Raw genomic sequence first — 67,468 nt, 5'->3', positions numbered from 1 at the left:
TATTACTTGGTTATGTCTTCATCCTTTGAACATAATAATGAAGCCACTGCTAATCACTAACATTTGTCTTTGGGTTTAACAATCAGAGAGTTTCCAGATGAATGCCCCTGTTTTGTTTGTTTACCATTTCACCACACTTGCTGCATGCCACGGTTGTGCAGTGCTGGCTTCTTGCTGTACATGGGGTGATGGTTGTAAATCACACACAGATGCCAAACCCCTCTCAAACCAAGCCCCCTTGCGGTGCTGCTGTGCGCAACTCGTGACGAAAGTCAAGCATATTCAAAACACCCCCTCACTCCCGTGTCTCATCCAAACTCAAACTGTCAGCCTATTTCATGTGTCACTTTTGTCGCATTTTGCCATCCGACGAGCCATGATGAAGTCGTATTTCGTGTTATTTTACTTATTGCTGTCTCTGGTGTGTTTGTCGGCACCGGTCAGCACCATCTGCGTTGCCCGTGTTGCGACGATGGACATCACCGGATTCAGTCGGTGAGGAGAATAACGGTCAGTGTGTACAGTTTACTGAGCACCGGACTTCAGTATCGTTTACCAGCACAGACACGGCGACGCCGCTCAGCTTTCTTTGAGAGCAAAAACACCCAAGTGAACCCTCCGGCTGCGTCCATGTAGAGAGACACACCGTCTGGGCCGGGAGGAGCTTTCCGAGCATTCAGACTCTTCTTTAACAACTGCCTTCTTCCTCACATTCCTCCTCTTCATGAATATGAAGGGCTGACTTGTGTCGTGGGCGGCAGGTTGCGTGTGCAAATCCTCTTTGTGGCGTGTCCGCAGCGAGGGGGGTGTTGTAAAGGCTCCCCAAGAGCAATGATGAAGAGTCCGAGGCCTCGTCCGCTCCATGCTGCAGTATTGCTCCGCGAGTGCGCACTGCGCTGCCTGCCGCATCGCATCTGGCGAGGATGTAAACAGCGGCCCCAAGCATGATGACGCACAACTCCCGCGGAGCATTAAACGGATTTGCAGTGAATAAAAAATGATTTCCAGAGAGGAAGCGCAAGTGTGAGCAATCACTGTTACATCTGTGCTACCAGCCACTATTAAGTAGAGCCAGGGACACCTCCCACCTTTGGTCCTTACCAGAGCAGAGAGCCTGCCGGTCAGCGCGACAGCAGATGAAAGCCCTCCAGCTTGAGCGCGCGTCCGTGGATGTCCTCACAGAGCCACGTACTCCGCTTTAAACACATACGGACACAGGAGAGGCAACGTCTCTGTTCCATAGCTTCTATCAAGGGCAGCTCGTCTATCTTATCTCCTGAGTGAGCGTACGTGGAACGAGAATATCCCAGGCAGAGCAGTTCGCAGTCGCCCGCTCCTTCAGACGCACGGAGTGCGCCGGCTCGCTTTCCTCGTTTCGGCGTTCTCACTTTACCTGATCATAGTCTGCAGTTCAATCTGCCGCCCGATGCCACAACTATTGAAGTAACTCCAAGGTGTTGTATGTCCTGTCTTTAAGAACGCTCTTCTCTGGTTTTAAGAATATCAGAGTATGTCCCAGACACAGAAGTATGCACAAAAACAAAACCAGACGTAACGCACTGAACGCACCAGGGACTCCATACGCGGCGTGCCCTGCCATCTTGAACAAGTGTACTTGTTCTTTGAAAGGTAGGTGTTAATACTACCGCTTGAAGGGATTCCCGATGAACATTATGCTGCCTCTCTCCTTACATCTGGATAAGAAAGCTAGTAACGATAATTACCGTATGGTCTCTTTCATTCTATATGGACAAAAACCGTACGCACTATATTGAACAAATGTTTTTGAGACTAAGTACGCATCAGGTGCGGCTTAACGTCTCTAGACTTTTCTACTTTAAATCACACTTTCAAACTGCATTGCGGGCCAACATTTTCTTAAACCCTACCTCTATTCTGGCACTTTCTACCATATTTCACTTTTCTCTCGTTTGGTGTGCTTTTACTTTTATTTGAAATGCTACTTACAATGTTGAAGAAAAGTCCCTGTAAGCTTCATCCTCTCCATAAGCAGGTCCTCCTAGCGTGGACCTCATTTCTAAACAACTTCTCACCTCACAAATACCTTATCTGGAACAAACAGAGATATTTTATTAGAAAAATAAATCACTTTTCTGGAATCCTCGCGCTCCAAAATTCGGGATCCTATTGGTGGCCTCACTCGGTTAGTAACGAGGGACAACTCCTTACTTCCAACCACTTTTATTGCACTATATCATTTCCAATCAGTGTTCCAGATATCAGCGCGAAGACATCTGGATGGTCCCCCAACATATTTGATTGTAAATAACGCGTGCAAGACGTCTCATTTAAAATTCGACAAAAGTTATCCAGCCAGTTCACTACATGCGTCAAATTTAAAAGGGACATAAATACTAATTGTTACTTTTGTGGGGACATCCAGAAACTGTGACACATCTTTTTTGGCTACTGTTTCTTTTACACAGGAGATTCTGGAAGGAATTTAGCGCTTTGTTATTGTCCATCTTTTAAGGGAGTTTCTTTACGATGGGAAAATGTTTTATTCTGTCTCTTTTAAGTTCCCAAGAAGTATGAGAAATGTTTTTTCTGATCAATTTCTTAATACTTTTAGCTAAACTTTTTGATCCATAAATGTAAGTTTACTAACTCAAAACACCATATTTCCTGTCATTATTTTACGGATGTGCCCACATGCACATACAATCAATATCAGACTGCACCAACAAAACGGCCTCTCACAAAACAATATGAATTTCTCGTCTTATCTTATAATTGGTTACCTTTTTCTTTTACCCTGGCCTTTTTGTGTTCATGTTCTGTTGTCTACTTCATTGTTCGTATGTTGGATACTCATTGCTTTGTTAAATCAAGCTTTTAAAAAAAGACAGGCTTTGTCTTAGACCCCCAAAATCCTTTCCACGCCCTACCCCCGTGACCATCCCGCCTCTAAAAGCCCTTGTACGTCACAGAACCTGGTGCTCGTCCATCGTGACCGTCCTTTCATCCTGATGTTTCAGTCTATAAATAGAGGAACGCTGTCAAAGGGAATTCATTAAGCTATCGTTTTTGTTGAGTGATACAGCACAAAAAAAGCAGAGACTGAGTTCGAAAGCTAACAAAGCCGAAATGTTAAATTCTTGACAACAATGGTTTACAAAAAGTGAAAAAGAAAAATGATAATCATTATGTCAGGACTCGTTGCCGAGCAAAGACTGCCAGCCACTGATCGACGCGGTTGAAAAGCTCAAACTGCAGCTTGACTACTTCAAAAAACCCTGCGTCATACAGTCAATACAGAACAGATCGAGGATCTAACAAAACGAAAACCAATGAACTTTTGCAGGAATAATAAGTGCACGGGTTCGGGTCTTGGATTGACCGGACAAACATCGCCAGACTAGGTTCGGACTTCGATAAAGATGACACGAAGCTCTGGTAAAGTTCCTGCCGCAGAGACGGAGAAACTCTGGCTGACGTAAAGACAAAAACACTGCGGGCCCGCACCCCCCCAGCTCGAAGTCCTGCAAGGACTGCTGTAAACAGAGAAAGAAAAGGTGGCACGTCAGCAATTTCACATCCAGCCCAGTTGTTGAATTATTATTGAACGCCCCACAAGAGGAAAAAAAATAAGATGCAGCCAGTTTTACAGGGAAAATACTAAAAAATCTGGAAACAACCGCCAATGCTGCCGACAGGAAGGTTAGAAGCGGTTCATCAACCTGTATGACTCCAAACTAGAAAGTTCAAGAGAAGGTAAAAACTAGTAGAGGGTGAGCCGTCAATGCCGGTTACGGAACGCGAGGAACACCATCAATCCTCGCAGTCTTCTTGATTGAGGATCTTTCTGACAACTAATACAAAGTTACTGGACGAAAAGGAATGATGGACAAAAACCGTGAAACAATTAACAGAGGAGAAAGATGAACTGGGCAAAGTCATAGACAACCAAACGGCCCAGACTCTCGCGCAGCCAAACTGAAAATGCCAGTGAGTCCTATTAGAGCTCTGGCCTTGACAAGAAATATGAAGGCTATGGTCGGAAGACAACGTTGATTCTTTGAAGAATCAAATTGAAGACCTCAAAAGGCCCTAAGCCAGAGCCAGGGCAAACCACAGAAAGCCACAGCATTGGACCGTCATAAAGTAAAGCGGCACACAATAGCACTGGCCTGAAAAGGTGGCGCTGTGGAAGAGAAACTGCGCTCCCACGAGCAAACGGGAAAGATTTATATCAAAGTGAATTGGCTGCGAGAAGCAAGAGCGCTACTCCCAAGATGGAATTGTGCCAGTGCGTTCTTTCCTTTGCAAAGGCATTTCCAAATGCAGCGCACTTTGCAGAGGCAAAGAACCAGGTGGAATTGTATGGCTAGTTCCACAATTGAAAAGAAATCCGTAGACGGAGTGCGAAGGCACCCCTCTGTTGGAACACCGGAGTTTCCTTGATGCAAACAGGCTGAACTGTTCTACGAATCAGCTGCACGTATTAGATGCAGCTTTACTTACATAAAACACGGCAGCTGGAAATCATTTAACAAGCAGTACAATTACATTGTAACGTTTCGGTACGCTTATTCGCCCAAGCGCGGAGCTCATCGGACCAGTGAACCAGATATTCAAAGTGCCATGAAGAAAAAGCGTAGGTCATCTAAAATCTAGAGTGAAAGGACGCTCAACTCCAGCTTAAATTAGAAAAACAGAAAGGCACAAAGCTTGATCGTCTTGACCATAGAACGCATGCATGGGCGAGATGTTTGAGGAGACTCCGTTCAGATTAATCCTCGTCCACTTCCAGGGGGAAAACTACATTTCTTCAGGTACGTCAAGACACCCTGGAGAAGTGCAGGTATGGCTTCCCCAGTGAATCCTCCTTTAGAGTCTCCCACTCAACACCACTTTCTCAATTCTATGATGGATTACACAGTCTTGATGTTACAAATTAATGCTAAAATAGAGCCATTACAGACGTATACTTCATTCTTGCTCCCTATATCATGGGTGGGCATTCTCAGTCCACGAGGGCCGGTGTCCTGCAGGTTTTAGATCTCACCTTGGGCTCAACCACCTGAATCACCTGCTTAGTTCGTTACCGGGCCTCTGGAGAACTTCAGGACATGTTGAGGAGCTAATTTGAGCCGTTTAAATCAGCTGTGTTGGTTCGAGGACACATCTAAAACCTGCAGGGACACCGGCCCTCGTGGACTGAGATTGCCCACCCACCCCCAACCGGTCGCAGCAGATGGCCGCCCCTTCTTGAGCCTGGTTCTGCCGGAGGTTTCTTCCTAAAGGTTTTTCCTCCCCACTGTCGCCCAGTGCTTGCTCAAAGGGGATCATTGGATTGTTGGGGTTTTCTGGCTTTTACTGTAGTGTTTTCACCTTACAGTATAAAGCAGCTTGAGGAGACTGTTGTTTGCCATGATGCAATATAGTATTAAATATGACTACATTTTAAAAACATCTATTATAGCATCAAAGTAAAACAAAAAAACTAAAGTATACTTCAATGAAATGAATCAAAATGTCTAATCTGGCAAAACAAGAAAAGAAAAAAGGTTTCACCTTTAAATAAAAATCCAAATCACAAACACATTCTGATTTTTTGTTGTGTGTTTTGTTTTGTGTGTGTTGTCACGTATAAAATCTTTGCGCTCTGTCTCGGTGTCTGCCCGGCCGGCTCCGCAAGGCTACATATGTTTTTTTGTGTTGCTGCTTTCTTCCACTCGTCATTCTGCCTGGGCGGAGCTCAGGCCCACGCACCTGTCTGCAATTACGCTGCAACGTGTCCTGTCTGTATGGAGACTGAGAGCTGCCAGAGTAATAATGTAGATACAGGCCTCTTTCTCCTTCTGCTGGTGTTCATGCTTTTATTCCATTGTTGCTATCATTTGTAAATAGATTTATTTGCTGTTATTTTATCAATTTACTGTCGTTCATGTATTTAATTTTCTTGTGTATTTAAATATGATTTTTTTAAGTAATGCCACGAGATGGACAGTTAAATAAAGGTTTCATTGAATAAAAAAAAAGATTTAAAGATGACTGGTGGCGGAAGCGGAGCACAGACGTCTGTGAGAATCTATCGCCATCGTGTGGTGCAGAGATATATTGCCATTGAATTTAGACAACGAAAGCTTGGCTCACAGAGCAGCTGCAACAACAACAAAAACATTAAATAGCAACATATTATATTATATTATATTATATTATTATATTTATAATAGTGCAAACAGTGCAGGCTTCAGCTCTGGGGAAGAAGCTGTTCCTCAGTTTGGGTGGATTCCGTCACTCACAGCGTTGTTAGCCCTCTTGTGCGTGCAGACTGCAACCCCCCACTGTGCTTTGCCCTGATATCTGCAGTGTGAGGTTGGATCGCTCATTCTCATCCTCACACTGATGCCACTTATTTCGGTCTTTGTTTGACATAAAAGGGCATATTGTCACTTTATTGCAACTATATTTGCACTCTTGAGCTCCTTCATTCACTGACTGATCATAAAGTTATTACTTGCGTTATGTATTCATCCTTTTGAACATAATAATGAAGCCACATGTAATCACTAAAATTTGTATTTTGGGTACAATAAGAGAGTTTCAGATGGAATGCTGTTTTGTTTTGTTTAAATTTCACCAACTTGCTGATGCCCACGGTTGTGAGTGCGGCTTCTTGCTGTACATGGGTGGATGGTTGTAAATCACATCACAGATGCCAAGATGCCTTTAGCAAGAACAATCACTGATCCTGGGAAAGCACAGGAAAAACCCGATACACTGATTGACAGAAATCCATATTCTATGTTTCTCACAGCCGTTGATGAAAATGAAGTTCTTGAAATTGTCAAAAAATGTAAAAATCACAAATCTTTGGATTGTAATGATATTGATATGTGGTTAAAAGAGTCATTGAGGCTATTATAAAACCATTCACATACATCTGTAATTTATCATTTCAAACTGGTCGATTTCCAGACAGAATGAAAATAGCAAAAGTTTACCTCTATACAAATCTGGGAACAAACACCATTTCACAAACTACAGGCCTGTCTCTTTACTACCTCAATTCTCAAAAGTTCTTGAAAAACTGTTGAAAAACAGACTGGAAAAATTTATAGATAAACATAAACTACTCACTGAAAGTCAGTACGGATTCAGATCAAGCAGATCAACATCATCGGCACTATTAGATTCAATAGAATACATCACAAATTCCATAGACAAAAAGCAATATGTGGCTGGGTTATTCATAGACTTGACAAAGGCATTTGACACTATAGATCATGATATATTAATAAGAAAACTGGAACGTTATGGTGTCAGAGGGGTAGTTTTAGATTGGGTCCGGAGTTATTTAAGTGACAGAAAGCAGTTTGTGAAAATAAATGGTGGTTGCTCCTTATGTATGGACATTGCTTGTGGTGTACCCCAAGGGTCAGTTTTGGGTCCAAAATTCTTCAACTTGTACATTAACGACATCTGTAAAGTGTCCAAAGTATTAAAAATGGTTTCTCCTTGCTGACGATACAAACATTTTTTGCTCTGGTGATGATCTGCAGAATTTATTGGAGGATATGACTAATGAAATAAGTAAAGTGAAGTTTCTGGCTTGATAAAAAAAATTATCATTAAATTTGAATAAATCTAAACTGATGTTATTTGGAAATAGTACATTGTAAAAAAAAATCTGTCAAATTTACGGTAAAATACCGGCAGCTGTGGTTGCCAGGAATATACCGTGTAAAAAAATGTGGAATCTGTAAAAGACAATACGGTATACTGGTTTGTAACCCTAATTTTTAAGGTAGACAACGTATTATTTTACCAAAATCATGATAGAAAAAACCAAATATATTTGTCAATTATACAGCAATTTAATGTAAAAAATGCAACTTTCCATAGCTTTTTACGGATATTTGCAGTAAAAAAAAGTTATAATAATAATAATATTACAGTAATTTGTTGTTAATTTAACAGTAATAGGATAGACCCTATTATTGTAAATAACTGTAAAAATAACAGAAATATGTTAAACCTTATTAAAACCTTTGACAGTAAAAAACACAGTGAAATTGTATAACAAATTACAGCATTTTATTTTGACCAGATACATTTTACGGTAAATTCCTGGCAACCACAGCTGCCGGTATTTTACCGCTAAAAATACAGTACAATATGAGGAACATAAATGGTTTACCGTACATTTTACATTTGCAACCGCTAAAATAGAAAAATCTAAAGATGCTCATATACAACCAAGGTAGAGAATATTACTGATAAACAATGAGAAAATTTGACATACCATTTGAAAACAGACTAAACATATCATTTTCTCTATTCCTACAAAACAGCATAGATCTTGAGAATACAGCATGTGTCCATATATGGCTGGTAATCCATGGAGGAATGAATAAACATGAAACAAAATATTACCTGCCCCTGACCTATCAACAGTAATGAGTCACTGGGTCCTGCCTTGGTGAAGGAAAGGACTCGGTGGAGTTTCTAATGCGCATGGTGTTGAAGATACAAGCTCTGCAGGAGTACTTCAATGTCCATCAGGAGTTCACTTTGGACTGGCAGGATCCCCTCTGCAGCAAAAAAAATGGACAAAGTTTGATCAGTGCTTGAGCAAAATGCACAGAAATGAACAAAACGTGCTGCCAAAAACAGATCTAATGATAAATGATTTCTTAAGTGTAAAATATACAGTTCTTAAAGGATAGCTATTGTCAAAATGCAACATGGGCTGTTTTTTTTTGTTTGTTTTTTTTACTGTAAACGAGACAAGCATATATCTAAAAGCATAATTACGACAAACAAGCCGTTTTGAGATTGACCGTGATTTTGTTTTGTGGTCAATAGCCAGTGAATGGGAATACTAGGGGGCCGGGGCATAAATTTGAGCACATCAAAATCGATACAGTAAAAAAACAGCCCAGGTTGCGTTTTGGCAATAGTTATACTTTAAATCTACTTATGTAAAAGTAATACATAGACAACGCAGCGCCCTAATCACAATCATAATTTGTTGGAAAACGTATTTAAGTTTCGTATTGATTTATCATAGAACTTGAAGTTAATGGCTGAATGCATGGTGATGAGACCTATCATTCAATCTACATTTTATAGCGTATGAAACTGCTCACCTGGACATGAACCTGAGCTCGGCTGATTAAGATTAGTGTCTCCTGTCCATCTTTCTTTAGCAAAACTTGAATAATACCACTGCTTACCTCTCATTGAATCTTTGGGTGCAGACTTAATTGAAGAGCCTCGTATAAACAGGCAGGGTGTGATGTTTAGGGAAACCAAAGAATACAGCCGCCATCATTTCTGCCAGAAGACTCATGGGGTGCAACGAAGCTTTCATTGTGAACTGGCTAGATACCTTCTGCATTCAGAAAGAAAACAAGAAGGGCATACACCATAAACAATAATAACTGACAAAAATAATGAGACAAGAAATTAAAGTAACAAAATAAGTGCAAATCAAGTTTCCCTGTGTTGCAGTGTAGCTGAATGTTTTTCAACAATTTGATTTACGGTAAAACACATACCAAATATTTCCAGCCAAGGTTTGTTTCAATCTTCAGCATGTTTTTCCTGCCATTGTCTTGAAACTGTTTCATCTGTCCCTCTCATTTGATGCTGTTTACAAAAACAAAACAGCAATATTGTAAAGGGAAAAAGGAAAATTAATTTAATGGAAAAAAAAAGATTATGACCTGAAATCTCACCATTTCCTGAGAGTCACAGGTCCTTTGAGTATCCTTATGGTTTCTGCTCAAATTCAGTGTCTGAAAAGGGCAGGAACAAAACAAACCTTTTTAATCATAATAAAGACAAAATAAGATTTCGAGACAGACGACAAAGAAATGTGTAAAATATCTTCTTGAATCTGTTTACTTTACTAACCTTGAAAGAGACTCTTGGGTCTTAGCTGTGCCACCACCCTTAAACCTTAAAACAGATGGAGACGATATGCTGGCCTGGCTTGAATTTCATATTTGGTGCTGTACAACAATATCACAAACAATAGATTAATTGTACTTTTTGGACCTTGGCCAAAGCTATAATAGAAAAACCAGAAAGCCTTCATTGCTATTGTGCCAATGAAATCATAATACTTACTGGTTTGTTTCTCAGATGTCTCCACTCCTAATGATTGTAGTGCCTCCAGTACAATTTCAAGGATTGAGGCAAGACAGGTCCGGCAGCACCTTAGTAATGGAACTCCTTATGCTGTCCCCCATTTCCAAGATGTCTGATAAAAGAATGTGAATAAAGGTCAATTTACACCAAGTGGTACCTTTGGTCTTAAAATATGAAGCTGATCTTGCTTGATACTACCTGTTATACAGTGTTTCGTAAGTACCAAACTAACAGCACCATTATTGTGACAGCACACTGTGTTTCAATGGAACCATTTGGTACCCATACTTCATGTAAGATGTTAATGGATAGAAATCAATTAAGTCAATGGGTTTTGACCAAAAAAATCATTTTTATTTAAAACAGCTTACTATCACTTATGTCACACAGAACATCAGCAGGAGGCTCAGTAGAGGGCTCTTCTGATTTCTGCCACAGATCAGACTCTAGCAGACATCTCAAAGTCTCTCTTAAAGGCACATAATAGCAAACCCATCTTTTCTGTTTTCATCTCTCCCTAAAAATATTTTCTTTGGTTCCACATAGTTGAAGGCTTTTTTAAAGATCTGAGCTCTGGAGTGCACTGTCCTCAATGGCCCGGTATGACATGCAGAAAAAAGATCATAGCTTTTGACAGACTCGCAGACTTTGTTGATGTCCTCCTCTGATAATGATGTGTCATCTTTTAACAGTGATGCAAGTTTACCCAAACTGTATGTCTGTCCCCAACTCATGCATGTTCTGCATTTCCTCTACAATGTTCTGTATGGTTGAAGCAGGCAGTAGAAACTGACCCTGCAATTTTAAGTAGAATAGTGAAACGTTTCTCAGAAAAAGATCACAGAATTCAGGGGGCATTTCCATGTTATCTTCATGTGTAATAGACTGTGCAGCAGGCTCGGAAATCAAGGGTACAAAGTCATCTGATGTGGTTGGAACAGATGATGATTGACATGCAGACTCTCTATATAAATCACCAATGCTGCTGTCTGAAAAACTCTGTGTTTATGTGACATGTGAGCAGTAAAAGATGATTTAACTCTAAAGGTATTTGTGCATCCTCTTACTGGTCAAGTGACCACGTGTCCTTCCACAATATGGCTCTTCAGATGAGCTATTAACTCTTTAGAGTTTCTGACACTGACGTTCACACATCGCCATTGCAACATGTAAACGAAGAAACCACCACCACACCAGTGACATGGGTGGGGGCAGAGTGTCTTTGGTAAAATGAGCCTTAAACGCGCCATACCTGGTGTATGTCTGCTTGCAGCCTGCTTCAATACACCGAAAGAAACAACGTGGCTCATTCCGATGCAGTTTACAATGAAGCACGTAGCCCCTTGATGACTGAACTACCTTACCACAGAAATTACACGTTAACATAACTCCATGTACTTTGGTAATTCTCCCTAGCGAATTAAGCACGCCATATACAGAAACTAATCCAGAGCAATGCTTCCCGCGCAACAGTAATGCTAACTCAACTCACAAATGCTAACTAAATTCACAACCTCACTCATAAAAAACGAACTGCTAAATTATCTATAACGCTGGGCTGGTGGATTTTATAACAGAGATAACTTGAAGTCGCATGTACTCACCTCACCTCGAACTAATTGTAAGCTGCCAGGATGTCTACAAATTCCGAAGATGCTGTGGTCCAAGCAGCAATAAATGGCGCTAATATACCAGTTTCAAAACTGTGTCCGTTAGCGAAGCAACTTGAGTCTCCTGCATGAAAAAAAGAGCGGTTGGCACACAGCTCAGCAGCGCGCCGCGCTATTGGTCATTTTCAGGTGACGTCATCCCGCAATGTAACGTCGCTCTTTGTTTCTTTAGGAGGTTCGAATTTGATCAGAAGTCACGTCTGCAGGGCCGCTGCAGCCACGTCTTGCCTTGCTTCCCCTTTTTTGGTGAAATGGTTCGCTCATACTGCACCAATGTTGCTACCAGATTTTTTTTCTCTGCAATTCGAACGTAAAACGTCTGTACACAGTTTACCAGCAGTTTAGCTACCAATCAACAGCGATCACACAAATTCAAAATTTAAGGCCGACCCACTTAAGGTGGTCTGATAATATGGCGTGAAACACAACAACATAAAGTTGTTTTAAAATAATAATTAAAAAAGATTATTGAAATCAATTTTATTCACAACCATAAACTTTATTTTTAACATCTTCTTTTGCTGTTGATTTTTTTATCAGAAGGTTAACAATGATATACTGCAGGCCTAACTTTTAATCTGTATATCAGTATCTGAATTTTAAAATAAAAAAATACTATCAGTTTTATTGTCTTTCACTGCTGATATTTGCTTTTTTTAATGGTATGTACTGGTTGTATTATTACGGTGGACCCTATTTTTTAACATCTTGTTTCTGTAAAAATGAATGTTTTTTGTTTGCTTAAAAATCTACAGCTTATACTGTGAATTCCAATGTGCACAACCCCAAAAAGATGTAGTTTTACCTCAAATAATACCGTAAAATCTAAGTTTTTCAGACATTTTCAACATTACAATATGTAATTGTAAAATGTATGCATATTTATTTGTTTTCACAGAAAATATTTATAATTTCAACATTTTATTACAGTAAAAACAAAAGTTTTATCCAGTCTCACAATTAACGGTTATTCAATCTATTTAATACAGTGAAAGGAAGTTTTTGCTTTTACGCTCCATTACCGTTGGAATTTGACGGTGTTTTGCTGTATATTTTACTGACTTTTTTTTACAGTGTAGTTTAAATACAAATGCAAAGATTCAAATAAATGGTGTTGATATTGAAAGAGTCAGTGAAAATAAATTTCTGGGGGTAATAATAGATGAAAAACTTAACTGGAGAGCTCACGTAAGATATATTCATTCCAAAGTATCACGAAGCATTGCAGTACTAAAGGCAAAACAGGTATTCGACAGAACATCACTTCATATTCTCTACTGTTCACTGGTTTCACCATACTTAAGCTATTGTGCAGAGGTCTGGGGCAATAACTATAAAACCACATTACATTCACTTTTTACTCTTCAAAAAAAGCAATTCGAATCATCCACAATGCAGGTTATAGGGAACATACAAACTCACTATTTTTGCAGTCTGAAATATTGAAAATTGACGATATAGTGAAATTCCAAACAGCACAAATTCTATTCAAAGCAAAAAATAAAGAACTGCCAGGTAATATTCAGAGTATGTTTTTTTTGAAAGAAGGAAGTTATAATTTAAGGGGTTTTTGTAACTTCAAAACAATGAAGGTACGTACTACAAGAAAAGGCTTTTGTGTTTCTGTTCATGGAGTTAAACTATGGAACAAACTGAATATGGAATTAAAGCAATGTCCAAACATAAAACTGTTCAAAAAGAGTTATAAAAATATGATCTTCTCGATCTATAAAGAAAAGGAAAATATTTAAATTAAGTGAATGTCTCTATTTAAAAACAAACAAACAAACAAAAAATTCATGATGTGATATTATAGTATATCAGAAATCTGTTCACTATTTTTATTACAAATTATATCATTAAGGAAGCTGACTAAATATTCACTGATAATTTATGGCAAAGGGGTGGGATTAAATAAGTGTATACTTCTTCCCACTCCCTTTCAACATGTAAATTAATCAGAATGTTTTTTTGTATGTAATTTGTATAGTATTTTTTTTCTCTCTTATTTCTTTTCTAAATGTACTTGTATATTGTTCACATGTTGAAATAAATTACCAATCAATCAATCAATCAATCAATAAGTTTACTAACAAAACACCATATTTCTGTCATTATTTTAAGGATGTGCACATGCACATACAATCAATATCAGACTGCACCAACAAAAAGGCTCTCACAACAATATACACTGTAAAAAGAATAACCCTATTCAAATAAAAAAAAAAAGATGTCCAGTTGTCACATCCAAAATATTTGACTTCATAGAATCCATATTGAGTCACTTGATATGACCTGATACTTTTATGTTGATATAAACAATATTACTAGACTTGACTGAAACTTTTAAATTTTGCATTGATCCAAATTGATTTTTTTACATAGAACCATATTTTAATTATTGAACCAAGCTAATATATTGAAATTTAACCAACCTAATGTATTCACATCGAACCAAATTAACATGAACTAATATGTTTGTGTTGAAGCCAGGTAATTGATTTACATATATTCAAACTATATTTTTGACATTTCATTTTATTTCAGTTCAAAAATGCTCTGCATTTCCTATAAAAAACAAGACAGTTGGCCAACCAATTATTTCAAAATTATTTATTGTTCCAAACCATTTTAACTATAATCAATAGAGAGGATTAGTAATATACAGATTTAGTGCTGCGGCAGAAATGATTAGAGAAATGTTTGTTTTATAAAACCTGCAATCTTTTTAGAACTGGTATAAAACCTGCAACCTGTCTAAAACTGGCATAAAACCATTATAAAAACTCTTTTTAAACCATTTGCAAGTACTCAAAAATGTTTATATGTGCACTGTGCCTGTACAATGTAAAAAAAAATCTACACATGTATCAATGAAATCAACTTAAATCTCCCTTTCAAATGGGTGTTCTTATAATTTTTGAATGTAGAATACCACTGCAGGCCAACCAAGCAAAATAACCAAGCACACATGCACATGTATGTGCACATACACATGCACACATGCATGCAAACACACTACTGTGCAGTGTTAAGTTCACAATTAAGTTTGCGAATCTTAGAGGTCATCTTGTTAAAGTCAAGCTCCATCATAATCTTTTGAAGAGCCTCAAAGGTGAACCTGAATCCTCGTGGATATTCCATATTAAGAGCATAACAGAGTCCAAAGACCATTGCCACTCCAGCTGCCACAGAAGGCAACTCATTCAGGACTTCCACACCATCAATGATTATCCCGATGTCTCGAGGCTGATGTAGGAGGCTTGAGTTGTCCCTGAAGACGAAGAGTGCCATGGTGGTACTCTGCAGCTCTTCCTCAGCTTCATCTGTCTGGGATATCTTGAGGTAAAATATGGAACAAAATGTACAAGTGAAGAACTGAAGTCTGGCACACCTGATAAATCTTTGACCATAATAAACTACTATTTTGATAGTTGTTTGGTCACAGACTATTAGAACAATTATTTGACTAATCAGATTGTGAATTGCATAATCATTCAATTAATCAATGGTGGAACATTTTCATAAATGTTCCACAAAGCCCAAGAAAAAAAAGAAAACAATACAGAACCCTAAGATATTAACTTGATGAGTTGATTAATCGTTGCTGTCCTACATTAATCACTGCATTTAATAGCAGAGTTGTCAAATTTACATCAAGAGACTGCATCTCATGTAGAGACAGAACAGATATGGACATACCATGTATTCTTTTATCAAGTCCTCAACACGTTCTCCAAGGTAGATAATGAGAGATTTAAGTATACACTCCCTCCTAATGTCAGCATCAGCATCCTGCAGGAACAGTTAAAATTGTTACTATGCAATATGGAGAGTATGCTGCGTGAGAGGAATTTTTTTTCACCTCTCTATCCTCATGAGGTGACTAATGCCCCTTTTCCACCGACAAATCGGCACGGTGCGCTTGAGAGCAGTTCAGTTTAGCGCGGATGAACTCGCTTGTTGCGGTGGAAACATAAAGCGGACGTAACTGGGAACAGGGGCGAACCCATCTGGCGCGCGCAAAAGTCTTTGTCCGCAACGTCACAGCCCGAAGAGCAACAACAATCGCGATATGTGTGTTTTTGTACTTTGCTCTGTCTGTGGTTCATTTTGATTGGTTTGATTTTTGGTTCTTGTGGAGGAAGTCGCCATGGTCCAAAGTCAATGGAGTATGGTTGCTGGGAGTTTTTTGTTTTTAAAGCCTTTTGTGGGAGCGCTTCTATATCACATCACGTGGGCACCACACACACACCCGGGCCAATCAGGTGTAAAGGCGGTGGAAAAGCGTCCGCAAGGGGCTAAAGTGAACTGAGCCACACCGTGTTCTGTCGGTGGAAAAGCGGCATATGCTTTCTTGTCCCTAAATAAAAGTTTATACGTATATATGTATGTATGTGTATCTGGCGAGTGAGAGTGAAAATGTGTCTCCAAAATAAATTTTGTTGCAGTTGTGCTCTGTACTTGTATAATGACAATAAATCTCTTCATTCATTCAAGGACAAAGCCCACACTTCCTTTCAACATTTTAAAAGGTCACAGCCATAATCACTGACGTTACCAAAATAAAACTGTAACAGGATACAAATTCTCATTAGATACAAGGGTTAAAATGCTAACTGTCATGTTAATAGTTAATTATATACACCCTACCTGCCCAAAACTGAAAGATTGCATTGTAAAAACCCATTATAACAGTTTCTAAGCAAAACAAGTTGTTAGGCTTCAGTTACTCTTTAAGTAGTTACACTCCAAAATAACAGGACACAACCAAAATGAAATGTTCCCTTTGCCCTCCATAGAAAATGTTGCTGCATTTATAACTGGACAGAGGAAATTAGTGGACAAGGATTTCTTACTAACTCACACAACGGATGTAACTAATGCAATAGCAATATTACTTACTACTACAAAAGTGATTTTCAGAGTGCTTTTCAATTACGAAGACTAGAAAAGGGGAAATGGGGCACATCTCCCTACACAACCAGCACTGAGCACACACCTGGGTGAAGCCGAGAGAGCAATTATTGCACACAATAGTGCCAACACATCAGCAAGGTGAATGAGAGGATAATGAGGGAGGGTCTAGATTATTATGAAATGTTTAGAAAGGATGTGCAGTGTAAATGCAAAATGATACCTGTTCAGATTAAATGAAAATGTATGCTTCAGCCATGGAATGGATGGAGCAATCAGTGGTTCTGAAAGCATACAGAAAAAAAAAGAATAATGTTACTTCTCTATAAAACACATAACACAGAAAAACCAAGAAATACGTAACATGACATACACATCCTTATAAAAAGCTAGTACTATAATTTGATTTAGGTTTACCAAACAGTCTACAGACCAGCCATTAGCGACTAAGTTTTGGCATAGGGTCAATTTTTTGCTGATAAAATTAACATTTCTTCAGAAAATGCACATTTTTCCGAGCCGCGCCTGAAAGTCAATTGAAGGAATTAGTCTTATGTCATTGATCTTATATGCTGGCGTGTTATTTCTGTCTCTAAATCATGCACATTAATAATTATCTTTTGCGCTCGGTGTACACAAACATAACAAACAAATATTTATATGAAGAGAGACAGAGACAAACGTGCGCGCACAAACACAAGCTTGTGTCTAGAAACCGCGAGCTCACCAGAAAAACTCAAACGAAGCGGAGCACGGAGTTATACTATGAATGTTATGAACTATGAACTTATGCTAGCTAGCTGTATCCACCACCGATGCATCGTGGTAACGCTAGCTAGTTAGTATACTGGTAAAAAACGGCTTTTTGCCTAACTTGCATTCCCGACTGTGATGGTCGGTTGCTGGTAACCAGTTCTAACGTCGCGCCGGATAGCTAGCTAGCTTGTAGCTAGCAGCTACAATCATGCAAAAATTGGGGGTGGCTGTCGACCCAGCTTAAATGGGGTTATTTTCTGCAATTTTGGCAATACAAATTATAAAGCTTTTGTAACACACTTGGCTTTACTTACGTTTATTTTCAGATGAAATTAATCAAAGATGTGACACGATGTTTCCAGCAGCCATGCAGAATAAAAATGGGTCCCGGTCTATTTCTGGTGGGCGTGTTCAAGTGCAAATCACTTTGACTCAAATTAAAGATATTATCTGTTCAACATGAAAAGAAATATATGTTTTGAGAGAAATCAAAAACTTTGCGTTGTGTCCTTTGTACAGATATTTAGTTTCATCCAAATCAAAAGTGGTATTTTAAAATGCAAAAAGAAAGGGTTTCACAATCAAATCAATGATTTTATTCTGTTTTGAATGGCACTTATTAGATTGAATGAATGACTGCATGTTAGACTTTTTACAGTGTATGTATGTGAATTTCTGCGTGTATTCTTATAATTGTTACCTTTTTCTTTTACCCTTGGCTTTTTGTGTTCATGTTCTGTTGTATACTTCATCTGTTCGTATGTTGTATACTCATTGTTTGTTAAATAAAGTTTTGTTTAGACCCCCAAAATCCTTTCCACGCCCACCCCCGTGACATCACGCTCTAAAGCCCTGTTACGTCACAGAACGTGGTGATGTCATAGTGACAGTCCTTTCATCCTTTGATGTTCAAGTCTATAAATAGAGGAAAGCTGTCAAAGGGAATTCATTAAGCTATGGTTTTGTTGGAGTGATACAGCACATAAAAAAGCAGAAATGAGTTCGAAAGCTAACAAAGACAGAAATGTTAATTTCTTGAAAACAATGGTTAAAAAAAGTGAAAAAGAAAAAGAAACATATGGCAGACAGTTGGAGCAAAGACTGCAGCCAATGATCGACGAGGTTGAAAAGCTCAAAACTGAGCTTGACTACTTCAAAAACCTGCATACAGTCAATAAGAAACAGATCGAGGATCTAACAAAAGAAAACAATGAACTTTTGCAGAATAATAAGCTGCTGGGTTCGGTCTTGGATGACAGGACAAACATCGCAGACAGGTTGGACTCGATAAAAGATGACCACGAAGCTCTGGTAAAGTTCCGCGCAGAGACGGAGAAAACTCTGGCTGAGCTTAAAGAAAAACACGAGGACGAAGTCGAAGTCCTGCAAGGACTGCTGGAAACAGAGAAAGAAAAGGTGGCACGTCAGCAATTTCACAACAGCCAAGTTGTTGAATTATTATTGAAACGCCACAAAGAGGAAAAAAATAAGATGCAGCAGTTTTACCAGGAAAATACTAAAAAACTGGAAAACAAAGCCAATGCTGCAGACAGGAAGTTAGAAGAGGTCATCAACATGTATGACTCCAAACTAGAAAAGCTTAAGAGAAAGGTAAAAACTAGTAGAGGTGTGACCGTCAATGCGGTTAAGGAACGCGAGGAACACCATCAATCCTCGCAGTCTTGGATTGAGGATCTTCTGACAACTAATACAAAGTTACTGGATGAAAAGGAATTGATGGACTAAAACCGTGAAACAATTAACAGAGGAGAAAGATCAAATGGGCAAAGTAATAGACAACCAAAAGGCCCAGAATATGGAGCTCAAACTGAAATGCCAGAGTAATATTAGAGCTCTGGCCTTGGACAAGAAAATGAAGGCTATGGTCGAAGACAAAGTTGATTCTTTGAAAAAGAAAATTGAAGACCTCAAAAAGGCCCTAAGCACAGAGCAGGAAAACCACAGAAAGACAGCAGTGGACCGGCATAAAGTAAAAGCGGCACACAATCAGGCACTGGCTGAAAAGGTGGCGCTGGAAGAGAAACTGCGCTCCACAAAAGAGCAACGGGAAAGATTTATATCCAAAGTGAATTGGCTGGAGAAGAAAGAGCGCTACTACCAAGAGGAATTGTGCCAGTGCGTTTTGTCCTTTGAAAAGGCATTTCCACATGCAGGTCACTTGAGAGGAAAAGAAAAGGTGGAATGTAGGGATATGTTCCACAACTTGAAAAAGAAATACGTAGACGGAGTGGAAGGCACCCCCTCTGTTGGAACAACGGAGTTTCTTGAAAAACAGCTGAACTGTCTACGTATCAGATGCAAGGATCTAGATGCAGCTTTACTACATAAAACACGGCAGCTGGAATCATTTAAAAAGCAGTACAATGACATGGTAAAGTCTTCCGAGTACGCTTTATTCCGACAAAGAGAGGAGCTCATTGGACCAGTGAACCAGATTATTCAAAAGGCTTGCAATGAAGAAAAAGAGATAGGTCATCTAAAATCTAGAGTGAAAGACGCTCAACTCCAGCTTAAATTAGAAAAACAGAAAGGACAAAAGCTGGCATCGTTGGACCATAGAAGCATGATGGGGAGATGTTCTGAGGAGACTCCGTCTCAGATTAATCCTCGTCCACTTCCAGGGAAAACTACATTTATTCAGGTACGTCCAAGACACCCTGGCAGAAGTGCAGGTATGGCTTCCCCAGTGAATCCTCCTGTAGAGTCTCCATCAACACCACCTTTCCTCAATTCTGATGATGGATTACCACCAGTTGATTGTTAAAAATTAACTGCTAAAATAGGCCATTAGAAGTATACTTCATCTTGTCTCCCTATATCATGGGTGGGCATTCTCAGTCCACGAGGGCCGGTGTCCCTGCAGGTTTTAGATCTCACCTTGGCTCAACACACCTGAATCACATGATTAGTTCGTTACCGGGCCTCTGGAGAACTTCAGGACATGTTGAGGAGCTAATTTAGCCGTTTAAATCAGCTGTGTTGGTTCGAGGACACATCTAAAACCTGCAGGGACACCGGCCCTCGTGGACTGAGATTGCCCACCCACCCCCAACCGGTCGCAGCAGATGGCCGCCCCTTCTTGAGCCTGGTTCTGCCGGAGGTTTCTTCCTAAAGGGAGTTTTTCCTCCCCACTGTCGCCCAGTGCTTGCTCAAAGGGGATCATTGGATTGTTGGGGTTTTCTGGCTTTTACTGTAGTGTTTTCACCTTACAGTATAAAGCAGCTTGAGGAGACTGTTGTTTTGCCATGATGCAATATAGTATTAAATATGACTACATTTTAAAAACATCTATTATAGCATCAAAGTAAAACAAAAAAACTAAAGTATACTTCAATGAAATGAATCAAAATGTCTAATCTGGCAAAACAAGAAAAGAAAAAAGGTTTCACCTTTAAATAAAAATCCAAATCACAAACACATTCTGATTTTTGTTGTGTGTGTTTTTTTGTGTGTGTTGTCACGTATAAAATCTTTGCGCTCTGTCTCGGTGTCTGCCCGGCCGGCTCCGCAAGGCTACATATGTTTATTGTGTTGCTGCTTTCTTCCACTCGTCATTCTGCCTGGGCGGAGCTCAGGCCCACGCACCTGTCTGCAATTACGCTGCAACGTGTCCTGTCTGTATGGAGACTGAGAGCTGCCAGAGTAATAATGTAGATACAGGCCTCTTTCTCCTTCTGCTGGTGTTCATGCTTTTATTCCATTGATGTTGCTATCATTTGTAAATAGATTTATTTGCTGTTATTTTATCAATTTACTGTCGTTCATGTATTTAATTTTCTTTGTATTTAAATATGATTTTTTTTAAGTAATGCCACGAGATGGACAGTTAAATAAAGGTTTCATTGAATAAAAAAAAAGATTTAAAGATGACTGGTGGCGGAAGCGGAGCACAGACTGTCTGTGAGAATCTATCGCCATCGTGTGGTGCAGAGATATATTGCCATTGAATTTAGACAACGAAAGCTTGGCTCACAGAGCAGCTGCAACACGAACAAAAAACATTAAATAGCAACATATATTATATTATATTATATTATATTATATTATATTATAGTGCAAACAGTGCAGGCTTCAGCTCTGGGGAAGAAGCTGTTCCTCAGTTTGGGTGGATTCCGTCACTCACAGCGTTGTTAGCCCTCTTGTGCGTGCAGACTGCAACCCCCCCACTGTGCTTTGCCCTGATATCTGCAGTGTGAGGTTGGATCGCTCATTCTCATCCTCACACTGATGCCACTTATTTCGGTCTTTGTTTGACATAAAAGGGCATATTTGTCACTTTATTGCAACTATATTTGCACTCTTGAGCTCCTTCATTCACTGACTGATCATAAAGTTATTACTTGCGTTATGTATTCATCCTTTTGAACATAATTAATGAAGCCACATGTAATCACTAAAATTTGTATTTTGGGTACAATAAGAGAGTTTCAGATGGAATGCTGTTTTGTTTTGTTTAAATTTCACCAACTTGCTGATGCCCACGGTTGTGAGTGCGGCTTCTTGCTGTACATGGGTGGATGGTTGTAAATCACATCACAGATGCCAAAAACCTCTCAAACCAAGCCCCCTTGCCGGTGATGCTGTGCGCAACCTCGTGACGGAGTCAAGCATATTCAAAACACCCCCTCACCTCCCGTGTCAAACTCAAATGTCAGCCTATTTCATGTGTCACTTTTGGAGCAGTTGCCATCCCGACGAGCCATGGAGAAGTTCGTATTTGTGTTATTTTACTTATTTGGTGTTCTGGTGTGTTTGGGCACCGGTCAGCACCATCTGCGTGCACGTGTTGGACCGTGGACACACCGGATTCAGTGGGAGAATAACGGTCAGGTGTACAGTTTACTGAGCACTGGGACTCAGTATCGTTTACCAGCACAGACACGGAGACGCGCTCAGCTTCTATTGAGAGCAAACAACCAAGTGAACCCTCCGGCTGCGTCCAGTAGACGAGACACACCGTCTGGGCCGGGAGCTTTCCGAGCATTCAGACTCTTAAACTGCTTCCTCACATCTGCTTCATGAATATGAAGGCTTGTGGTGGGAGGAGGTGGTGTGAAATCCTCTTTTGTGTGGGGTGAGGAGGGGGGTGTTGTAAAAGTCCCCAAGAGCAATGATGAGAGAGTCCGGGAATGTCCGCTCCATGTGCAGTATCTGCTCCGCGAGTGCGCACTGAGCTGCCTGCGCATCCGCATCTGGCGGGATGTAAACAGCGGCCAAGATGAATGAAGCAAACTCCCGCGGAGAATAAAACGGTTTGCAGTGAATAAAAAGGTATTCCAGAGAGGAAGAGCAGTGCTGAGCAATCACTGTTACATCTGTGCACCAGCCACTATTAATGTAGAAGCAGACACCTCCACCTTTGGTCTTACCAGAGAGAGAGGCCTGCCGGTCCGCGCGCAGCAGATGAAAGCCCTCCAGCTTGAGCGCGCTGTCCGGGATGTCCTCACAGAGCCACGACTCCGTAAAACATAAGACACAGGAGGAGGCAACGTCTCTGTTCATGCTTCTCATCAGGGCCAGCTCGTCTATCTTATTCCTGAGTGAGCGTACGTTGGAAAGGAAGATCCCAGGAAGAGCAGTTCGCAGTCCGCGTCTCCTCAGACGCACGAGTGCGCCGGCTCGCTTTCCTCGCTTTCGGCGTCTCACTTTCCTGATCAGAGTCTGCAGTAAATCTGCCGCAGATGCCACAAATATTGGAAGTAAATCCACAGGTGTTGTAGTCCTGTAGTTAAGAAGCTCTTCTCTGGTGTAAGAATATCCAGAGGAGTGCCCAGACACAGAAGTTATGCACAAAAACAAAACAGAAGTAACGCACTGAAGCACCAGGGCATCCATACGCGGCGGCGCCATCTTGGAACAAGGGACTTGTCTTTGAAAGGTAGAGTGTTAATTACTAAAGCTGAAGGGATATCCCGATGAACATATGCTGCTCTCTCCTTACATCTGGATAAGAAAAGTAGTAAAGATATTGACCGTATGCTCTTTCATTTTATATGGAAAAACCGTACGCACTATATTAGAAAAACTGTTGTGATGAATAAGTACGAATCAGGTGGGCTTAACGTCTTAGACTTTTCTACTTTAAATAACACTTTCAAAATGAATTGGGCCAAACATTTTCTTAAAACCCTACCTCTATCTGGAACTTTATACCATATCACATTTTCTCTCGTTTTGGTGGCTTTACTTTTATTTGAAATTGTAATTACAATGTTGAGAAAGTCCCTGTAAAGCTTTCATCCTTCCATAAGCAGGTCCTCTTAGCGTGGACCCTCATTTATAAACACAACTTCTCACCTCACAAATACCTTATCTGGAACAACAGAGATATTTTATAGAAAAATAAATCACTTTTCCTGGAAACTTGGCTCCAAAATGGGATCCTATTGGTGGCTCAGCTGGTTAGTAAAGAGGGACAACTACTTACTTACAACCACTTTATTGCACTATATCATTTTCCAATCAGTGTTCCAGATATCAAGCGGAAGACAGTCTGGATGGTCCCCCATAAATATTTGATTGTAAATAAGGTGAAAGAAGTCTCTTTTAAAATTCGACATAAATGTTATCCAGCCAGTCACTACATGGTCAAATTTAAAAGGGACATAAATACTAATTGTACTTTCTGTGGGGATCATCCAGAAACTGTGACACATCTTTTTTGGTACTGTTCTTTTACACAGAGATTCTGGAAGGAATTTAGCAGCTTTGTTATTGTCCATATTTTAAGGGAGTTTTCTTTACGATGGGAAAATGTTTTATTCTGTTTCTTTAAGTTCCCCAAGAAGTATGAGAAATGTTTTTTATGATAAATTTCTTAATACTTTTAGCTAAATTTTTGATCCATAAATGTAAGTTTACTAACAAAACACCATATTTCTGTCATTATTTTAAGGATGTGCACATGCACATACAATCAATATCAGACTGCACCAACAAAAAGGCTCTCACAACAATATGAATTTCTGCGTGTATTCTTATAATTGTTACCTTTTTCTTTTACCCTTGGCTTTTTGTGTTCATGTTCTGTTGTATACTTCATCTGTTCGTATGTTGTATACTCATTGTTTGTTAAATAAAGTTTTAAAAAAAGACAGGCTTTGTTTAGACCCCCAAAATCCTTTCCACGCCCACCCCCGTGACATCACGCTCTAAAGCCCTGTTACGTCACAGAACGTGGTGATGTCATAGTGACAGTCCTTTCATCCTTTGATGTTCAAGTCTATAAATAGAGGAAAGCTGTCAAAGGGAATTCATTAAGCTATGGTTTTGTTGGAGTGATACAGCACATAAAAAAGCAGAAATGAGTTCGAAAGCTAACAAAGACAGAAATGTTAATTTCTTGAAAACAATGGTTAAAAAAAGTGAAAAAGAAAAAGAAACATATGGCAGACAGTTGGAGCAAAGACTGCAGCCAATGATCGACGAGGTTGAAAAGCTCAAAACTGAGCTTGACTACTTCAAAAACCTGCATACAGTCAATAAGAAACAGATCGAGGATCTAACAAAAGAAAACAATGAACTTTTGCAGAATAATAAGCTGCTGGGTTCGGTCTTGGATGACAGGACAAACATCGCAGACAGGTTGGACTCGATAAAAGATGACCACGAAGCTCTGGTAAAGTTCCGCGCAGAGACGGAGAAAACTCTGGCTGAGCTTAAAGAAAAACACGAGGACGAAGTCGAAGTCCTGCAAGGACTGCTGGAAACAGAGAAAGAAAAGGTGGCACGTCAGCAATTTCACAACAGCCAAGTTGTTGAATTATTATTGAAACGCCACAAAGAGGAAAAAAATAAGATGCAGCAGTTTTACCAGGAAAATACTAAAAAACTGGAAAACAAAGCCAATGCTGCAGACAGGAAGTTAGAAGAGGTCATCAACATGTATGACTCCAAACTAGAAAAGCTTAAGAGAAAGGTAAAAACTAGTAGAGGTGTGACCGTCAATGCGGTTAAGGAACGCGAGGAACACCATCAATCCTCGCAGTCTTGGATTGAGGATCTTCTGACAACTAATACAAAGTTACTGGATGAAAAGGAATTGATGGACAAAACCGTGAAACAATTAACAGAGGAGAAAGATCAAATGGGCAAAGTAATAGACAACCAAAAGGCCCAGAATATGGAGCTCAAACTGAAATGCCAGAGTAATATTAGAGCTCTGGCCTTGGACAAGAAAATGAAGGCTATGGTCGAAGACAAAGTTGATTCTTTGAAAAAGAAAATTGAAGACCTCAAAAAGGCCCTAAGCACAGAGCAGGAAAACCACAGAAAGACAGCAGTGGACCGGCATAAAGTAAAAGCGGCACACAATCAGGCACTGGCTGAAAAGGTGGCGCTGGAAGAGAAACTGCGCTCCACAAAAGAGCAACGGGAAAGATTTATATCCAAAGTGAATTGGCTGGAGAAGAAAGAGCGCTACTACCAAGAGGAATTGTGCCAGTGCGTTTTGTCCTTTGAAAAGGCATTTCCACATGCAGGTCACTTGAGAGGAAAAGAAAAGGTGGAATGTAGGGATATGTTCCACAACTTGAAAAAGAAATACGTAGACGGAGTGGAAGGCACCCCCTCTGTTGGAACAACGGAGTTTCTTGAAAAACAGCTGAACTGTCTACGTATCAGATGCAAGGATCTAGATGCAGCTTTACTACATAAAACACGGCAGCTGGAATCATTTAAAAAGCAGTACAATGACATGGTAAAGTCTTCCGAGTACGCTTTATTCCGACAAAGAGAGGAGCTCATTGGACCAGTGAACCAGATTATTCAAAAGGCTTGCAATGAAGAAAACGAGATAGGTCATCTAAAATCTAGAGTGAAAGACGCTCAACTCCAGCTTAAATTAGAAAAACAGAAAGGACAAAAGCTGGCATCGTTGGACCATAGAAGCATGATGGGGAGATGTTCTGAGGAGACTCCGTCTCAGATTAATCCTCGTCCACTTCCAGGGAAAACTACATTTATTCAGGTACGTCCAAGACACCCTGGCAGAAGTGCAGGTATGGCTTCCCCAGTGAATCCTCCTGTAGAGTCTCCATCAACACCACCTTTCCTCAATTCTGATGATGGATTACCACCAGTTGATTGTTAAAAATTAACTGCTAAAATAGGCCATTAGAAGTATACTTCATCTTGTCTCCCTATATCATGGGTGGGCATTCTCAGTCCACGAGGGCCGGTGTCCCTGCAGGTTTTAGATCTCACCTTGGCTCAACACACCTGAATCACATGATTAGTTCGTTACCGGGCCTCTGGAGAACTTCAGGACATGTTGAGGAGCTAATTTAGCCGTTTAAATCAGCTGTGTTGGTTCGAGGACACATCTAAAACCTGCAGGGACACCGGCCCTCGTGGACTGAGATTGCCCACCCACCCCCAACCGGTCGCAGCAGATGGCCGCCCCTTCTTGAGCCTGGTTCTGCCGGAGGTTTCTTCCTAAAGGGAGTTTTTCCTCCCCACTGTCGCCCAGTGCTTGCTCAAAGGGGATCATTGGATTGTTGGGGTTTTCTGGCTTTTACTGTAGTGTTTTCACCTTACAGTATAAAGCAGCTTGAGGAGACTGTTGTTTTGCCATGATGCAATATAGTATTAAATATGACTACATTTTAAAAACATCTATTATAGCATCAAAGTAAAACAAAAAAACTAAAGTATACTTCAATGAAATGAATCAAAATGTCTAATCTGGCAAAACAAGAAAAGAAAAAAGGTTTCACCTTTAAATAAAAATCCAAATCACAAACACATTCTGATTTTTGTTGTGTGTGTTTTTTTGTGTGTGTTGTCACGTATAAAATCTTTGCGCTCTGTCTCGGTGTCTGCCCGGCCGGCTCCGCAAGGCTACATATGTTTATTGTGTTGCTGCTTTCTTCCACTCGTCATTCTGCCTGGGCGGAGCTCAGGCCCACGCACCTGTCTGCAATTACGCTGCAACGTGTCCTGTCTGTATGGAGACTGAGAGCTGCCAGAGTAATAATGTAGATACAGGCCTCTTTCTCCTTCTGCTGGTGTTCATGCTTTTATTCCATTGATGTTGCTATCATTTGTAAATAGATTTATTTGCTGTTATTTTATCAATTTACTGTCGTTCATGTATTTAATTTTCTTTGTATTTAAATATGATTTTTTTTAAGTAATGCCACGAGATGGACAGTTAAATAAAGGTTTCATTGAATAAAAAAAAAGATTTAAAGATGACTGGTGGCGGAAGCGGAGCACAGACTGTCTGTGAGAATCTATCGCCATCGTGTGGTGCAGAGATATATTGCCATTGAATTTAGACAACGAAAGCTTGGCTCACAGAGCAGCTGCAACACGAACAAAAAACATTAAATAGCAACATATTATATTATATTATATTATATTATATTATATTATATAGTGCAAACAGTGCAGGCTTCAGCTCTGGGGAAGAAGCTGTTCCTCAGTTTGGGTGGATTCCGTCACTCACAGCGTTGTTAGCCCTCTTGTGCGTGCAGACTGCAACCCCCCCACTGTGCTTTGCCCTGATATCTGCAGTGTGAGGTTGGATCGCTCATTCTCATCCTCACACTGATGCCACTTATTTCGGTCTTTGTTTGACATAAAAGGGCATATTTGTCACTTTATTGCAACTATATTTGCACTCTTGAGCTCCTTCATTCACTGACTGATCATAAAGTTATTACTTGCGTTATGTATTCATCCTTTTGAACATAATTAATGAAGCCACATGTAATCACTAAAATTTGTATTTTGGGTACAATAAGAGAGTTTCAGATGGAATGCTGTTTTGTTTTGTTTAAATTTCACCAACTTGCTGATGCCCACGGTTGTGAGTGCGGCTTCTTGCTGTACATGGGTGGATGGTTGTAAATCACATCACAGATGCCAAGATGCCTTTAGCAAGAACAATCACTGATCCTGGGAAAGCACAGGAAAAACCCGATACACTGATTGACAGAAATCCATATTCTATGTTTCTCACAGCCGTTGATGAAAATGAAGTTCTTGAAATTGTCAAAAAATGTAAAAATCACAAATCTTTGGATTGTAATGATATTGATATGATAGTGGTTAAAAGAGTCATTGAGGCTATTATAAAACCATTCACATACATCTGTAATTTATCATTTCAAACTGGTCGATTTCCAGACAGAATGAAAATAGCAAAAGTTATACCTCTATACAAATCTGGGAACAAACACCATTTCACAAACTACAGGCCTGTCTCTTTACTACCTCAATTCTCAAAAGTTCTTGAAAAACTGTTGAAAAACAGACTGGAAAAATTTATAGATAAACATAAACTACTCACTGAAAGTCAGTACGGATTCAGATCAAGCAGATCAACATCATCGGCACTATTAGATTCAATAGAATACATCACAAATTCCATAGACAAAAAGCAATATGTGGCTGGGTTATTCATAGACTTGACAAAGGCATTTGACACTATAGATCATGATATATTAATAAGAAAACTGGAACGTTATGGTGTCAGAGGGGTAGTTTTAGATTGGGTCCGGAGTTATTTAAGTGACAGAAAGCAGTTTGTGAAAATAAATGGTGGTTGCTCCTTATGTATGGACATTGCTTGTGGTGTACCCCAAGGGTCAGTTTTGGGTCCAAAATTCTTCAACTTGTACATTAACGACATCTGTAAAGTGTCCAAAGTATTAAAAATGGTTCTCCTTGCTGACGATACAAACATTTTTTGCTCTGGTGATGATCTGCAGAATTTATTGGAGGATATGACTAATGAAATAAGTAAAGTGAAGTTCTGGCTTGATAAAAACAAATTATCATTAAATTTGAATAAATCTAAACTGATGTTATTTGGAAATAGTACACTGTAAAAAAAAAATCTGTCAAATTTACGGTAAAATACCGGCAGCTGTGGTTGCCAGGAATATACCGTGTAAAAAAATGTGGAATCTGTAAAAGACAATACGGTATACTGGTTTTGTAACCCTAATTTTTAAGGTAGACAACGTATTATTTTACCAAAATCATGATAGAAAAAACCAAATATATTTGTCAATTATACAGCAATTTAATGTAAAAAATGCAACTTTCCATAGCTTTTTACGGATATTTGCAGTAAAAAAAAAGTTATAATACAATAATATTTACAGTAATTTGTTGTTAATTTAACAGTAATAGGATAGACCCTATTATTGTAAATAACTGTAAAAATAACAGAAATATGTTAAACCTTATTAAAACCTTTGACAGTAAAAAACACAGTGAAATTGTATAACAAATTACAGCATTTTATTTTGACCAGATACATTTTACGGTAAATTCCTGGCAACCACAGCTGCCGGTATTTTACCGCTAAAAATACAGTACAATATGAGGAACATAAATGGTTTACCGTACATTTTACATTTGCAACCGCTAGATATAGAAAAATCTAAAGATGCTCATATACAACCAAGGTAGAGAATATTACTGATAAACAATGAGAAAATTTGACATACCATTTGAAAACAGACTAAACATATCATTTTCTCTATTCCTACAAAACAGCATAGATCTTGAGAATACAGCATGTGTCCATATATATGGCTGGTAATCCATGGAGGAATGAATAAACATGAAACAAAATATTACCTGCCCCTGACCTATCAACAGTAATGAGTCACTGGGTCCTGCCTTGGTGAAGGAAAGGACTCGGTGGAGTTTCTAATGCGCATGGTGTTGAAGATACAAGCTCTGCAGGAGTACTTCAATGTCCATCAGGAGTTCACTTTGGACTGGCAGGATCCCCTCTGCAGCAAAAAAAATGGACAAAGTTTGATCAGTGCTTGAGCAAAATGCACAGAAATGAACAAAACGTGCTGCCAAAAACAGATCTAATGATAAATGATTTCTTAAGTGTAAAATATACAGTTCTTAAAGGATAGCTATTGTCAAAATGCAACATGGGCTGTTTTTTTTTGTTTGTTTTTTTTACTGTAAACGAGACAAGCATATATCTAAAAGCATAATTACGACAAACAAGCCGTTTTTGAGATTGACCGTGATTTTGTTTTGTGGTCAATAGCCAGTGAATGGGAATACTAGGGGGCCGGGGCATAAATTTGAGCACATCAAAATCGATACAGTAAAAAAACAGCCCAGGTTGCGTTTTGGCAATAGTTATACTTTAAATCTACTTATGTAAAAGTAATACATAGACAACGCAGCCCTAATCACAATCATAATTTGTTGGAAAACGTATTTAAGTTTCGTATTGATTTATCATAGAACTTGAAGTTAATGGCTGAATGCATGGTGATGAGACCTATCATTCAATCTACATTTTATAGCGTATGAAACTGCTCACCTGGACATGAACCTGAGCTCGGCTGATTAAGATTAGTGTCTCCTGTCCATCTTTCTTTAGCAAAACTTGAATAATACCACTGCTTACCTCTCATTGAATCTTTGGGTGCAGACTTAATTGAAGAGCCTCGTATAAACAGGCAGGGTGTGATGTTTAGGGAAACCAAAGAATACAGCCGCCATCATTTCTGCCAGAAGACTCATGGGGTGCAACGAAGCTTTCATTGTGAACTGGCTAGATACCTTCTGCATTCAGAAAGAAAACAAGAAGGGCATACACCATAAACAATAATAACTGACAAAAATAATGAGACAAGAAATTAAAGTAACAAAATAAGTGCAAATCAAGTTTCCCTGTGTTGCAGTGTAGCTGAATGTTTTTCAACAATTTGATTTACGGTAAAACACATACCAAATATTTCCAGCCAAGGTTTGTTTCAATCTTCAGCATGTTTTTCCTGCCATTGTCTTGAAACTGTTTCATCTGTCCCTCTCATTTGATGCTGTTTACAAAAACAAAACAGCAATATTGTAAAGGGAAAAAGGAAAATTAATTTAATGGAAAAAAAAAGATTATGACCTGAAATCTCACCATTTCCTGAGAGTCACAGGTCCTTTGAGTATCCTTATGGTTTCTGCTCAAATTCAGTGTCTGAAAAGGGCAGGAACAAAACAAACCTTTTTAATCATAATAAAGACAAAATAAGATTTCGAGACAGACGACAAAGAAATGTGTAAAATATCTTCTTGAATCTGTTTACTTTACTAACCTTGAAAGAGACTCTTGGGTCTTAGCTGTGCCACCACCCTTAAACCTTAAAACAGATGGAGACGATATGCTGGCCTGGCTTGAAATTTCCATATTTGGTGCTGTAAAACAATATCACAAACAATAGATTAATTGTACTTTTTGGACCTTGGCCAAAGCATAATAGAAAAACCAGAAAGCCCTTCATGGCTATTGTGCAATGAAATCATAATACTTACTGGTTTGTTTCTCAGATGTCTCCACTCCTAATGATTGTAGTGCCTCCAGTACAATTTCAAGGATTGAGGCAGACAGGTCCGGCAGCACCTTAGTAATGGAACTCCTTATGCTGTCCCCCATTTCCAAGATGTCTGATAAAAGAATGTGAATAAAGGTCAATTTACACCAAGTGGTACCTTTGGTCTTAAAATATGAAGCTGATCTTGCTTGATACTACACTTTTATACAGTGTTTCGTAAGTACCAAACTAACAGCACCATTATTGTGACAGCACACTGTGTTTCAATGGAACCATTTGGTACCCATACTTCATGTAAGATGTTAATGGATAGAAATCAATTAAGTCAATGGGTTTTGACCAAAAAAATCATTTTATTTAAAACAGCTTACTATCACTTATGTCACACAGAACATCAGCAGGAGGCTCAGTAGAGGGCTCTTCTGATTTCTGCCACAGATCAGACTCTAGCAGACATCTCAAAGTCTCTCTTAAAGGCACATAATAGGCAAACCCATCTTTTCTGTTTTCATCTCTCCCTAAAAATATTTTCTTTGGTTCCACATAGTTGAAGGCTTTTTTAAAGATCTGAGCTCTGGAGTGCACTGTCCTCAATGGCCCGGTATGACATGCAGAAAAAAGATCATAGCTTTTGACAGACTCGCAGACTTTGTTGATGTCCTCCTCTGATAATGATGTGTCATCTTTTAACAGTGATGCAAGTTTACCCAAACTGTATGTCTGTCCCAACTCATGCATGTTCTGCATTTCCTCTACAATGTTCTGTATGGTTGAAGCAGGCAGTAGAAACTGACCCTGCAATTTTAAGTAGAATAGTGAAACGTTTCTCAGAAAAAGATCACAGAATTCAGGGGGCATTTCCATGTTATCTTCATGTGTAATAGACTGTGCAGCAGGCTCGGAAATCAAGGGTACAAAGTCATCTGATGTGGTTGGAACAGATGATGATTGACATGCAGACTCTCTATATAAATCACCAATGCTGCTGTCTGAAAACTCTGTGTTTATGTGACATGTGAGCAGTAAAAGATGATTTAACTCTAAAGGTATTTGTGCATCCTCTTACTGGTCAAGTGACCACGTGTCCTTCCACAATATGGCTCTTCAGATGAGCTATTAACTCTTTAGAGTTCTGACACTGACGTTCACACATCGCCATTGCACATGTAAACGAAGAAACCACCACCACACCAGTGACATGGGTGGGGGCAGAGTGTCTTTGGTAAAAATGAGCCTTAAACGCGCCATACCTGGTGTATGTCTGCTTGCAGCCTGCTTCAATACACCGAAAGAAACAACGTGGCTCATTCCGATGCAGTTTACAATGAAGCACGTAGCCCCTTGATGACTGAACTACCTTACCACAGAAATTACACGTTAACATAACTCCATGTACTTTGGTAATTCCTCCCTAGCGAATTAAGCACGCCATATACAGAAACTAATCCAGAGCAATGCTTCCCGCGCAACAGTAATGCTAACTCAACTCACAAATGCTAACTAAATTCACAACCTCACTCATAAAAAACGAACTGCTAAAATTATCTATAAACGCTGGGCTGGTGGATTTTTATAACAGAGATAACTTGAAGTCGCATGTACTCACCTCACCTCGAACTAATTGTAAGCTGCCAGGATGTCTACAAATTCCGAAGATGCTGTGGTCCAAGCAGCAATAAATGGCGCTAATATACCAGTTCAAAACTTTGTCCGTTAGCGAAGCCAACTTGAGTCTCCTGCATGAAAAAAAGAGCGGTTGGCACACAGCTCAGCAGCGCGCCGCGCTATTGGTCATTTTCAGGTGACGTCATCCCGCAATGTAACGTCGCTCTTTGTTTCTTTAGGAGGTTCGAATTTGATCAGAAGTCACGTCTGCAGGCCGCTGCAGCCACGTCTTGCCTTGCTTCCCCTTTTTTTGGTGAAATGGTTCGCTCATACTGCACAATGTTGCTACAAGATTTTTTTTCTCTGCAATTCGAACGTAAAACGTCTGTACACAGTTTACCAGCAGTTTAGCTACCAATCAACAGCGATCACACAAATTCAAAATTTAAGGCCGACCCACTTAAGGTGGTCTGATAATATGGCGTGAAACACAACAACATAAAGTTGTTTTAAAATAATAATTAAAAAAGATTATTGAAATCAATTTTATTCACAACCATAAACTTTATTTTTAACATCTTCTTTTGCTGTTGATTTTTTTATCAGAAGGTTAACAATGATATACTGCAGGCCTAACTTTTAATCTGTATATCAGTATCTGAATTTTAAAATAAAAAAATACTATCAGTTTTATTGTCTTTCACTGCTGATATTTGCTTTTTTTTAATGGTATGTACTGGTTGTATTATTACGGTGGACCCTATTTTTTAACATCTTGTTTCTGTAAAAATGAATGTTTTTGTTTGCTTAAAAATCTACAGCTTTATACTGTGAATTCCAATGTGCACAACCCCAAAAGATGTAGTTTTACTCAAATAATACCGTAAAATCTAAGTTTTTCAGACATTTTCAACATTACAATATGTAATTGTAAAATGTATGCATATTTATTTGTTTTCACAGAAAATATTTATAATTTCAACATTTTATTACAGTAAAAAACAAAGTTTTATCCAGTCTCACAATTAACGGTTATTCAATCTATTTAATACAGTAAAAGGAAGTTTTTGCTTTTACGCTCCATTACCGTTGGAATTTGACGGTGTTTTGCTGTATATTTTACTGACTTTTTTTACAGTGTAGTTTAAATACAAATGCAAAGATTCAAATAAATGGTGTTGATATTGAAAGAGTCAGTGAAAATAAATTTCTGGGGGTAATAATAGATGAAAAACTTAACTGGAGAGCTCACGTAAGATATATTCATTCCAAAGTATCACGAAGCATTGCAGTACTAAACAAGGCAAAACAGGTATTCGACAGAACATCACTTCATATTCTCTACTGTTCACTGGTTTCACCATACTTAAGCTATTGTGCAGAGGTCTGGGGCAATAACTATAAAACCACATTACATTCACTTTTTACTCTTCAAAAAAAAGCAATTCGAATCATCCACAATGCAGGTTATAGGGAACGTACAAACTCACTATTTTTGCAGTCTGAAATATTGAAAATTGACGATATAGTGAAATTCCAAACAGCACAAATTCTATTCAAAGCAAAAAATAAAGAACTGCCAGGTAATATTCAGAGTATGTTTTTTTTGAAAGAAGGAAGTTATAATTTAAGGGGTTTTTGTAACTTCAAAACAATGAAGGTACGTACTACAAGAAAAGGCTTTTGTGTTTCTGTTCATGGAGTTAAACTATGGAACAAACTGAATATGGAATTAAAGCAATGTCCAAACATAAAACTGTTCAAAAAGAGTTATAAAAATATGATCTTCTCGATCTATAAAGAAAAGGAAAATATTTTAATTAAGTGAATGTCTCTATTTAAAAACAAACAAACAAACAAAAAATTCATGATGTGATATTATAGTATATCAGAAATCTGTTCACTATTTTTATTACAAATTATATCAGTAAGGAAGCTGACTAAATATTCACTGATAATTTATGGCAAAGGGGTGGGATTAAATAAGTGTATACTTCTTCCCACTCCCTTTCAACATGTAAATTAATCAGAATGTTTTTTTGTATGTAATTTGTATAGTATTTTTTTTCTCTCTTATTTCTTTTCTAAATGTACTTGTATATTGTTCACATGTTGAAATAAATTACCAATCAATCAATCAATCAATAAGTTTACTAACAAAACACCATATTTCTGTCATTATTTTAAGGATGTGCACATGCACATACAATCAATATCAGACTGCACCAACAAAAAGGCTCTCACAACAATATACACTGTAAAAAGAATAACCCTATTCAAATAAAAAAAAAATGATGTCCAATTGTCACATCCAAAATATTTGACTTCATAGAATCCATATTGAGTCACTTGATATGACCTGATACTTTTATGTTGATATAAACAATATTACTAGACTTGACTGAAACTTTAAATTTTGCATTGATCCAAATTGATTTTTTTACATAGAACCATATTTTAATTATTGAACCAAGCTAATATATTGAAATTTAACCAACCTAATGTATTCACATCGAACCAAATTAACATGAACTAATATGTTTGTGTTGAAGCCAGGTAATTGATTTACATATATTCAAACTATATTTTTGACATTTCATTTTATTTCAGTTCAAAAATGCTCTGCATTTCCTATAAAAAACAAGACAGTTGGCCAACCAATTATTTCAAAATTATTTATTGTTCCAAACCATTTTAACTATAATCAATAGAGAGGATTAGTAATATACAGATTTAGTGCTGCGGCAGAAATGATTAGAGAAATGTTTGTTTTATAAAACCTGCAATCTTTTTAGAACTGGTATAAAACCTGCAACCTGTCTAAAACTGGCATAAAACCATTATAAAAACTCTTTTTAAACCAATTTGCAAGTACTCAAAAATGTTTATATGTGCACTGTGCCTGTACAATGTAAAAAAAAAAATCTACACATGTATCAATGAAATCAACTTAAATCTCCCTTTCAAATGGGTGTTCTTATAATTTTTGAATGTAGAATACCACTGCAGGCCAACCAAGCAAAATAACCAAGCACACATGCACATGTATGTGCACATACACATGCACACATGCATGCAAACACACTACTGTGCAGTGTTAAGTTCACAATTAAGTTTGCGAATCTTAGAGGTCATCTTGTTAAAGTCAAGCTCCATCATAATCTTTTGAAGAGCCTCAAAGGTGAACCTGAATCCTCGTGGATATTCCATATTAAGAGCATAACAGAGTCCAAAGACCATTGCCACTCCAGCTGCCACAGAAGGCAACTCATTCAGGACTTCCACACCATCAATGATTATCCCGATGTCTCGAGGCTGATGTAGGAGGCTTGAGTTGTCCCTGAAGACGAAGAGTGCCATGGTGGTACTCTGCAGCTCTTCCTCAGCTTCATCTGTCTGGGATATCTTGAGGTAAAATATGGAACAAAATGTACAAGTGAAGAACTGAAGTCTGGCACACCTGATAAATCTTTGACCATAATAAACTACTATTTTGATAGTTGTTTGGTCACAGACTATTAGAACAATTATTTGACTAATCAGATTGTGAATTGCATAATCATTCAATTAAATCAATGGTGGAACATTTTCATAAATGTTCCACAAAGCCCAAGAAAAAAAAGAAAACAATACAGAACCCTAAGATATTAACTTGATGAGTTGATTAATCGTTGCTGTCCTACATTAATCACTGCATTTAATAGCAGAGTTGTCAAATTTACATCAAGAGACTGCATCTCATGTAGAGACAGAACAGATATGGACATACCATGTATTCTTTTATCAAGTCCTCAACACGTTCTCCAAGGTAGATAATGAGAGATTTAAGTATACACTCCCTCCTAATGTCAGCATCAGCATCCTGCAGGAACAGTTAAAATTGTTACTATGCAATATGGAGAGTATGCTGCGTGAGAGGAATTTTTTTTCACCTCTCTATCCTCATGAGGTGACTAATGCCCCTTTTCCACCGACAAATCGGCACGGTGCGCTTGAGAGCAGTTCAGTTTAGCGCGGATGAACTCGCTTGTTGCGGTGGAAACATAAAGCGGACGTAACTGGGAACAGGGGCGAACCCATCTGGCGCGCGCAAAAGTCTTTGTCCGCAACGTCACAGCCCGAAGAGCAACAACAATCGCGATATGTGTGTTTTTGTACTTTGCTCTGTCTGTGGTTCATTTTGATTGGTTTGATTTTTGGTTCTTGTGGAGGAAGTCGCCATGGTCCAAAGTCAATGGAGTATGGTTGCTGGGAGTTTTTTTTTTTTAAAGCCTTTTGTGGGAGCGCTTCTATATCACATCACGTGGGCACCACACACACCCGGGCCAATCAGGTGTAAAGGCGGTGGAAAAGCGTCCGCAAGGGGCTAAAGTGAACTGAGCCACACCGTGTTCTGTCGGTGGAAAAGCGGCATATGCTTTCTTGTCCCTAAATAAAAGTTTATACGTATATATGTATGTATGTGTATCTGGCGAGTGAGAGTGAAAATGTGTCTCCAAAATAATTTTGTTGCAGTTGTGCTCTGTACTTGTATAATGACAATAAATCTCTTCATTCATTCAAGGACAAAGCCCACACTTCCTTTCAACATTTTAAAAGGTCACAGCCATAATCACTGACGTTACCAAAATAAAACTGTAACAGGATACAAATTCTCATTAGATACAAGGGTTAAAATGCTAACTGTCATGTTAATAGTTAATTATATACACCCTACCTGCCCAAACTGAAAGATTGCATTGTAAAAACCCATTATAACAGTTTCTAAGCAAAACAAGTTGTTAGGCTTCAGTTACTCTTTAAGTAGTTACACTCCAAAATAACAGGACACAACCAAATGAAATGTTCCCTTTGCCCTCCATAGAAAATGTTGCTGCATTTATAACTGGACAGAGGAAATTAGTGGACAAGGATTTCTTACTAACTCACACAACGGATGTAACTAATGCAATAGCAATATTACTTACTACTACAAAAGTGATTTTCAGAGTGCTTTTCAATTACGAAGACTAGAAAAGGGGAAATGGGGCACATCTCCCTACACAACCAGCACTGAGCACACACCTGGGTGAAGCCGAGAGAGCAATTATTGCACACAATAGTGCCAACACATCAGCAAGGTGAATGAGAGGATAATGAGGGAGGGTCTAGATTATTATGAAATGTTTAGAAAGGATGTGCAGTGTAAATGCAAAATGATACCTGTTCAGATTAAATGAAAATGTATGCTTCAGCCATGGAATGGATGGAGCAATCAGTGGTTCTGAAAGCATACAGAAAAAAAAAGAATAATGTTACTTCTCTATAAAACACATAACACAGAAAACCAAGAAATACGTAACATGACATACACATCCTTATAAAAAGCTAGTACTATAATTTGATTTAGGTTTACCAAACAGTCTACAGACCAGCCATTAGCGACTAAGTTTGGCATAGGGTCAATTTTTTGCTGATAAAATTAACATTTCTTCAGAAAATGCACATTTTTCCGAGCCGCGCCTGAAAGTCAATTGAAGGAATTAGTCTTATGTCATTGATCTTATATGCTGGCGTGTTATTTCTGTCTCTAAATCATGCACATTAATAATTATCTTTTGCGCTCGGTGTACACAAACATAACAAACAAATATTTATATGAAGAGAGACAGAGACAAACGTGCGCGCACAAACACAAGCTTGTGTCTAGAAACCGCGAGCTCACCAGAAAAACTCAAACGAAGCGGAGCACGGAGTTATACTATGAATGTTATGAACTATGAACTTATGCTAGCTAGCTGTATCCACCACCGATGCATCGTGGTAACGCTAGCTAGTTAGTATACTGGTAAAAAACGGCTTTTTGCCTAACTTGCATTCCCGACTGTGATGGTCGGTTGCTGGTAACCAGTTCTAACGTCGCGCCGGATAGCTAGCTAGCTTGTAGCTAGCAGCTACAATCATGCAAAAATTGGGGGTGGCTGTCGACCCAGCTTAAATGGGGTTATTTTCTGCAATTTTGGCAATACAAATTATAAAAGCTTTTGTAACACACTTGGCTTTACTTACGTTTATTTCAGATGAAATTAATCAAAGATGTGACACGATGTTTCCAGCAGCCATGCAGAATAAAAATGGGTCCCGGTCTATTTCTGGTGGGCGTGTTCAAGTGCAAATCACTTTGACTCAAATTAAAGATATTATCTGTTCAACATGAAAAGAAATATATGTTTTGAGAGAAATCAAAAACTTTGCGTTGTGTCCTTTGTACAGATATTTAGTTTCATCCAAATCAAAAGTGGTATTTTAAAATGCAAAAAGAAAGGGTTTCACAATCAAATCAATGATTTTATTCTGTTTTGAATGGCACTTATTAGATTGAATGAATGACTGCATGTTAGACTTTTTAACAGTGTATGTATGTGAATTTCTGCGTGTATTCTTATAATTGTTACCTTTTTCTTTTACCCTTGGCTTTTTGTGTTCATGTTCTGTTGTATACTTCATCTGTTCGTATGTTGTATACTCATTGTTTAGTTAAAATAAAGTTTTGTTTAGACCCCCAAAATCCTTTCCACGCCCACCCCCGTGACATCACGCTCCAAAGCCCTGTTACGTCACAGAACGTGGTGATGTCATAGTGACAGTCCTTTCATCCTTTGATGTTCAAGTCTATAAATAGAGGAAAGCTGTCAAAGGGAATTCATTAAGCTATCGTTTTGTTGGAGTGATACAGCACATAAAAAAGCAGAAATGAGTTCGAAAGCTAACAAAGACAGAAATGTTAATTTCTTGAAAACAATGGTTAAAAAAAGTGAAAAAGAAAAAGAAACATATGGCAGACAGTTGGAGCAAAGACTGCAGCCAATGATCGACGAGGTTGAAAAGCTCAAAACTGAGCTTGACTACTTCAAAAACCTGCATACAGTCAATAAGAAACAGATCGAGGATCTAACAAAAGAAAACAATGAACTTTTGCAGAATAATAAGCTGCTGGGTTCGGTCTTGGATGACAGGACAAACATCGCAGACAGGTTGGACTCGATAAAAGATGACCACGAAGCTCTGGTAAAGTTCCGCGCAGAGACGGAGAAAACTCTGGCTGAGCTTAAAGAAAAACACGAGGACGAAGTCGAAGTCCTGCAAGGACTGCTGGAAACAGAGAAAGAAAAGGTGGCACGTCAGCAATTTCACAACAGCCAAGTTGTTGAATTATTATTGAAACGCCACAAAGAGGAAAAAAATAAGATGCAGCAGTTTTACCAGGAAAATACTAAAAAACTGGAAAACAAAGCCAATGCTGCAGACAGGAAGTTAGAAGAGGTCATCAACATGTATGACTCCAAACTAGAAAAGCTTAAGAGAAAGGTAAAAACTAGTAGAGGTGTGACCGTCAATGCGGTTAAGGAACGCGAGGAACACCATCAATCCTCGCAGTCTTGGATTGAGGATCTTCTGACAACTAATACAAAGTTACTAGATGAAAAGGAATTGTTGGATAAAACCGTGAAACAATTAACAGAGGAGAAAGATCAAATGGGCAAAGTAATAGACAACCAAAAGGCCCAGAATATGGAGCTCAAACTGAAATGCCAGAGTAATATTAGAGCTCTGGCCTTGGACAAGAAAATGAAGGCTATGGTCAAAGACGAAGTTGATTCTTTGAAAAAGAAAATTGAAGACCTCAAAAAGGCCCTAAGCACAGAGCAGGAAAACCACAGAAAGACAGCAGTGGACCGGCATAAAGTAAAAGCGGCACACAATCAGGCACTGGCTGAAAAGGTGGCGCTGGAAGAGAAACTGCGCTCCACAAAAGAGCAACGGGAAAGATTTATATCCAAAGTGAATTGGCTGGAGAAGAAAGAGCGCTACTACCAAGAGGAATTGTGCCAGTGCGTTTGTCCTTTGAAAAGGCATTTCCACATGCAGGTCACTTGAGAGGAAAAGAAAAGGTGGAATGTAGGGATATGTTCCACAACTTGAAAAAGAAATACGTAGACGGAGTGGAAGGCACCCCCTCTGTTGGAACAACGGAGTTTCTTGAAAAACAGCTGAACTGTCTACGTATCAGATGCAAGGATCTAGATGCAGCTTTACTACATAAAACACGGCAGCTGGAATCATTTAAAAAGCAGTACAATGACATGGTAAAGTCTTCCGAGTACGCTTTATTCCGACAAAGAGAGGAGCTCATTGGACCAGTGAACCAGATTATTCAAAAGGCTTGCAATGAAGAAAAAGAGATAGGTCATCTAAAATCTAGAGTGAAAGACGCTCAACTCCAGCTTAAATTAGAAAAAACAGAAAGGACAAAAGCTGGCATCGTTGGACCATAGAAGCATGATGGGGAGATGTTCTGAGGAGACTCCGTCTCAGATTAATCCTCGTCCACTTCCAGGGAAAACTACATTTATTCAGGTACGTCCAAGACACCCTGGCAGAAGTGCAGGTATGGCTTCCCCAGTGAATCCTCCTGTAGAGTCTCCATCAACACCACCTTTCCTCAATTCTGATGATGGATTACCACCAGTTGATTGTTAAAAATTAACTGCTAAAATAGGCCATTAGAAGTATACTTCATCTTGTCTCCCTATATCATGGGTGGGCATTCTCAGTCCACGAGGGCCGGTGTCCCTGCAGGTTTTAGATCTCACCTTGGCTCAACACACCTGAATCACATGATTAGTTCGTTACCGGGCCTCTGGAGAACTTCAGGACATGTTGAGGAGCTAATTTAGCCGTTTAAATCAGCTGTGTTGGTTCGAGGACACATCTAAAACCTGCAGGGACACCGGCCCTCGTGGACTGAGATTGCCCACCCACCCCCAACCGGTCGCAGCAGATGGCCGCCCCTTCTTGAGCCTGGTTCTGCCGGAGGTTTCTTCCTAAAGGGAGTTTTTCCTCCCCACTGTCGCCCAGTGCTTGCTCAAAGGGGATCATTGGATTGTTGGGGTTTTCTGGCTTTTACTGTAGTGTTTTCACCTTACAGTATAAAGCAGCTTGAGGAGACTGTTGTTTTGCCATGATGCAATATAGTATTAAATATGACTACATTTTAAAAACATCTATTATAGCATCAAAGTAAAACAAAAAAACTAAAGTATACTTCAATGAAATGAATCAAAATGTCTAATCTGGCAAAACAAGAAAAGAAAAAAGGTTTCACCTTTAAATAAAAATCCAAATCACAAACACATTCTGATTTTGTTGTGTGTGTTTTTTTGTGTGTGTTGTCACGTATAAAATCTTTGCGCTCTGTCTCGGTGTCTGCCCGGCCGGCTCCGCAAGGCTACATATGTTTATTGTGTTGCTGCTTTCTTCCACTCGTCATTCTGCCTGGGCGGAGCTCAGGCCCACGCACCTGTCTGCAATTACGCTGCAACGTGTCCTGTCTGTATGGAGACTGAGAGCTGCCAGAGTAATAATGTAGATACAGGCCTCTTTCTCCTTCTGCTGGTGTTCATGCTTTTATTCCATTGATGTTGCTATCATTTGTAAATAGATTTATTTGCTGTTATTTTATCAATTTACTGTCGTTCATGTATTTAATTTTCTTTGTATTTAAATATGATTTTTTTTTAAGTAATGCCACGAGATGGACAGTTAAATAAAGGTTTCATTGAATAAAAAAAAGATTTAAAGATGACTGGTGGCGGAAGCGGAGCACAGACTGTCTGTGAGAATCTATCGCCATCGTGTGGTGCAGAGATATATTGCCATTGAATTTAGACAACGAAAGCTTGGCTCACAGAGCAGCTGCAACACGAACAAAAAACATTAAATAGCAACATGATATATTATATTATATTATATTATATTATATTATATTATAGTGCAAACAGTGCAGGCTTCAGCTCTGGGGAAGAAGCTGTTCCTCACTTTGGGTGGATTCCGTCACTCACAGCGTTGTTAGCCCTCTTGTGCGTGCAGACTGCAACCCCCCCACTGTGCTTTGCCCTGATATCTGCAGTGTGAGGTTGGATCGCTCATTCTCATCCTCACACTGATGCCACTTATTTCGGTCTTTGTTTGACATAAAAGGGCATATTTGTCACTTTATTGCAACTATATTTGCACTCTTGAGCTCCTTCATTCACTGACTGATCATAAAGTTATTACTTGCGTTATGTATTCATCCTTTTGAACATAATTAATGAAGCCACATGTAATCACTAAAATTTGTATTTTGGGTACAATAAGAGAGTTTCAGATGGAATGCTGTTTTGTTTTGTTTAAATTTCACCAACTTGCTGATGCCCACGGTTGTGAGTGCGGCTTCTTGCTGTACATGGGTGGATGGTTGTAAATCACATCACAGATGCCAAGATGCCTTTAGCAAGAACAATCACTGATCCTGGGAAAGCACAGGAAAAACCCGATACACTGATTGACAGAAATCCATATTCTATGTTTCTCACAGCCGTTGATGAAAATGAAGTTCTTGAAATTGTCAAAAAATGTAAAAATCACAAATCTTTGGATTGTAATGATATTGATATGATAGTGGTTAAAAGAGTCATTGAGGCTATTATAAAACCATTCACATACATCTGTAATTTATCATTTCAAACTGGTCGATTTCCAGACAGAATGAAAATAGCAAAAGTTATACCTCTATACAAATCTGGGAACAAACACCATTTCACAAACTACAGGCCTGTCTCTTTACTACCTCAATTCTCAAAAGTTCTTGAAAAACTGTTGAAAAACAGACTGGAAAAATTTATAGATAAACATAAACTACTCACTGAAAGTCAGTACGGATTCAGATCAAGCAGATCAACATCATCGGCACTATTAGATTCAATAGAATACATCACAAATTCCATAGACAAAAAGCAATATGTGGCTGGGTTATTCATAGACTTGACAAAGGCATTTGACACTATAGATCATGATATATTAATAAGAAAACTGGAACGTTATGGTGTCAGAGGGGTAGTTTTAGATTGGGTCCGGAGTTATTTAAGTGACAGAAAGCAGTTTGTGAAAATAAATGGTGGTTGCTCCTTATGTATGGACATTGCTTGTGGTGTACCCCAAGGGTCAGTTTTGGGTCCAAAATTCTTCAACTTGTACATTAACGACATCTGTAAAGTGTCCAAAGTATTAAAAATGGTTCTCCTTGCTGACGATACAAACATTTTTTGCTCTGGTGATGATCTGCAGAATTTATTGGAGGATATGACTAATGAAATAAGTAAAGTGAAGTTCTGGCTTGATAAAAACAAATTATCATTAAATTTGAATAAATCTAAACTGATGTTATTTGGAAATAGTAGTTTAAATACAAATGCAAAGATTCAAATAAATGGTGTTGATATTGAAAGAGTCAGTGAAAATAAATTTCTGGGGGTAATAATAGATGAAAAACTTAACTGGAGAGCTCACGTAAGATATATTCATTCCAAAGTATCACGAAGCATTGCAGTACTAAACAAGGCAAAACAGGTATTCGACAGAACATCACTTCATATTCTCTACTGTTCACTGGTTTCACCATACTTAAGCTATTGTGCAGAGGTCTGGGGCAATAACTATAAAACCACATTACATTCACTTTTTACTCTTCAAAAAAAAGCAATTCGAATCATCCACAATGCAGGTTATAGGGAACATACAAACTCACTATTTTTGCAGTCTGAAATATTGAAAATTGACGATATAGTGAAATTCCAAACAGCACAAATTCTATTCAAAGCAAAAAATAAAGAACTGCCAGGTAATATTCAGAGTATGTTTTTTTTGAAAGAAGGAAGTTATAATTTAAGGGGTTTTTGTAACTTCAAAACAATGAAGGTACGTACTACAAGAAAAGGCTTTTGTGTTTCTGTTCATGGAGTGAAACTATGGAACAAACTGAATATGGAATTAAAGCAATGTCCAAACATAAAACTGTTCAAAAAGAGTTATAAAAATATGATCTTCTCGATCTATAAAGAAAAGGAAAATATTTAAATTAAGTGAATGTCTCTATTTAAAAACAAACAAACAAAAAATTCATGTGATATTATAGTATATCAGAAATCTGTTCACTATTTTTATTACAAATTATATCAGTAAGGAAGCTGACTAAATATTCACTGATAATTTATGGCAAAGGGGTGGGATTAAATAAGTGTATACTTCTTCCCACTCCCTTTCAACATGTAAATTAATCAGAATGTTTTTTTGTATGTAATTTGTATAGTATTTTTTTCTCTCTTATTTCTTTTCTAAATGTACTTGTATATTGTTCACATGTTGAAATAAATTACCAATCAATCAATCAATCAATAAGTTTACTAACAAAACACCATATTTCTGTCATTATTTTAAGGATGTGCACATGCACATACAATCAATATCAGACTGCACCAACAAAAAGGCTCTCACAACAATATACACTGTAAAAAGAATAACCCTATTCAAATAAAAAAAAAAAGATGTCCAATTGTCACATCCAAAATATTTGACTTCATAGAATCCATATTGAGTCACTTGATATGACCTGATACTTTTATGTTGATATAAACAATATTACTAGACTTGACTGAAACTTTAAATTTTGCATTGATCCAAATTGATTTTTTTACATAGAACCATATTTTAATTATTGAACCAAGCTAATATATTGAAATTTAACCAACCTAATGTATTCACATCGAACCAAATTAACATGAACTAATATGTTTGTGTTGAAGCCAGGTAATTGATTTACATATATTCAAACTATATTTTTTACATTTCATTTTATTTCAGTTCAAAAATGCTCTGCATTTCCTATAAAAAACAAGACAGTTGGCCAACCAATTATTTCAAAATTATTTATTGTTCCAAACCATTTTAACTATAATCAATAGAGAGGATTAGTAATATACAGATTTAGTGCTGCGGCAGAAATGATTAGAGAAATGTTTGTTTTATAAAACCTGCAATCTTTTTAGAACTGGTATAAAACCTGCAACCTGTCTAAAACTGGCATAAAACCATTATAAAAACTCTTTTTAAACCAATTTGCAAGTACTCAAAAATGTTTATATGTGCACTGTGCCTGTACAATGTAAAAAAAAAATCTACACATGTATCAATGAAATCAACTTAAATCTCCCTTTCAAATGGGTGTTCTTATAATTTTTGAATGTAGAATACCACTGCAGGCCAACCAAGCAAAATAACCAAGCACACATGCACATGTATGTGCACATACACATGCACACATGCATGCAAACACACTACTGTGCAGTGTTAAGTTCACAATTAAGTTTGCGAATCTTAGAGGTCATCTTGTTAAAGTCAAGCTCCATCATAATCTTTTGAAGAGCCTCAAAGGTGAACCTGAATCCTCGTGGATATTCCATATTAAGAGCATAACAGAGTCCAAAGACCATTGCCACTCCAGCTGCCACAGAAGGCAACTCATTCAGGACTTCCACACCATCAATGATTATCCCGATGTCTCGAGGCTGATGTAGGAGGCTTGAGTTGTCCCTGAAGACGAAGAGTGCCATGGTGGTACTCTGCAGCTCTTCCTCAGCTTCATCTGTCTGGGATATCTTGAGGTAAAATATGGAACAAAATGTACAAGTGAAGAACTGAAGTCTGGCACACCTGATAAATCTTTGACCATAATAAACTACTATTTTGATAGTTGTTTGGTCACAGACTATTAGAACAATTATTTGACTAATCAGATTGTGAATTGCATAATCATTCAATTAAATCAATGGTGGAACATTTTCATAAATGTTCCACAAAGCCCAAGAAAAAAAAGAAAACAATACAGAACCCTAAGATATTAACTTGATGAGTTGATTAATCGTTGCTGTCCTACATTAATCACTGCATTTAATAGCAGAGTTGTCAAATTTACATCAAGAGACTGCATCTCATGTAGAGACAGAACAGATATGGACATACCATGTATTCTTTTATCAAGTCCTCAACACGTTCTCCAAGGTAGATAATGAGAGATTTAAGTATACACTCCCTCCTAATGTCAGCATCAGCATCCTGCAGGAACAGTTAAAATTGTTACTATGCAATATGGAGAGTATGCTGCGTGAGAGGAATTTTTTTTCACCTCTCTATCCTCATGAGGTGACTAATGCCCCTTTTCCACCGACAAATCGGCACGGTGCGCTTGAGAGCAGTTCAGTTTAGCGCGGATGAACTCGCTTGTTGCGGTGGAAACATAAAGCGGACGTAACTGGGAACAGGGGCGAACCCATCTGGCGCGCGCAAAAGTCTTTGTCCGCAACGTCACAGCCCGAAGAGCAACAACAATCGCGATATGTGTGTTTTTGTACTTTGCTCTGTCTGTGGTTCATTTTGATTGGTTTGATTTTTGGTTCTTGTGGAGGAAGTCGCCATGGTCCAAAGTCAATGGAGTATGGTTGCTGGGAGTTTTTTTTTTTTAAAGCCTTTTGTGGGAGCGCTTCTATATCACATCACGTGGGCACCACACACACCCGGGCCAATCAGGTGTAAAGGCGGTGGAAAAGCGTCCGCAAGGGGCTAAAGTGAACTGAGCCACACCGTGTTCTGTCGGTGGAAAAGCGGCATATGCTTTCTTGTCCCTAAATAAAAGTTTATACGTATATATGTATGTATGTGTATCTGGCGAGTGAGAGTGAAAATGTGTCTCCAAAATAAATTTTGTTGCAGTTGTGCTCTGTACTTGTATAATGACAATAAATCTCTTCATTCATTCAAGGACAAAGCCCACACTTCCTTTCAACATTTTAAAAGGTCACAGCCATAATCACTGACGTTACCAAAATAAAACTGTAACAGGATACAAATTCTCATTAGATACAAGGGTTAAAATGCTAACTGTCATGTTAATAGTTAATTATATACACCCTACCTGCCCAAAACTGAAAGATTGCATGGTAAAAACCCATTATAACAGTTTCTAAGCAAAACAAGTTGTTAGGCTTCAGTTACTCTTTAAGTAGTTACACTCCAAAATAACAGGACACAACCAAAATGAAATGTTCCCTTTGCCCTCCATAGAAAATGTTGCTGCATTTATAACTGGACAGAGGAAATTAGTGGACAAGGATTTCTTACTAACTCACACAACGGATGTAACTAATGCAATAGCAATATTACTTACTACTACAAAAGTGATTTTCAGAGTGCTTTTCAATTACGAAGACTAGAAAAGGGGAAATGGGGCACATCTCCCTACACAACCAGCACTGAGCACACACCTGGGTGAAGCCGAGAGAGCAATTATTGCACACAATAGTGCCAACACATCAGCAAGGTGAATGAGAGGATAATGAGGGAGGGTCTAGATTATTATGAAATGTTTAGAAAGGATGTGCAGTGTAAATGCAAAATGATACCTGTTCAGATTAAATGAAAATGTATGCTTCAGCCATGGAATGGATGGAGCAATCAGTGGTTCTGAAAGCATACAGAAAAAAAAAGAATAATGTTACTTCTCTATAAAACACATAACACAGAAAAACCAAGAAATACGTAACATGACATACACATCCTTATAAAAAGCTAGTACTATAATTTGATTTAGGTTTACCAAACAGTCTACAGACCAGCCATTAGCGACTAAGTTTGGCATAGGGTCAATTTTTTGCTGATAAAATTAACATTTCTTCAGAAAATGCACATTTTTCCGAGCCGCGCCTGAAAGTCAATTGAAGGAATTAGTCTTATGTCATTGATCTTATATGCTGGCGTGTTATTTCTGTCTCTAAATCATGCACATTAATAATTATCTTTTGCGCTCGGTGTACACAAACATAACAAACAAATATTTATATGAAGAGAGACAGAGACAAACGTGCGCGCACAAACACAGCTTGTGTCTAGAAACCGCGAGCTCACCAGAAAAACTCAAACGAAGCGGAGCACGGAGTTATACTATGAATGTTATGAACTATGAACTTATGCTAGCTAGCTGTATCCACCACCGATGCATCGTGGTAACGCTAGCTAGTTAGTATACTGGTAAAAAACGGCTTTTTGCCTAACTTGCATTCCCGACTGTGATGGTCGGTTGCTGGTAACCAGTTCTAACGTCGCGCCGGATAGCTAGCTAGCTAGCAGCTACAATCATGCAAAAATTGGGGGTGGCTGTCGACCCAGCTTAAATGGGGTTATTTTCTGCAATTTTGGCAATACAAATTATAAAAGCTTTTGTAACACACTTGGCTTTACTTACGTTTATTTTCAGATGAAATTAATCAAAGATGTGACACGATGTTTCCAGCAGCCATGCAGAATAAAAATGGGTCCCGGTCTATTTCTGGTGGGCGTGTTCAAGTGCAAATCACTTTGACTCAAATTAAAGATATTATCTGTTCAACATGAAAAGAAATATATGTTTTGAGAGAAATCAAAAACTTTGCGTTGTGTCCTTTGTACAGATATTTAGTTTCATCCAAATCAAAAGTGGTATTTTAAAATGCAAAAAGAAAGGGTTTCACAATCAAATCAATGATTTTATTCTGTTTTGAATGGCACTTATTAGATTGAATGAATGACTGCATGTTAGACTTTTTACAGTGTATGTATGTGAATTTCTGCGTGTATTCTTATAATTGTTACCTTTTTCTTTTACCCTTGGCTTTTTGTGTTCATGTTCTGTTGTATACTTCATCTGTTCGTATGTTGTATACTCATTGTTTGTTAAATAAAGTTTTGTTTAGACCCCCAAAATCCTTTCCACGCCCACCCCCGTGACATCACGCTCCAAAGCCCTGTTACGTCACAGAACGTGGTGATGTCATAGTGACAGTCCTTTCATCCTTTGATGTTCAAGTCTATAAATAGAGGAAAGCTGTCAAAGGGAATTCATTAAGCTATCGTTTTGTTGGAGTGATACAGCACATAAAAAAGCAGAAATGAGTTCGAAAGCTAACAAAGACAGAAATGTTAATTTCTTGAAAACAATGGTTAAAAAAAGTGAAAAAGAAAAAGAAACATATGGCAGACAGTTGGAGCAAAGACTGCAGCCAATGATCGACGAGGTTGAAAAGCTCAAAACTGAGCTTGACTACTTCAAAAACCTGCATACAGTCAATAAGAAACAGATCGAGGATCTAACAAAAGAAAACAATGAACTTTTGCAGAATAATAAGCTGCTGGGTTCGGTCTTGGATGACAGGACAAACATCGCAGACAGGTTGGACTCGATAAAAGATGACCACGAAGCTCTGGTAAAGTTCCGCGCAGAGACGGAGAAAACTCTGGCTGAGCTTAAAGAAAAACACGAGGACGAAGTCGAAGTCCTGCAAGGACTGCTGGAAACAGAGAAAGAAAAGGTGGCACGTCAGCAATTTCACAACAGCCAAGTTGTTGAATTATTATTGAAACGCCACAAAGAGGAAAAAAATAAGATGCAGCAGTTTTACCAGGAAAATACTAAAAAACTGGAAAACAAAGCCAATGCTGCAGACAGGAAGTTAGAAGAGGTCATCAACATGTATGACTCCAAACTAGAAAAGCTTAAGAGAAAGGTAAAAACTAGTAGAGGTGTGACCGTCAATGCGGTTAAGGAACGCGAGGAACACCATCAATCCTCGCAGTCTTGGATTGAGGATCTTCTGACAACTAATACAAAGTTACTGGATGAAAAGGAATTGTTGGATAAAAACCGTGAAACAATTAACAGAGGAGAAAGATCAAATGGGCAAAGTAATAGACAACCAAAAGGCCCAGAATATGGAGCTCAAACTGAAATGCCAGAGTAATATTAGAGCTCTGGCCTTGGACAAGAAAATGAAGGCTATGGTCGAAGACAAAGTTGATTCTTTGAAAAAGAAAATTGAAGACCTCAAAAAGGCCCTAAGCACAGAGCAGGAAAACCACAGAAAGACAGCAGTGGACCGGCATAAAGTAAAAGCGGCACACAATCAGGCACTGGCTGAAAAGGTGGCGCTGGAAGAGAAACTGCGCTCCACAAAAGAGCAACGGGAAAGATTTATATCCAAAGTGAATTGGCTGGAGAAGAAAGAGCGCTACTACCAAGAGGAATTGTGCCAGTGCGTTTTGTCCTTTGAAAAGGCATTTCCACATGCAGGTCACTTGAGAGGAAAAGAAAAGGTGGAATGTAGGGATATGTTCCACAACTTGAAAAAGAAATACGTAGACGGAGTGGAAGGCACCCCCTCTGTTGGAACAACGGAGTTTCTTGAAAAACAGCTGAACTGTCTACGTATCAGATGCAAGGATCTAGATGCAGCTTTACTACATAAAACACGGCAGCTGGAATCATTTAAAAAGCAGTACAATGACATGGTAAAGTCTTCCGAGTACGCTTTATTCCGACAAAGAGAGGAGCTCATTGGACCAGTGAACCAGATTATTCAAAAGGCTTGCAATGAAGAAAAAGAGATAGGTCATCTAAAATCTAGAGTGAAAGACGCTCAACTCCAGCTTAAATTAGAAAAACAGAAAGGACAAAAGCTGGCATCGTTGGACCATAGAAGCATGATGGGGAGATGTTCTGAGGAGACTCCGTCTCAGATTAATCCTCGTCCACTTCCAGGGAAAACTACATTTATTCAGGTACGTCCAAGACACCCTGGCAGAAGTGCAGGTATGGCTTCCCCAGTGAATCCTCCTGTAGAGTCTCCATCAACACCACCTTTCCTCAATTCTGATGATGGATTACCACCAGTTGATTGTTAAAAATTAACTGCTAAAATAGGCCATTAGAAGTATACTTCATCTTGTCTCCCTATATCATGGGTGGGCATTCTCAGTCCACGAGGGCCGGTGTCCCTGCAGGTTTTAGATCTCACCTTGGCTCAACACACCTGAATCACATGATTAGTTCGTTACCGGGCCTCTGGAGAACTTCAGGACATGTTGAGGAGCTAATTTAGCCGTTTAAATCAGCTGTGTTGGTTCGAGGACACATCTAAAACCTGCAGGGACACCGGCCCTCGTGGACTGAGATTGCCCACCCACCCCCAACCGGTCGCAGCAGATGGCCGCCCCTTCTTGAGCCTGGTTCTGCCGGAGGTTTCTTCCTAAAGGGAGTTTTTCCTCCCCACTGTCGCCCAGTGCTTGCTCAAAGGGGATCATTGGATTGTTGGGGTTTTCTGGCTTTTACTGTAGTGTTTTCACCTTACAGTATAAAGCAGCTTGAGGAGACTGTTGTTTTGCCATGATGCAATATAGTATTAAATATGACTACATTTTAAAAACATCTATTATAGCATCAAAGTAAAACAAAAAAACTAAAGTATACTTCAATGAAATGAATCAAAATGTCTAATCTGGCAAAACAAGAAAAGAAAAAAGGTTTCACCTTTAAATAAAAATCCAAATCACAAACACATTCTGATTTTTGTTGTGTGTGTTTTTTTGTGTGTGTTGTCACGTATAAAATCTTTGCGCTCTGTCTCGGTGTCTGCCCGGCCGGCTCCGCAAGGCTACATATGTTTATTGTGTTGCTGCTTTCTTCCACTCGTCATTCTGCCTGGGCGGAGCTCAGGCCCACGCACCTGTCTGCAATTACGCTGCAACGTGTCCTGTCTGTATGGAGACTGAGAGCTGCCAGAGTAATAATGTAGATACAGGCCTCTTTCTCCTTCTGCTGGTGTTCATGCTTTTATTCCATTGATGTTGCTATCATTTGTAAATAGATTTATTTGCTGTTATTTTATCAATTTACTGTCGTTCATGTATTTAATTTTCTTTGTATTTAAATATGATTTTTTCTAAGTAATGCCACGAGATGGACAGTTAAATAAAGGTTTCATTGAATAAAAAAAAGATTTAAAGATGACTGGTGGCGGAAGCGGAGCACAGACTGTCTGTGAGAATCTATCGCCATCGTGTGGTGCAGAGATATATTGCCATTGAATTTAGACAACGAAAGCTTGGCTCACAGAGCAGCTGCAACACGAACAAAAAACATTAAATAGCAACATGATATATTATATTATATTATATTATATTATAGTGCAAACAGTGCAGGCTTCAGCTCTGGGGAAGAAGCTGTTCCTCAGTTTGGGTGGATTCCGTCACTCACAGCGTTGTTAGCCCTCTTGTGCGTGCAGACTGCAACCCCCCCACTGTGCTTTGCCCTGATATCTGCAGTGTGAGGTTGGATCGCTCATTCTCATCCTCACACTGATGCCACTTATTTCGGTCTTTGTTTGACATAAAAGGGCATATTTGTCACTTTATTGCAACTATATTTGCACTCTTGAGCTCCTTCATTCACTGACTGATCATAAAGTTATTACTTGCGTTATGTATTCATCCTTTTGAACATAATTAATGAAGCCACATGTAATCACTAAAATTTGTATTTTGGGTACAATAAGAGAGTTTCAGATGGAATGCTGTTTTGTTTTGTTTAAATTTCACCAACTTGCTGATGCCCACGGTTGTGAGTGCGGCTTCTTGCTGTACATGGGTGGATGGTTGTAAATCACATCACAGATGCCAAGATGCCTTTAGCAAGAACAATCACTGATCCTGGGAAAGCACAGGAAAAACCCGATACACTGATTGACAGAAATCCATATTCTATGTTTCTCACAGCCGTTGATGAAAATGAAGTTCTTGAAATTGTCAAAAAATGTAAAAATCACAAATCTTTGGATTGTAATGATATTGATATGATAGTGGTTAAAAGAGTCATTGAGGCTATTATAAAACCATTCACATACATCTGTAATTTATCATTTCAAACTGGTCGATTTCCAGACAGAATGAAAATAGCAAAAGTTATACCTCTATACAAATCTGGGAACAAACACCATTTCACAAACTACAGGCCTGTCTCTTTACTACCTCAATTCTCAAAAGTTCTTGAAAAACTGTTGAAAAACAGACTGGAAAAATTTATAGATAAACATAAACTACTCACTGAAAGTCAGTACGGATTCAGATCAAGCAGATCAACATCATCGGCACTATTAGATTCAATAGAATACATCACAAATTCCATAGACAAAAAGCAATATGTGGCTGGGTTATTCATAGACTTGACAAAGGCATTTGACACTATAGATCATGATATATTAATAAGAAAACTGGAACGTTATGGTGTCAGAGGGGTAGTTTTAGATTGGGTCCGGAGTTATTTAAGTGACAGAAAGCAGTTTGTGAAAATAAATGGTGGTTGCTCCTTATGTATGGACATTGCTTGTGGTGTACCCCAAGGGTCAGTTTTGGGTCCAAAATTCTTCAACTTGTACATTAACGACATCTGTAAAGTGTCCAAAGTATTAAAAATGGTTCTCCTTGCTGACGATACAAACATTTTTTGCTCTGGTGATGATCTGCAGAATTTATTGGAGGATATGACTAATGAAATAAGTAAAGTGAAGTTCTGGCTTGATAAAAACAAATTATCATTAAATTTGAATAAATCTAAACTGATGTTATTTGGAAATAGTAGTTTAAATACAAATGCAAAGATTCAAATAAATGGTGTTGATATTGAAAGAGTCAGTGAAAATAAATTTCTGGGGGTAATAATAGATGAAAAACTTAACTGGAGAGCTCACGTAAGATATATTCATTCCAAAGTATCACGAAGCATTGCAGTACTAAACAAGGCAAAACAGGTATTCGACAGAACATCACTTCATATTCTCTACTGTTCACTGGTTTCACCATACTTAAGCTATTGTGCAGAGGTCTGGGGCAATAACTATAAAACCACATTACATTCACTTTTTACTCTTCAAAAAAAAGCAATTCGAATCATCCACAATGCAGGTTATAGGGAACATACAAACTCACTATTTTTGCAGTCTGAAATATTGAAAATTGACGATATAGTGAAATTCCAAACAGCACAAATTCTATTCAAAGCAAAAAATAAAGAACTGCCAGGTAATATTCAGAGTATGTTTTTTTTGAAAGAAGGAAGTTATAATTTAAGGGGTTTTTGTAACTTCAAAACAATGAAGGTACGTACTACAAGAAAAGGCTTTTGTGTTTCTGTTCATGGAGTGAAACTATGGAACAAACTGAATATGGAATTAAAGCAATGTCCAAACATAAAACTGTTCAAAAAGAGTTATAAAAATATGATCTTCTCGATCTATAAAGAAAAGGAAAATATTTAAATTAAGTGAATGTCTCTATTTAAAAACAAACAAACAAAAAATTCATGTGATATTATAGTATATCAGAAATCTGTTCACTATTTTTATTACAAATTATATCAGTAAGGAAGCTGACTAAATATTCACTGATAATTTATGGCAAAGGGGTGGGATTAAATAAGTGTATACTTCTTCCCACTCCCTTTCAACATGTAAATTAATCAGAATGTTTTTTTGTATGTAATTTGTATAGTATTTTTTTCTCTCTTATTTCTTTTCTAAATGTACTTGTATATTGTTCACATGTTGAAATAAATTACCAATCAATCAATCAATCAATAAGTTTACTAACAAAACACCATATTTCTGTCATTATTTTAAGGATGTGCACATGCACATACAATCAATATCAGACTGCACCAACAAAAAGGCTCTCACAACAATATACACTGTAAAAAGAATAACCCTATTCAAATAAAAAAAAAAAGATGTCCAATTGTCACATCCAAAATATTTGACTTCATAGAATCCATATTGAGTCACTTGATATGACCTGATACTTTTATGTTGATATAAACAATATTACTAGACTTGACTGAAACTTTAAATTTTGCATTGATCCAAATTGATTTTTTTACATAGAACCATATTTTAATTATTGAACCAAGCTAATATATTGAAATTTAACCAACCTAATGTATTCACATCGAACCAAATTAACATGAACTAATATGTTTGTGTTGAAGCCAGGTAATTGATTTACATATATTCAAACTATATTTTTCACCTTTCATTTTATTTCAGTTCAAAAATGCTCTGCATTTCCTATAAAAAACAAGACAGTTGGCCAACCAATTATTTCAAAATTATTTATTGTTCCAAACCATTTTAACTATAATCAATAGAGAGGATTAGTAATATACAGATTTAGTGCTGCGGCAGAAATGATTAGAGAAATGTTTGTTTTATAAAACCTGCAATCTTTTTAGAACTGGTATAAAACCTGCAACCTGTCTAAAACTGGCATAAAACCATTATAAAAACTCTTTTTAAACCAATTTGCAAGTACTCAAAAATGTTTATATGTGCACTGTGCCTGTACAATGTAAAAAAAAAAAATCTACACATGTATCAATGAAATCAACTTAAATCTCCCTTTCAAATGGGTGTTCTTATAATTTTTGAATGTAGAATACCACTGCAGGCCAACCAAGCAAAATAACCAAGCACACATGCACATGTATGTGCACATACACATGCACACATGCATGCAAACACACTACTGTGCAGTGTTAAGTTCACAATTAAGTTTGCGAATCTTAGAGGTCATCTTGTTAAAGTCAAGCTCCATCATAATCTTTTGAAGAGCCTCAAAGGTGAACCTGAATCCTCGTGGATATTCCATATTAAGAGCATAACAGAGTCCAAACACCATTGCCACTCCAGCTGCCACAGAAGGCAACTCATTCAGGACTTCCACACCATCAATGATTATCCCGATGTCTCGAGGCTGATGTAGGAGGCTTGAGTTGTCCCTGAAGACGAAGAGTGCCATGGTGGTACTCTGCAGCTCTTCCTCAGCTTCATCTGTCTGGGATATCTTGAGGTAAAATATGGAACAAAATGTACAAGTGAAGAACTGAAGTCTGGCACACCTGATAAATCTTTGACCATAATAAACTACTATTTTGATAGTTGTTTGGTCACAGACTATTAGAACAATTATTTGACTAATCAGATTGTGAATTGCATAATCATTCAATTAAATCAATGGTGGAACATTTTCATAAATGTTCCACAAAGCCCAAGAAAAAAAAGAAAACAATACAGAACCCTAAGATATTAACTTGATGAGTTGATTAATCGTTGCTGTCCTACATTAATCACTGCATTTAATAGCAGAGTTGTCAAATTTACATCAAGAGACTGCATCTCATGTAGAGACAGAACAGATATGGACATACCATGTATTCTTTTATCAAGTCCTCAACACGTTCTCCAAGGTAGATAATGAGAGATTTAAGTATACACTCCCTCCTAATGTCAGCATCAGCATCCTGCAGGAACAGTTAAAATTGTTACTATGCAATATGGAGAGTATGCTGCGTGAGAGGAATTTTTTTTCACCTCTCTATCCTCATGAGGTGACTAATGCCCCTTTTCCACCGACAAATCGGCACGGTGCGCTTGAGAGCAGTTCAGTTTAGCGCGGATGAACTCGCTTGTTGCGGTGGAAACATAAAGCGGACGTAACTGGGAACAGGGGCGAACCCATCTGGCGCGCGCAAAAGTCTTTGTCCGCAACGTCACAGCCCGAAGAGCAACAACAATCGCGATATGTGTGTTTTTGTACTTTGCTCTGTCTGTGGTTCATTTTGATTGGTTTGATTTTTGGTTCTTGTGGAGGAAGTCGCCATGGTCCAAAGTCAATGGAGTATGGTTGCTGGGAGTTTTTTTTTTTTTTAAAGCCTTTTGTGGGAGCGCTTCTATATCACATCACGTGGGCACCACACACACCCGGGCCAATCAGGTGTAAAGGCGGTGGAAAAGCGTCCGCAAGGGGCTAAAGTGAACTGAGCCACACCGTGTTCTGTCGGTGGAAAAGCGGCATATGCTTTCTTGTCCCTAAATAAAAGTTTATACGTATATATGTATGTATGTGTATCTGGCGAGTGAGAGTGAAAATGTGTCTCCAAAATAAATTTTGTTGCAGTTGTGCTCTGTACTTGTATAATGACAATAAATCTCTTCATTCATTCAAGGACAAAGCCCACACTTCCTTTCAACATTTTAAAAGGTCACAGCCATAATCACTGACGTTACCAAAATAAAACTGTAACAGGATACAAATTCTCATTAGATACAAGGGTTAAAATGCTAACTGTCATGTTAATAGTTAATTATATACACCCTACCTGCCCAAAACTGAAAGATTGCATTGTAAAAACCCATTATAACAGTTTCTAAGCAAAACAAGTTGTTAGGCTTCAGTTACTCTTTAAGTAGTTACACTCCAAAATAACAGGACACAACCAAAATGAAATGTTCCCTTTGCCCTCCATAGAAAATGTTGCTGCATTTATAACTGGACAGAGGAAATTAGTGGACAAGGATTTCTTACTAACTCACACAACGGATGTAACTAATGCAATAGCAATATTACTTACTACTACAAAAGTGATTTTCAGAGTGCTTTTCAATTACGAAGACTAGAAAAGGGGAAATGGGGCACATCTCCCTACACAACCAGCACTGAGCACACACCTGGGTGAAGCCGAGAGAGCAATTATTGCACACAATAGTGCCAACACATCAGCAAGGTGAATGAGAGGATAATGAGGGAGGGTCTAGATTATTATGAAATGTTTAGAAAGGATGTGCAGTGTAAATGCAAAATGATACCTGTTCAGATTAAATGAAAATGTATGCTTCAGCCATGGAATGGATGGAGCAATCAGTGGTTCTGAAAGCATACAGAAAAAAAAAGAATAATGTTACTTCTCTATAAAACACATAACACAGAAAAACCAAGAAATACGTAACATGACATACACATCCTTATAAAAAGCTAGTACTATAATTTGATTTAGGTTTACCAAACAGTCTACAGACCAGCCATTAGCGACTAAGTTTGGCATAGGGTCAATTTTTTGCTGATAAAATTAACATTTCTTCAGAAAATGCACATTTTTCCGAGCCGCGCCTGAAAGTCAATTGAAGGAATTAGTCTTATGTCATTGATCTTATATGCTGGCGTGTTATTTCTGTCTCTAAATCATGCACATTAATAATTATCTTTTGCGCTCGGTGTACACAAACATAACAAACAAATATTTATATGAAGAGAGACAGAGACAAACGTGCGCGCACAAACACAAGCTTGTGTCTAGAAACCGCGAGCTCACCAGAAAAACTCAAACGAAGCGGAGCACGGAGTTATACTATGAATGTTATGAACTATGAACTTATGCTAGCTAGCTGTATCCACCACCGATGCATCGTGGTAACGCTAGCTAGTTAGTATACTGGTAAAAAACGGCTTTTTGCCTAACTTGCATTCCCGACTGTGATGGTCGGTTGCTGGTAACCAGTTCTAACGTCGCGCCGGATAGCTAGCTAGCTTGTAGCTAGCAGCTACAATCATGCAAAAATTGGGGGTGGCTGTCGACCCAGCTTAAATGGGGTTATTTTCTGCAATTTTGGCAATACAAATTATAAAAGCTTTTGTAACACACTTGGCTTTACTTACGTTTATTTTCAGATGAAATTAATCAAAGATGTGACACGATGTTTCCAGCAGCCATGCAGAATAAAAATGGGTCCCGGTCTATTTCTGGTGGGCGTGTTCAAGTGCAAATCACTTTGACTCAAATTAAAGATATTATCTGTTCAACATGAAAAGAAATATATGTTTTGAGAGAAATCAAAAACTTTGCGTTGTGTCCTTTGTACAGATATTTAGTTTCATCCAAATCAAAAGTGGTATTTTAAAATGCAAAAAGAAAGGGTTTCACAATCAAATCAATGATTGTATTCTGTTTTGAATGGCACTTATTAGATTGAATGAATGACTGCATGTTAGACTTTTTACAGTGTATGTATGTGAATTTCTGCGTGTATTCTTATAATTGTTACCTTTTTCTTTTACCCTTGGCTTTTTGTGTTCATGTTCTGTTGTATACTTCATCTGTTCGTATGTTGTATACTCATTGTTTGTTAAATAAAGTTTTAAAAAAAGACACGCTTTGTTTAGACCCCCAAAATCCTTTCCACGCCCACCCCCGTGACATCACGCTCTAAAGCCCTGTTACGTCACAGAACGTGGTGATGTCATAGTGACAGTCCTTTCATCCTTTGATGTTCAAGTCTATAAATAGAGGAAAGCTGTCAAAGGGAATTCATTAAGCTATGGTTTTGTTGGAGTGATACAGCACATAAAAAAGCAGAAATGAGTTCGAAAGCTAACAAAGACAGAAATGTTAATTTCTTGAAAACAATGGTTAAAAAAAGTGAAAAAGAAAAAGAAACATATGGCAGACAGTTGGAGCAAAGACTGCAGCCAATGATCGACGAGGTTGAAAAGCTCAAAACTGAGCTTGACTACTTCAAAAACCTGCATACAGTCAATAAGAAACAGATCGAGGATCTAACAAAAGAAAACAATGAACTTTTGCAGAATAATAAGCTGCTGGGTTCGGTCTTGGATGACAGGACAAACATCGCAGACAGGTTGGACTCGATAAAAGATGACCACGAAGCTCTGGTAAAGTTCCGCGCAGAGACGGAGAAAACTCTGGCTGAGCTTAAAGAAAAACACGAGGACGAAGTCGAAGTCCTGCAAGGACTGCTGGAAACAGAGAAAGAAAAGGTGGCACGTCAGCAATTTCACAACAGCCAAGTTGTTGAATTATTATTGAAACGCCACAAAGAGGAAAAAAATAAGATGCAGCAGTTTTACCAGGAAAATACTAAAAAACTGGAAAACAAAGCCAATGCTGCAGACAGGAAGTTAGAAGAGGTCATCAACATGTATGACTCCAAACTAGAAAAGCTTAAGAGAAGGGTAAAAACTAGTAGAGGTGTGACCGTCAATGCGGTTAAGGAACGCGAGGAACACCATCAATCCTCGCAGTCTTGGATTGAGGATCTTCTGACAACTAATACAAAGTTACTGGATGAAAAGGAATTGATGGACAAAACCGTGAAACAATTAACAGAGGAGAAAGATCAAATGGGCAAAGTAATAGACAACCAAAAGGCCCAGAATATGGAGCTCAAACTGAAATGCCAGAGTAATATTAGAGCTCTGGCCTTGGACAAGAAAATGAAGGCTATGGTCGAAGACAAAGTTGATTCTTTGAAAAAGAAAATTGAAGACCTCAAAAAGGCCCTAAGCACAGAGCAGGAAAACCACAGAAAGACAGCAGTGGACCGGCATAAAGTAAAAGCGGCACACAATCAGGCACTGGCTGAAAAGGTGGCGCTGGAAGAGAAACTGCGCTCCACAAAAGAGCAACGGGAAAGATTTATATCCAAAGTGAATTGGCTGGAGAAGAAAGAGCGCTACTACCAAGAGGAATTGTGCCAGTGCGTTTTGTCCTTTGAAAAGGCATTTCCACATGCAGGTCACTTGAGAGGAAAAGAAAAGGTGGAATGTAGGGATATGTTCCACAACTTGAAAAAGAAATACGTAGACGGAGTGGAAGGCACCCCCTCTGTTGGAACAACGGAGTTTCTTGAAAAACAGCTGAACTGTCTACGTATCAGATGCAAGGATCTAGATGCAGCTTTACTACATAAAACACGGCAGCTGGAATCATTTAAAAAGCAGTACAATGACATGGTAAAGTCTTCCGAGTACGCTTTATTCCGACAAAGAGAGGAGCTCATTGGACCAGTGAACCAGATTATTCAAAAGGCTTGCAATGAAGAAAAAGAGATAGGTCATCTAAAATCTAGAGTGAAAGACGCTCAACTCCAGCTTAAATTAGAAAAACAGAAAGGACAAAAGCTGGCATCGTTGGACCATAGAAGCATGATGGGGAGATGTTCTGAGGAGACTCCGTCTCAGATTAATCCTCGTCCACTTCCAGGGAAAACTACATTTATTCAGGTACGTCCAAGACACCCTGGCAGAAGTGCAGGTATGGCTTCCCCAGTGAATCCTCCTGTAGAGTCTCCATCAACACCACCTTTCCTCAATTCTGATGATGGATTACCACCAGTTGATTGTTAAAAATTAACTGCTAAAATAGGCCATTAGAAGTATACTTCATCTTGTCTCCCTATATCATGGGTGGGCATTCTCAGTCCACGAGGGCCGGTGTCCCTGCAGGTTTTAGATCTCACCTTGGCTCAACACACCTGAATCACATGATTAGTTCGTTACCGGGCCTCTGGAGAACTTCAGGACATGTTGAGGAGCTAATTTAGCCGTTTAAATCAGCTGTGTTGGTTCGAGGACACATCTAAAACCTGCAGGGACACCGGCCCTCGTGGACTGAGATTGCCCACCCACCCCCAACCGGTCGCAGCAGATGGCCGCCCCTTCTTGAGCCTGGTTCTGCCGGAGGTTTCTTCCTAAAGGGAGTTTTCCTCCCCACTGTCGCCCAGTGCTTGCTCAAAGGGGATCATTGGATTGTTGGGGTTTTCTGGCTTTTACTGTAGTGTTTTCACCTTACAGTATAAAGCAGCTTGAGGAGACTGTTGTTTTGCCATGATGCAATATAGTATTAAATATGACTACATTTTAAAAACATCTATTATAGCATCAAAGTAAAACAAAAAAACTAAAGTATACTTGAATGAAATGAATCAAAATGTCTAATCTGGCAAAACAAGAAAAGAAAAAAGGTTTCACCTTTAAATAAAAATCCAAATCACAAACACATTCTGATTTTTGTTGTGTGTGTTTTTTTTGTGTGTGTTGTCACGTATAAAATCTTTGCGCTCTGTCTCGGTGTCTGCCCGGCCGGCTCCGCAAGGCTACATATGTTTATTGTGTTGCTGCTTTCTTCCACTCGTCATTCTGCCTGGGCGGAGCTCAGGCCCACGCACCTGTCTGCAATTACGCTGCAACGTGTCCTGTCTGTATGGAGACTGAGAGCTGCCAGAGTAATAATGTAGATACAGGCCTCTTTCTCCTTCTGCTGGTGTTCATGCTTTTATTCCATTGATGTTGCTATCATTTGTAAATAGATTTATTTGCTGTTATTTTATCAATTTACTGTCGTTCATGTATTTAATTTTCTTTGTATTTAAATATGATTTTTTTTAAGTAATGCCACGAGATGGACAGTTAAATAAAGGTTTCATTGAATAAAAAAAAAGATTTAAAGATGACTGGTGGCGGAAGCGGAGCACAGACTGTCTGTGAGAATCTATCGCCATCGTGTGGTGCAGAGATATATTGCCATTGAATTTAGACAACGAAAGCTTGGCTCACAGAGCAGCTGCAACACGAACAAAAAACATTAAATAGCAACATGATATATTATATTATATTATATTATATTATAGTGCAAACAGTGCAGGCTTCAGCTCTGGGGAAGAAGCTGTTCCTCACTTTGGGTGGATTCCGTCACTCACAGCGTTGTTAGCCCTCTTGTGCGTGCAGACTGCAACCCCCCCACTGTGCTTTGCCCTGATATCTGCAGTGTGAGGTTGGATCGCTCATTCTCATCCTCACACTGATGCCACTTATTTCGGTCTTTGTTTGACATAAAAGGGCATATTTGTCACTTTATTGCAACTATATTTGCACTCTTGAGCTCCTTCATTCACTGACTGATCATAAAGTTATTACTTGCGTTATGTATTCATCCTTTTGAACATAATTAATGAAGCCACATGTAATCACTAAAATTTGTATTTTGGGTACAATAAGAGAGTTTCAGATGGAATGCTGTTTTGTTTTGTTTAAATTTCACCAACTTGCTGATGCCCACGGTTGTGAGTGCGGCTTCTTGCTGTACATGGGTGGATGGTTGTAAATCACATCACAGATGCCAAAAACCTCTCAAACCAAGCCCCCTTGCCGGTGATGCTGTGCGCAACCTCGTGACGGAGTCAAGCATATTCAAAACACCCCCTCACCTCCCGTGTCAAACTCAAATGTCAGCCTATTTCATGTGTCACTTTTGGAGCAGTTGCCATCCCGACGAGCCATGGAGAAGTTCGTATTTGTGTTATTTTACTTATTTGGTGTTCTGGTGTGTTTGGGCACCGGTCAGCACCATCTGCGTGCACGTGTTGGACCGTGGACACACCGGATTCAGTGGGAGAATAACGGTCAGGTGTACAGTTTACTGAGCACTGGGACTCAGTATCGTTTACCAGCACAGACACGGAGACGCGCTCAGCTTCTATTGAGAGCAAACAACCAAGTGAACCCTCCGGCTGCGTCCAGTAGACGAGACACACCGTCTGGGCCGGGAGCTTTCCGAGCATTCAGACTCTTAAACTGCTTCCTCACATCTGCTTCATGAATATGAAGGCTTGTGGTGGGAGGAGGTGGTGTGAAATCCTCTTTTGTGTGGGGTGAGGAGGGGGGTGTTGTAAAAGTCCCCAAGAGCAATGATGAGAGAGTCCGGGAATGTCCGCTCCATGTGCAGTATCTGCTCCGCGAGTGCGCACTGAGCTGCCTGCGCATCCGCATCTGGCGGGATGTAAACAGCGGCCAAGATGAATGAAGCAAACTCCCGCGGAGAATAAAACGGTTTGCAGTGAATAAAAGGTATTCCAGAGAGGAAGAGCAGTGCTGAGCAATCACTGTTACATCTGTGCACCAGCCACTATTAATGTAGAAGCAGACACCTCCACCTTTGGTCTTACCAGAGAGAGAGGCCTGCCGGTCCGCGCGCAGCAGATGAAAGCCCTCCAGCTTGAGCGCGCTGTCCGGGATGTCCTCACAGAGCCACGACTCCGTAAAACATAAGACACAGGAGGAGGCAACGTCTCTGTTCATGCTTCTCATCAGGGCCAGCTCGTCTATCTTATTCCTGAGTGAGCGTACGTTGGAAAGGAAGATCCCAGTGAAGAGCAGTTCGCAGTCCGCGTCTCCTCAGACGCACGAGTGCGCCGGCTCGCTTTCCTCGCTTTCGGCGTCTCACTTTCCTGATCAGAGTCTGCAGTAAATCTGCCGCAGATGCCACAAATATTGGAAGTAAATCCACAGGTGTTGTAGTCCTGTAGTTAAGAAGCTCTTCTCTGGTGTAAGAATATCCAGAGGAGTGCCCAGACACAGAAGTTATGCACAAAAACAAAACAGAAGTAACGCACTGAAGCACCAGGGCATCCATACGCGGCGGCGCCATCTTGGAACAAGGGACTTGTCTTTGAAAGGTAGAGTGTTAATTACTAAAGCTGAAGGGATATCCCGATGAACATATGCTGCTCTCTCCTTACATCTGGATAAGAAAAGTAGTAAAGATATTGACCGTATGCTCTTTCATTTTATATGGAAAAACCGTACGCACTATATTAGAAAAACTGTTGTGATGAATAAGTACGAATCAGGTGGGCTTAACGTCTTAGACTTTTCTACTTTAAATAACACTTTCAAAATGAATTGGGCCAAACATTTTTCTTAAAACCCTACCTCTATCTGGAACTTTATACCATATCACATTTTCTCTCGTTTTGGTGGCTTTACTTTTATTGAAATTGTAATTACAATGTTGAGAAAGTCCCTGTAAAGCTTTCATCCTTCCATAAGCAGGTCCTCTTAGCGTGGACCCTCATTTATAAACACAACTTCTCACCTCACAAATACCTTATCTGGAACAACAGAGATATTTTATAGAAAAATAAATCACTTTTCCTGGAAACTTGGCTCCAAAAGGGGATCCTATTGGTGGCTCAGCTGGTTAGTAAAGAGGGGACAACTACTTACTTACAACCACTTATTGCACTATATCATTTTCCAATCAGTGTTCAAGATATCAAGCGGAAGAACAGTCTGGATGGTCCCCCATAAATATTTGATTGTAAATAAGGTGAAAGAAGTCTCTTTTAAAATTCGACCTAAATGTTATCCAGCCAGTCACTACATGGTCAAATTTAAAAGGGACATAAATACTAATTGTACTTTCTGTGGGGATCATCCAGAAACTGTGACACATCTTTTTTGGTACTGTTCTTTTACACAGAGATTCTGGAAGGAATTTAGCAGCTTGTTATTGTCCATATTTTAAGGGAGTTTTCTTTACGATGGGAAAATGTTTTATTCTGTTTCTTTAAGTTCCCCAAGAAGTATGAGAATGTTTTTTTATGATAAATTTCTTAATACTTTTAGCTAAATTTTTGATCCATAATGTAAGTTTTACTAACAAAACACCATATTTCTGTCATTATTTTAAGGATGTGCACATGCACATACAATCAATATCAGACTGCACCAACAAAAAGGCTCTCACAACAATATGAATTTCTGCGTGTATTCTTATAATTGTTACCTTTTTCTTTTACCCTTGGCTTTTTGTGTTCATGTTCTGTTGTATACTTCATCTGTTCGTATGTTGTATACTCATTGTTTGTTAAATAAAGTTTAAAAAAAAAAAACACGCTTTGTTTAGACCCCCAAAATCCTTTCCACGCCCACCACACCGTGACATCCACGCTCTAAGCCCTGTTAGACTTCACAAGAACGTGGTGAGGTCATAGTGACAGTCCTTTCATCCCTTGATGTCAAGTCTATAAATAGAGAAAGCTGTCAAAGGGAATTCATTAAGCTATTGTTTTGTTGGAGTGATACAGCACATAAAAAAGCAGAAATGAGTTCGAAAGCTAACAAAGACAGAAATGTTAATTTCTTGAAAACAATGGTTAAAAAAAGTGAAAAAGAAAAAGAACATATGGCATACAGTTGGAGCAAAGACTGCAGCCAATGATCGACGAGGTTATGAAAAGCTCAAAACTGAGCTTGACTACTTCAAAAACCTGCATACAGTCAATAAGAAACAGATCGAGTGATCTAACAAAAGAAAACAATGAACTTTGCAGAATAATAAGCTTGCTGGGTTCGTCTTGGATGACAGGACAAACATCGCAGACAGGTTGGACTCGATAAAAGATGACCACGAAGCTGCTGGTAAGAGTTCCGCGCAGAGACGGAGAAAACTCTGGCTGAGCTTTAAAGAAAAAACACGGGACGAAGTCGAAGTCCTGCAAGGACTGCTGGAAACAGAGAAAGAAAAAGGTGGCACGTCAGCATTTCACAACAGCCAAGTTGTTGAATTATTATTGAAACGCCACAAAGAGGAAAAAAATAAGATGCAGCAGTTTTACCAGGAAAATACTAAAAACTGGAAAACAAAGCCAATGCTGCATACAGGAAGTTAGAAGAGGTCATCAACATGTATGACTCCCAAACTAGAAAAGCTTAAGAGAAAGGTAAAAACTAGTAGAGGTGTGACCGTCAATGCGGTTAAGGAACGCGAGGAACACCATCAATCCTCGCAGTCTTGGATTGAGGATCTTCTGACAACTAATACAAAGTTACTGGATGAAAAGGAATTGATGGACAAAACCGTGAAACAATTAACAG

At 38.7% G+C, this 67,468-nt stretch overlaps 6 long non-coding RNA genes across 12 annotated transcripts; all 6 read right to left on the bottom strand.

The window, feature by feature from the left end:
• Nucleotides 1–8,184: 8,184 nt before the first annotated feature.
• LOC120718133 lies at nt 8,185–9,972 on the bottom strand. Its single transcript, XR_005692392.1, has 5 exons — nt 9,889–9,972; nt 9,711–9,770; nt 9,531–9,621; nt 9,207–9,364; nt 8,185–8,561 (listed from the first exon to the last, which is right to left on the bottom strand). It is a non-coding gene; the product is annotated as an uncharacterized LOC120718133 (long non-coding RNA).
• Nucleotides 9,973–14,604: 4,632 nt separating this feature from the next.
• LOC120718134 lies at nt 14,605–18,272 on the bottom strand. 3 transcript variants are annotated; one of them, XR_005692393.1, is made up of 4 exons: nt 17,783–18,272; nt 16,936–16,996; nt 15,498–15,590; nt 14,605–15,134 (listed from the first exon to the last, which is right to left on the bottom strand). It is a non-coding gene; the product is annotated as an uncharacterized LOC120718134 (long non-coding RNA). The 3 variants fall into 3 exon arrangements; XR_005692394.1 differs by lacking the exon at nt 17,783–18,272 and adding an exon at nt 17,440–17,748; XR_005692395.1 differs by lacking the exon at nt 17,783–18,272 and having other exon boundaries at nt 16,701–17,157.
• Nucleotides 18,273–29,722: 11,450 nt separating this feature from the next.
• LOC120718137 lies at nt 29,723–33,698 on the bottom strand. 4 transcript variants are annotated; one of them, XR_005692399.1, is made up of 7 exons: nt 33,414–33,694; nt 31,788–31,919; nt 31,571–31,670; nt 31,393–31,452; nt 31,213–31,303; nt 30,889–31,046; nt 29,723–30,244 (listed from the first exon to the last, which is right to left on the bottom strand). It is a non-coding gene; the product is annotated as an uncharacterized LOC120718137 (long non-coding RNA). The 4 variants fall into 4 exon arrangements; XR_005692400.1 differs by having other exon boundaries at nt 33,419–33,694; XR_005692401.1 differs by having other exon boundaries at nt 29,723–30,229; nt 31,788–33,698.
• Nucleotides 33,699–35,597: 1,899 nt separating this feature from the next.
• LOC120718138 lies at nt 35,598–39,794 on the bottom strand. 2 transcript variants are annotated; one of them, XR_005692403.1, is made up of 4 exons: nt 39,461–39,794; nt 38,615–38,675; nt 37,182–37,274; nt 35,598–36,817 (listed from the first exon to the last, which is right to left on the bottom strand). It is a non-coding gene; the product is annotated as an uncharacterized LOC120718138 (long non-coding RNA). The 2 variants fall into 2 exon arrangements; XR_005692402.1 differs by lacking the exon at nt 39,461–39,794 and adding an exon at nt 39,117–39,451.
• A 5,931-nt stretch (nt 39,795–45,725) lies between these two features.
• Nucleotides 45,726–49,195, bottom strand: LOC120718136. The gene is made up of 3 exons (XR_005692397.1): nt 48,727–49,195; nt 47,291–47,383; nt 45,726–46,926 (listed from the first exon to the last, which is right to left on the bottom strand). It is a non-coding gene; the product is annotated as an uncharacterized LOC120718136 (long non-coding RNA).
• Nucleotides 49,196–56,209: 7,014 nt separating this feature from the next.
• Nucleotides 56,210–60,147, bottom strand: LOC120718135. The gene is made up of 3 exons (XR_005692396.1): nt 58,825–60,147; nt 57,387–57,479; nt 56,210–57,022 (listed from the first exon to the last, which is right to left on the bottom strand). It is a non-coding gene; the product is annotated as an uncharacterized LOC120718135 (long non-coding RNA).
• Nucleotides 60,148–67,468: the final 7,321 nt, after the last annotated feature.

The sequence above is a fragment of the Simochromis diagramma genome, unplaced genomic scaffold (assembly GCF_900408965.1).
Source record: "Simochromis diagramma unplaced genomic scaffold, fSimDia1.1 OVJJ01000533.1, whole genome shotgun sequence".
NCBI lineage: Eukaryota > Metazoa > Chordata > Actinopteri > Cichliformes > Cichlidae > Simochromis > Simochromis diagramma.
This window is presented reverse-complemented; position numbering and strand designations above follow the sequence as displayed.